Here is a 72,089-nt window from a genome sequence, read left to right on the forward strand (position 1 = left end):
GGACCTGCAAAAAGGACATCACCCTGCGCGGTGTATGTGGAATATTGTAGATAGCAGACATATTTATAGTTTCTTTTATAACAGACAGTGACTGAACACCCTGCGTGGTGATGGATGTTATATTACATCCTATTTTTAATAAATTGAACAACATTTTTGAAAATGTCCACAGAGATGACAAAGAGCCAATACAACATATGCTGAAAAGCATCTACAACATGTAATTTTTCAAATCATAAATGAAAGATTACGATTTTTCCAGTGGAAAAAGTATTCTTTATTTTAGAATTCACCGTTTTATTAAGGGTTAATTTTGAATGGAGCAAATATTTGTTAGAATTGTATGTTTAATCTATTTTATTCCATGTATTCAACTATTTTCAAAGGGTTGACCATAATCTATCAAGTCCTTAGAGGGATGCAATCTTTGGAGGTGTAATTTTTTAAAGTTTTTCATTATAAAAAGGGCTTGTAGCTCAAGATATTTGATCCCTCTCAACTCTTATTTTGTTAAAAAAATAAAGTCATTCTAGGTCAAAACTAGGTTGGAGTACTTAGCTTCATGTGACAGGACAAGTTCAACTAAATCTCAGTTCACTCTAGTCTATGGTGGCTTATCCAAAACATGTTGTTTTTACTTATTTTTCATTTCAAAATGACATTATCCTAGAAATTTAAATTGCACAAGGATCATTAGTACTATGTAGATGTATGTTGCTCTTCCAATACTATTTAATGACATTTAGATTTAACAGATAAAATGGATCCATAACATCATATCTTCTTAGATAAAGATGCAAACTAGTTAATAAAAACTTAGATTTAGGTTTTTTTATACCTTATATTTTTATGTTTTTTTTCAAACTTTTAAATAATAATATAAACTAGCTACTAAAAACTTAAATCTAGTTTTCTTTATAACCTTTTATTTTTTAATTTTTTTTAATTAATATAAACTAGAGAATAAAATAAAAACTTAAGTCTATCTTTGTAACCCTGTTCTTTTTATATGTTTTTTTTTTTAACTTTTAAAAACAATAAAATAATTTTCCTTCGAACTATTTATTTTATATGATAGTTATTGTAGGCCACAAGTTTCAACATCCCAAACTCTATTTTCTTATTTTCCATTTCTGTTTCAAATCCCAACGGCGTAATTGCATATAAAAATCCTTAACTTTGTTTTGAAAAAACGTGGTTTAGCTATGAACTTCATAACACATCATGAAAGGTTTTATGTTGAGACGCCTAGAACTCTCTTCGTTATGTGAAATCAATTTTTTCCCACATATAATATAAAAGAAAATCCACTTTTGAAAAAACAAAAAGGCATTTAAATTTGAGAATGTAATTAGTATCTTATAATCATTATGCAAGATATTTATGATGAGCATGACTGGGCATGAAGTGACTCTATGTACAATGATATTTAACGTTAATAGGTTGAGCATGAGGATTTGGGCAATTGGGTTGATTTTGCCACAAGTATTAATAAGGAAGTACGGCAGCGTGGTGCTGGTTAGGCTTCAGGCTCGGCAAATCACGTGTCGGCGGCGGCACTATCATATAAGACTCAATTATAAATAACCAATCAAAATTACCCAAAAAAAATGAATTAACATATTGTTAAAAATATATTATTTTTAGTTTATAATGTAAATTTTGGTAAATCGTTTTTAATTTTTGGCCATTTTAAAATTAATATCAATATCAATATTTTTTTTAATAAGTTACTATCCTGCTGGGACAAAGAATAATAAATAAATAAATAAACCAATATTTAAGAAAAACATTAAATAAAAAAATAAGTACATAAATAAATATATATATTTTTAAAGAAAATAAAAAAACATATATGAATAAATTTATTTTTTAAGGATGGCACAGTACACTACAATAAAAAAAAAGTAAGTACCAAAATAAAATATTTTTTAAAGTTTGCATGATACACTACAATAAAAAAGGGTTGTACAAATTGATATAATTATAGTACACATTTGATTTTGACATATTTTTTCCTTATATATTATTTTTGTGTTTGACAATTTAAAAATAAATCTCATAAAAATTGTAAATCCAATATTTTAAACAAATCAAAAATAGAACTTTTGAATTTCAAAAATAGTTTTAATTTTTATTTTTTTTTTATTAGGAAAAAAGATTATGTAATAAAAAGTCAATGAAGCGATTACAATATAACTTTTGAGAAGAAAAAGCAGTATAGTATTATATTATGTTCAAAAAAAGTTTTGAATATTACAAAAATTGTGGGCCATAGTCCCAGAATAGGTCTCATTTCTAGCGTATTTCAGCAGATATCTTTCATTATATATTACAATATTTTTGGGGAACTTGTTATCATATCATCATAGCAATTTTTTTTTAACTATCCAGTATATGTAGAATGCCAGCAGATCTGAGATATTTCCAGAAAATTGGTTGCTATAGCATACCTGTTATAGATGACTTTATATGCCGGGCATATAGAAGGGCTGAATGTCATATGTACAGGGGTCAAAAGTGATAAACAGGTGCCACTTACCGAAAGGCGAATGCATTCCTTTCTTTGACAGAACATCTGCTTGTTCATTTTGTTTGCGCCTTATATGAGAGATAGGGAAAGTCGCAGGCTTCCATAGAGATGCTATCCTTGCTAACCACCCTATAAGGTTGACGATCTGTATTGCATGATTGCCTTTCACATGATCTATGATAATTTTCGAGTCACCATATACATTAATAGGCCCTATATCCATGAAAGTGCAGAATAAAAGCAGACCATGTAGGGCCATGGCTTCTGCCTTATTACTTGACCCTTTGCCACCGTTCCAATATAAGGAGAATTGGAGGTCATTTGAAATAGCAATGAAAACACCACAAGCGCAAATGCCATCCTTTGCCGCACCGTCAAAATATGCCCTTGGGAATCAGAGTTTCATGTCGTCAGACACAGCCATCTGATGATTTTTTTGTGGGGGCAAGTTTTGTAAAATGGAGAAGTAATAAGGAATAACCTTATCCATAATATGACTGAAAGATTCCTTGCTGTTTTGGAAGATTCTTTTGTTCCTTCGCTTCCAAATGAACCAGAAAATGATTAAAGGGATGGGACGCCAGATATATTTTTGTGCAGTCCACCAAACATATGCTTCTATAATGGAAGGATGTGAAATTGCAGGAAAGCCAAAATATGAAGCTAATTGCCCCCACAAAGATAACGATTGAGGGCAATTTAAAAAAATATGCAAGTTATCTTCAGAGTTGGCAAGACAGATCATGCATATCGCTGGACCCTACCAGCGCCTTTTCTATAAATTTGTCCAAGTGAGGTTTTTATTATGAAATACTAACCACGAAAACAAAATGATTTTAAGCGGGCAGCTTACCTTCCATAGAGAGAGAGAGAGAGGAAAGGTTATCCGGGAGGATCCTCTTTGCAGTTCTATCAAAGAGAGATATATGTCTCTAACCAATATAAGGGGACTGCCTTTCTTAGCCTGCCATTTTATGCAGTCCCTGTCCTTAGATCTGTAAAAACCTGCGTTCCTCATATTGTAGATAAATCTATTCCATTGTGAAGCCATAGCTCCAACGAGGCCCAGTTTTCTGCAAGTTTTCCATTGCAGAATGGCGTTCTTCCATCCCTCAATTACCTGTGCCCAGAAGAAAATCCCTTTTCCGTGGAGGAGCGAAAGGAGCTAAGGGGAGATTGGATCCATATCAACTCCCTTGATGGCATCAACACCAATAAGGATGTTGCTACCGGTTTGAAATGCCCAAATGAAGTTTCCGCAGAAAAAAGGAAGAATCCTTTGAAAACTTCGCCAGATCCCCGAACCTTGAGAGGGCCATTTGAAGTTGTTCCTGTACCAATAGTAAATATCATTGTTCCCAAGGTATTTCATTTTGATAGCTTGACTCCATAAGCAGTTACCAAAAATCACCCGCCACAAAGATTTGCACAGTAGAGCCCTGCCAAAGAGGCGCAAATTCATGATGCCCCAGCTGCCTTTCTTTTTTGGGAGGGAGATATTTTCCAGTTTAGTAAGGTGGAATTTTCTCTTTTCCTTGTTTCCGCCCCAGATGAAGGTTGCCATTAAGCTGTTCAATTTATTGACAATAGCCGAAGGGATGTAAAATAAATGCGTCCAATAAACACTGATTTGCGCAAGGACAGACTGTGTTAAGATCATTCTGCCAGCAAGCGATAAGCATTTAAATTCCCAACCGGATATTCTTTTGTAGAATCTGTCAGTTATCCATGACCAGTCCGAAATATTATATCCCGTGGGTTTGAGATGAAATCCCAAATATTTAAGCCCCTCATTTATGGAGATAGCCTGTATGTTAAAAAGCTGAGAGATATATTCCATCTCCTCTTCTTTCACCTTACCAAAGTGGAAAGTGGATTTACCTTCGTTAATGAATAGGCCAGTCGCCTTTTGAAATGAAAGAATTATCTCATGTAATATCAGCCAAGTATGTCTGCAAAGCCTAGCAAACAGAAGAACGTCATCCACAAAGAAGTTGTGCGTGTGGAAGTTACCTCTAGAGATGGAAAGGGGGCCAACTTTTCTGGCAGCAACCGCTCTTGTGATGACTAAGGGTGTCCATGGCCAAGATGAATAAAATAGGAGATAATGAGCACCCCTGACGGAGTCCCTTTTCTGCCCGAAAAAAATTGTAGGGAATCCATTAATGAGAATTGCGAAATTGACACCTTGCACGCATGCCATGATCCAATTTGTGCATAGGTCATTCAGGCCGATTTTAATAAGTAAGCATCTGAGGTAGCTCCAGTAGAGGCTGTCAAAGGCCTTTTTCAAATCAATTTTAAGGATAGTAGCCCCAATCTTTTTAGTTTGCATAGAGTGCAAGGCTTCTTGGGCTATGGCCACGACATCTAGAATGTTCCTGCCACTTAGGAACCCATGTTGTTCCCTTGTGAAAAGTGATTACAATATAACTTGTCTATCAATATTTTATTTTAAACGAATCAAATTTTTGAATTTCAAAAATAAATTCAATGTTTATTTGACTATAAAGTGATTACAATTAATTTGTTTATCAATATTTTATTTTAAACGAATCGAAGTTTTGGATTTCCAAAATTTCAAAAATAAAGTCAATGATTATTTAACTATAAAGTGATTACAATATAACTTGCCTATCAGCCCGTACAATAAATAATTATTAACTTAGTACAAAATACTTAACATGTTGTCTTACATCAAGACAACCCATCAACCCAACTTGCCCGTAAATAATTATTAACTTAGTACAAAATACTTAACACATTCTCTTACATCAAAACAACCCCATCAACACAACTTGCCCATAAATAATTATTAACTTAGTACAAAATACTTAACACATTGTCTTACATCAAGACAACCCCATCAACACAACTTGCCTCAATATTGGAAGTAGAGTAGGCATGCCAGTTTACACTATTCTAATAACCAAAAAGCTTTCCAAATATTTATTACATTATTTTTTTCTAATTTTTATGTCATATGAACTAGTGCCATATGAAGTAAAATAAATGTCATATGAACCAGTGTCATATGAAGTCAGTGATGGTTTTTTGGACATGTGATTTTGATAAGCCATGGCATTGTAGCAAATCCAATTTACATATTAAGAATCTCCATAATAAAGTGAGAATTAGTCCCCACTGTTAATAATCTTATTGATAGTAAATATTAAATGTATACATATTTAACTTATATATTATTTTTTAATTATTTATTATTGATGATAAATATTATTATTATTATCCATTTTTAAGGTCACGGCCAAGTGAGACACTAAATTGGTGTATGAGACCTGCGAGTGCTAAATCTATGAAGGCATACATACTCTACCCCCCTTTGGTTTTGAACCTGTGACCACTTAGGAGGAAACACATGCTATTTGCCATTAGGCCTGTTAGCTCTGCTGCAAACTTCGCTGGGGAAAGGCTCTGCTGCAAACTTCACTGGGGAAAGGGTCGAATTCAGGACTGGTGATTGGTTTGTGCCATGAAAGGTGCTGGCAACAGTCATTCTCTCTTTTCCTCCATTTTTCCCTACACTTCCATGAACCCTGCTATCCCTGCTTTACCCCGAAAATCAGCATAAAGCCTTTTTCCCTTATAACTCCCGCTACCTCCATTTCTTCTTTCCCCTGCATTCTTTTTATTTCTCTCATAATCCCTTCATTTATGTTTTATTCCTTTAAACCCCGTTTAAACCTATTTGTCGTTTAGCCCCCGGGTGCTGGGTTTACATGTCATAAAACCCTGATAACGTGACCTCGTGCCTTCATAGCCCTTCTTATCGCTTTTAATCTAAGCCGTTGATCGCATCTGCCGCGATCTAACGGTCATGTTTAAACCTTCCTCTTAATCTGGCCGTCCATCGCCAGATCGACAACAGTCGCTTCCTCTCTTCCCGTAACCTGCACGTCCGTTAGGTAGTGGGGAAGGCGGTTTCCCGCCCGACCTACCTTCCACGCGATGCAATACAACTAGATCGCACCCTGCAGTATGAATACCGCCCACTGCCGTAAAGTGGTGCGCGGAAACCGCCCGCCCACAAAACCGCCTTTCCCCGTCGTTTAAACTCTGCACGACTTTCACGCGCGATCACCGTTGGATTTGCCCGACGGTGATCCAATGGCCCTTGTTAATCCCGATCATCCATCTCTCCATTTCTCCTATCAATTGATCTTAGCCGTTGGTATATGTGATCCGACGGTGCATATTCACTCCGCCTCGTCCTCTCGATAGCTCCTTCTAACGCGATCTCCACCGTTCGATCATTTAATCCAACGGCTGAGATTTATTCCCGGCCTGCTCATTCTTCTGCCATAAAAACTTAATTCTCGACTGCTCTCTGCTGCTGAGGAAGGAAAACAACGATCGGCTACTCTGCTCTTTGCACATTTAAGGCTTCAACTACTACAATTAAAGACAGGATGGCCGAAGGACAAACAGGACAGCCTCGAGCAGATCAAGGTATTAATCAGTCATGGGGCCTTGTACACATTACGCCACCTGCTCAGTAGAAGACTGTAGAACACCAGAGAATGTCTAAATCATCCATTAAAGTAGTCAAATTGCAACAGCGACCCATATCTGAATGTAAATGTGGTTGGTGGTCCATTATGACCCCTCCACGCTTAGTAGCAGAGATATTTTGTAATCAACCTCCATATATATTGAGGAGACAGAATGTAATAGGGGGATGAGTGTGTGATGAGTGTTACTCTGTTGTAAGCTTCAACTTCTAGAGACTGTAACTACTGTGTAACCTGCAGCTTTTGGTCTTCATTTCCAACTAATACAAGCTTCTTTTGTTGTTGATTGCTCACTTTCCACTTCTTCTTCTTATTCCAGGATGTGCCTGCTTTGCATTTATTCTTATGTTGTTAATGTTTAGCATTAGAGGGGCTGTCACCCCACCTCTGTGTTAGATTTAGCATGTATCTTTGAATTTGTTTGTAGGTTTCTGTTATTTTAATGCCAGAGAGCTGTCATCCTATCTGTGTATTAGAAAACAGATTTACAGACCTTTTAACTGGTTGCAGCCGGCCATCACAGGGTCCTGTGCATCTGCTGGTGTGGTCAGTCTTCTCCATTATCACCTTATCCTCAAACTATGAGTAATTGGTGGCTAAAAGCCTTGTAGTCTGGGGGTGTTCACCCATGTCTGGGGTCAATCATAGTAGAAGTGGTTATCTGGCTTGAATATGCAACATTTGTTTCATTCATCCACCATTTATCCAACATTTTGTTGAATTTGTAATGTTCCCGAGCATCACTGATATACAACCTAGGTGAGTTTCTTGGGGTGATAACATTAATTGGCGCTGTTGCCGGGGAGAGGAGAATCGAAGCTCAGCTTCCCTAGGAGAACGACACAGTTCCATATTTTGATGATAGACAAGGTCTGGGCGCAGTTTTTTGTTGTAATCATCTATCTGGCGACTCCACTGGTGGAAAACCATCCTTTGGCGACTCCACATTATAGTTCTGGCGCAGTTGGTGAGGCATGCTCGCAGAAATATTTAGAAACCATCAGCTGAACCAGTACCTGATCCTGAGAAGACCGTTAAACAGAAGAAAGACTTTGCAGAAAGGAGCAACAGGGTCAGGTAAGCCTTAAAGAATTTTTATGTACCTCTGCCAGTGTAGAAATACCTTCAAAGATTCATATAGCTCCTTTGTCATTCATTTCCCTCTCGGATTCCTGCTCAAAGAAAGAAGTTTTCCATGCTTTCCTTCGTATTCCTCTGTTGCTGTCATTCTTTTCATTGATTCATTCCACTCAGTCCACCAGTATGCCTTTCGTATACCTCAGTCATGGCAGGCCAGCAAGCCCTCACAAAGATAGAACGAATAATTGCTGCTAGGTATGGACCCTTAGTCTTGCCTACCCCTTTGAATGCCATGCCTATAGGCGATTATCAAGAATTTATGCCAAAGTTTACTGGTTCAAAAGAAATATCAGCCGAGGAGCATTTAGAGGCCTTTTACAGCTATGCCGATAACCTGGATATTAATGAAGAGGATTTCTGGATGAGGGTTTTTGTCCAAAGCCTAGATGGGGAAGCTAGAAAATGGTTCAGAAATTTACCCCCTAGGTCTATTGTAGACATTGATGCTCTAGATGATATGTTTTTAAAGCACTTGGGAAGTAATAGAGATCTGATCTTTTATCAAGATGAATTTGGGAACTTGTAGAGGAAAGATGGCGAGCTACTGTCTGATTTCAATATAAGATTCAATCATATGTACAGCAGAATGCCAGCTGAAGTAAGACCTACCCCTGCTTCTGCCATGCTCACATATGCTAATGCCTTCGATTCTCAATTCTGCCTGCTGTTAAGAGAACAAAGATGTACTTCTTTGGATGATATGCAAGTTGTAGCCTTTGAAGTAGAAGAAAACATCATTGTTGTAGAGAGACTTGAAGATGATGTCGAGTGTAGAAGTCAGGGAGATGAATCCTCATCATCCTATGATTCTGAAATTGATGAATTAGCTAGGATGATTGAATTTTTGGCCTCTGAAGTGTCCAAATTAAAGGCTGACCAGTATTCTGAAGAAGCAGGTGTTCCTTGTGACTCTTCTCTTCCAAAGCCAAATCCACATAGAGGAAAACAGGAGCAGTTGCAGATTTTGCTAAGAAATAAGCTTGCAAATGAAGATAAAGGGGTGAGGCCCCTTTTACAAAATATAGTCATGGAAGAGGTGCAGCATGAGGAGGAGGTCCATGTTTTGGAAGGTGCTCCTTTCCTAACAAGGGCTGCTTATGAGAAAGCAATATCCAAAGGCACTGCTCAACAATTTGTTGTATCTGTAGAACAACAAGTTGACCAGCAGTGGCAGCCAGCAGTAGATCCCTTCCTCCAAGAATTCGAGCCTAAAGACAACACATCTTCTAATGGCTATGCAGATCTGCAAGTTGAACAACCTGTTGTTGTCCTCAGTCCAGTGATTAAAAAGGGAGAGGAAAGCTCTCCATCATCTTATGTTTCTCTGTCTGCTCAAATAACAACCCCTCACAGTTGCCCCTTGAACACTAAGGCAGGAAATATCTCCATTTTCAAGGCTGAGACTGATCACCTCAGCTTTGATTTTCTAAAACTTGCTCAGTTGGCCTCCACACAGATTGAAAGGGCAGCTTTCCAGAAAACAGAGGAAGAGGATGTACAGTTTTGGGACTCCTCCTTGGATGAGGATTGCTCAAAGGAAGATTCAAGAGTAGATAATGTCTCTGTGTCCCCTACACAAGAATACAATGGTGCTTCTTTCATATTAGTTGTGCAGACCACACATGACACAAAAATGTGAACAACGCTCATGGTTATCCAACAGGTGTACAAAGGCTCCTGTAAACAACATCCAAGGAGGAAAATACACAGAAGGGAAATGAAATTTGATCCCTATCTACATATTAAGGTCAAATCTCCTAAACTCTTTGAGGTAGAGGATCAAATAAATCTTGTTTTGCAGCTCTATGATGAAGGGGTCGAGAGAAAGAGAAACAATTTTGAACACCTATCAGTTGGCCAATTTTTGAGTAATTATGTTTATTGTAAGCATTTTCTTTTACAGGTTCCTATTGTAGGCTTAGTTGACTCCATGCCCAATGGATACTAGGCATAGTTTTTAAAAGTTGATTTTGCATGAAGGCAAGGGTCTGCAGGTTCTTGAGACCTCACAGGGAGGATCTCATCCCCAGAAGGAGCCAATGTTAGCTCTGCTGCAAACTTCACTGGGGAAAGGGTCGAATTCAGGACTGGTGATTGGTTTGTGCCATGAAAGGTGTTGGCAACAATCTTTCTCTCTTTTCCTCCATTTTTCCCTACACTTCCATGAACCCTGCTATCCCTGCTTTACCCCGAAAATCAACATAAAACCTTTTTCCCTTATAACTCCCGCTACCTCCATTTCTTCTTTCCCTTGAATTCTTTTTATTTCTCTCATAATCCCTTCAGCTCTGTTTTATTCCTTTAAACCCCGTTTAAACCTATTTTTCGTTTAGCCCTCGGGTGCTGGGTTTACATGTCATAAAACCCTGATAATGTGACCTCGTGCCTTCATAGCCCTTCTTGTCGCTTTTAATTTGAGTCGTTGATCGCATCTGCCGCGATCTAACAGTCATGTTTAAACCCCGTGCTCCTTCCTCTTAATCTGGTCGTCCATCGCTAGATCGACAGCAGTCGCTTCCTCTCTTCCCATAACCTGTGTGTCTGTTAGGCAGCGGGGAAAGCGGTTTCTCGCCGAACTTTCCTGCCACGCGGCGCAATATAACTGGATCACACCCCGCGGTACGAATACCGCCCACTGTCGTAAAGCGGTGCGGGAAACCGCCTGCCCGCAAAACCGCCTTTCCCTGCCGTTTAAACTCTGCGCAAATTTTGTGCGTGATCACCGTTGGATCTGCCCGACAGTGATCCAACGACCCTTGTTAATCCCGATCATCCATCTCTCCATTTGTCCTATCAATTGATCTCGACCATCGGTATATGTGATCTGATGGTGCATATTCACTTCGCCCCGTCCTCCTGATAGCTCCTTCTAATGCGATCTCCACTGTTTGATCATTTAATCCAACGACTGAGATTTATTCCCGGCCTGCTCATTCTTCCGCCATGAAACCTTAATTCTCGACTGCTCTCTGCTGTCGAGGAAGGAAAACAACGATCAGCTACTCTGCTCTCTGCGCATTTAAGGCTTCAACTACTGCAATTAAAGACAGGATGGCCGAAGGACAAACAAGATAGCCTCGAGTAGATCAAGTTATTAATCAATCATGGGGCCTTGTACACATTACACCACCTGCTCAGTAGAAGACTGCAGAACACCAGAGAATGTCTAAATCATCCATTAAAGTAGTCAAATTGCAGCAACGACCCATATCTGAATGTAAATGTGGTTGGTGGTCCATTATGACCCCTCCACGCTTAGTAGCAGAGATATTTTGTAATCAACCTCCATATTTACTGAGGAGACAGAGTGTAATAGGGGGATGAGTGTGTGATGAGTGTTACTCTGTTGTAAGCTTCAACTTCTGGAGACTGTAACTACTGTGTAACCTGCAGCTTCTGGTCTTCATTTCCAACTAATACAAGCTTCTTTTGTTGTTGATTGCTCACTTTCCACTTCTTCTTCTTGTTCCAGGCTGTGGCTGCTTTGCATTTATTCTTATGTTGTTAATGTTTAGCATTAGAGGGGCTGTCACCCCACCTCTGTGTTAGATTTAGCATGTATCTTTGAATTTGTTTGCAGGTTTCTGTTATTTTAATGCCAGAGAGCTGTCATCCTGTCTGTGTATTAGAAAACAGATTTACAGACCTTTTAACTGGTTGTAGCCGGCCATCACAGGGTCCTGTGCATCTGCTGGTGTGGTTAGTCTTCTCCATTATCACCTTATCCTCAAACTGTGAGTAATTGGTGGCTAAAAGCCTTGTAGTCTGGGGGTGTTCACCCATGTCTGGGGTCAATCATAGTAGAAGTGGTTATCTGGCTTGAATATGCAACATTTGTTTCATTCATCCACCATTTATCCAACATTTTGTTGAATTTGTAATGTTCCCGAGCATCACTGATATATAACCTAGGTGAGTTTCTTGGGGTGATAACAAGGCCCACTCAATAATTTAAAATAAAGTTTAATTTATTAATTATTTATTAGTAATAATAATAATAATTTAAAATGAGATTATAATTTAGTTAGTTTTTATGATTTTTTTAATTTTAGCAACATAACATGTATGATGTGTCAAGTCTCACTAGCACGACCCGTTGAGGATGGACCTCATTAGCAAGGCAACCCAGGATCAAACCTCACGGGAGGTGGTTGTGCCATGTGCTAGGGGGAGGAGGCATACTAAAAAATCCATTCAGCTAAGGGATTGTGTGGCCCAGGCCGAGTGCAATCCCCGGTGACTTTGGCGGCTTAGATGCCCCTAGGTCACAACTCCTCAAGCCACAGGTCAACCTTGGAGGATCACATAAAACTTGACAAACAAACAAAAAACATAACATGTATGATGTAATAAGTATTTTAGTGCTTATTCGAAATTGATCCTTTAGGTCTTTCCCAACCATTTAATATATATAGGTGCAGCAATTATTTTCTTTTAATATAATCTTCAAAATATTGAGAATGTCACCATGGTTACACATAAATTTTAATTATTTAAAATAATTAAAAAATAATTTATAAATAGTTAGATTTCTATTTTTTGTACCTTTTATTTTTATTTTGTTTGTTAAGTTAGGTGATTCTTGAGATGATTGCACGATTAACCTTTGCCTTGAGAAATTTCCAACTTGGGGCATCCAAGCTATCAAATTCACCCAAGGATCACACTCGGTCTTGGCTATACCAACCCATGAGTGGATTTTTTCCTGCAAAGGTGACCTTAACACCATGGAGTGTGTTAACAATATATCATATTACTATATATTATAGGTCGTGTGGACTATTTTGTTTTCTAATATTTATAATCAATTATATATATATATTCTAAAATTAAAAACAATTTCAATTTAAATAATTTAGAAAGAAAAACTACAATCCAATGTATTCTCACTAAAATTATATTAATTTGAAAAGTATAGAAACATAAATTATGATCCAATATGAGAGCATATGATGAATAGTGTAGATGTTTGATTGGAACCATGACAGAACGACGCGGATCGGGCTCTGACGGAACGGAGGTATGACGCGGGGTTCGAAGGGATGGAGCTCCGAGACCGCGAAGGATTAGGGTAAGAGCTCACTATTAACCACATGACCGCAGGCTGTTGTCCATAAACCGGCCTGTACATGTACCAGATGACGGGGTCGAGCTCGCGCCTGCCCAGCTTTCAACACCGATTAACAGCCGGTTGACCGACATGGAGGGTTTTATGGAAACGGACCTCGTGGATTATTCCGAGGATCCGCTGGAAGGGCATATAATATTCAGCAGCCCTAATTTTATGGTCCCGGTTTCTGTTGCACCGACTATAGCGGAGACTCACGCTCTGGACACCTCTCCTGTGGTTTCCCTTCCAGATCCGCACTCCCTTCGCGCAATTGCCTCGTCGCCCGGACTGGAAGCCCCGCCCCTCTCACCTTGTACGACACTCCTCCTCACTTCCCTCTCTCCCGATTCTCTGTCCTTCGATCCGTTTCCATCTCCGCCTCACGATCCAGCTCCTGCACAAGAAGGAACCCGGGTGACGGAAGCACAAACCCTCCAGGACACAGGGACGCGGCCATCAGGATGTTTCGGCACCCCGGCCATTAATGTAAAAGCCACGAAACCCTCCCTCCTGGATGGAGTAAAAAACCCATTAGTGGATCATCCGTCGGCGCCACGAATGAAGAAGCGGAAATCAAAGTGTATCAGAGCGACAGCCAAAGATATTACCATAGCATTCGGCGATCCATCGGACCTAGGGGAAACAATGACCATGGCACGAACGGTATTGGTAGGACATGTGCGGGGGCGTGTTTTCTCAGCAGGCAGACTGACGCAATGGGTAAAAGAAATCTGGGGGGCCCTGCTCATAGAATTACCGGAGGTTCATGTTCTCCCGAGGGGGTGGTTCTCCTTACACTTTGTGAAAGAGGGTTACACAAATTTAGTACTTGCACAGTACTGGCACATCGAAATGGCACCAGTGTTACTTAAGAGATGGAGCCCCCTATTTGATCCCGAGCGCGAACAGATAGGAGCAGGACCTCTATGGGTGCGTCTGCCAGGGCTGCCGCTACAGTATTGGAGTGAGGAAGCACTCATCCGAATTGGAAATGCACTGGGCACGTACCTAGATCATGACCGCTCATATGTGGAAACGAAGAAACGAACCCTAGCACGTGTACTGGTGTACTTGGATACCCGAGACGGACTGGAGGAAAAGATTACTTTGCAATGGGGTAAATACAGCAGAACTCAAATCCTCGACTACGAAGGTGTCCCTTTTCGCTGCAATCCCTGCCACCAAGTGGGACACCTCTTCAAGGATTGCCCACTGAACAAAAGCCCGGAAGACTCTCCAATTTTTTTTCCCTTATCATCCAGAGGAGTCTCGCCCATCATCCCCTGCCCATCTCAGGGTAATGCATCAGCTCAGGGCTCTCCAGCGAAGCAGGACCGAAAAAGCTAGACTCGCCTTCTCCTCCACTGACAAGGGCTAGGGCAGCTGCAGCAGCCGCACAGGCCTCGGGTACTACTCTTATCCCTCCCTCTATTTCTTCTGGCATCTCATCTGATTTCCTTTTTTCAAATGTAACTTGCACCATGGCGCATTGCTCCATCCCTTCGCCCCCCTTGATCTCGTCTACTGCTCCGCCCTCTTTACCTCCCGCATCCTCGCCCTCCTCGATTTCATCCTCCAGGAAGCCCTCCTCCCACCCTTACTCCCTTCGCCCTCGGCCCTCTCAGTCGGACGCCTCTGGACCGCAGGCCGGTTTGGGTATTGTCCCACTGGGCCCTGGATCTCTGTCCTCCCGGGGCAGAAAAACCGATCTTTCCAAAGCCATTAGGCGTGCAGGAGCGGAAGTCGCATCTGGGCGCCAATCCACCATTGATGGGGTCCTTAGAGTAGCCAAATCCCCGAGGATCAGCCCCCCATGAAGTGTCTATCTTTCAATTGTCGGGGCCTGGCTAGTGCCCCAAAGAAACTAGCTCTCAAACGACTTTTTGAGGTCGAATTACCTGATATCATTCTCCTTCAAGAAACACTTGGCCCTGCAGAGGCTATATCTCTTTCCTTAAGCACTCTGGCGGCCAGATGGAAGTTCCTGGCAATTGATGCTAACGGAAGATCGGGGGGACTGGCAATTGGTTATAACCCAAAATCTATCAGGCTGGACTCCTCATGGGGTGGCCAAGGATTCATGGGAGCAGACATCTTTTCGGCGGATCTCGGCTTGTCCCTTCGTATTGTCAACATATATGGTCCATGCCAACAGAGGGAAAGCTTCTGGAGACAATTCTTCAATCGTAATCTAATGGCTCTTGATCGAATCATTCTGGGAGGAGATATGAATTTTTCAATGGGATTCAGGGAATCATGGGGTTCAATGGCGCAAGTGGACACCATCACAGAGTTCATGAGAAATACCTTGGATCAGAATGACTTCATTGATATACCTATGCAGAAACCACTGCCCACTTGGAGAAACAGAAGGGTGGGAGCATCTACATTAGCTCGTAGATTAGACAGGTTCCTGATGAAAGGACCCCTGATCCATCAGTTACATTTCTACAAGCAATGGGTGGGATCGGGAGGCATATCAGATCACTCCCCTATCTTATTGGAAATCCTGGGCCCTCACCATAAGCCAAAATCCCCATTCAAATTCAATCATGTGTGGCTTTAGGACCAAGACTTTACTAAATTGGTTACAGACTACTGGAAAGCGCATCCCATTGATAGAGAATCATCATTGGCTAGGGAATTCTGTAAAAATCTTACTGAGTTAAAACACCTAGTTATCAACTGGGCAAAAGAAAAGAAAGCAAGAGAAGATGTTCAGATCACACAAGTGGAAGAAGAATTGAAAGTCCTTCTGGATGAGCGGAATCTGGGTTTCGTTACGGGAGATGACAAAGCCCGACTGGTGGAATTGGAAAATCAGAAGAACAATATTCTCAGGCAGAGGGAGGAATCGCTTAGATTGCGCAGTAGGGCAACATGGCTGAAAGCAGGGGATGAAAACTCAAGATTCTTCCACAATTATGCCAAGGGAAGGAAAGTGGCAAACACTATCTGGAATCTACCCCTACCTGAAGGAGGTTTTGCGGACTCCTTCAACAAGCTCTCCCAGCTTGGAACGGAGCACTTCAGAGGTTTATACAAGAGCCCTGCTGGCACAAATTTGGCAGAAATCATCAATGTGGCCACTCATTTCCCTAGATTTGTAAATGATGAGGACTCTGCAGATCTCACAGCCCCTGTCTCTATGGAAGAACTGGAAAGCACTCTTAAATGGTTCAAGAAAGAAAAGAGTCCTGGGCCGGATGGCTGGACTATAGAATTCTATATTGCCTTTTTTGATCTCATGGGAGGAGACCTGCTTGGGGTGATTGAGGAAAGCAGAACATCGGGGTGCCTCTATAACGCCATAAACTCCACCTTCATTGCCCTCATCCCAAAATCCGACTCCCCTACCTCCTTTGATGATTTCTGCCCCATCTCACTGTGCAATGTACTATACAAGATCATCTCAAAAATAATTGCTAATAGGATCAAGCCCATTCTATCAAAGCACATCACCCCCCAACAATTTGCTTTCCTAGAGGATAGGCAGATTCATGAGGCCATTGGATCCGCCCAGGAAGCGCTTCATTCCATTTGGACTAAACACCTCAAATGTATACTCCTGAAGATCAATCTCGCAAAAGCATTTGACCGTGTTAGTTGGCTTTATATCAAAATGATCCTTATCCATTTGGGCTTCCCACATCCCCTCATAAATTGGATCATGGCCTGTATTACTACACCCTCCTTCAGCATCCTGATCAATGGTTCTGCCTCCCATTTCTTCCACTCAGAAAGAGGACTCCGACAGGGTTGTCCACTCTCGCCTCTCCTATTCCTATTGGTCATGGAAGGTTTGAGCCGTCTAATCATCACTGCAAAAAGGGAAGGGGCTCTGAGAGGTCTTAAGATAACAGAAGAATGTTACCTCACTCACCTACTGTTTGTAGACGATGTATTAATTCTCTTGGATGGCAGCATACAGGACTCCACAAATTTCTTCCGCATATTAAATCTTTTCTCACAAGCCACAGGCATGGAGGTCAACCGGATGAAATCTACCATAACTCTGGCCAGGACCTCTGTAAATGAGTCTCAAACTGCCCGGCAGGCTTTCCCATACACCCCACAATTATTGGACAGGGGGCTAAAATACTTGGGTTTTTGGTTAAAACCCACAAGCCAAAAGATCGCAGATTGGGCTTGGCTTGTAGCTAAAGTGGAAAAAAGGCTATTCTGTTGGAGTCACAGATACCTCTCCAGGGTTGGGCGGTTAGTCCTGATCAAATCAGTGTTGGAAGCAACCACGATATTCTGGATGGCACTCACCTGGATTCCTCGGCACATATTGGCTCGTCTACAACAACTATGCAACAGATATCTATGGGTAGGTAGTCAAGACAAGCGTATCTTCGCCTGGATCGGATGGCAAAAGATAGCAATCCCGAAGAATTGGGGAGGCTGGGGGTTAAAGGAGCTCCCTATCTTCGCACAAGCTCTGGCTGCGAAAATGAGCTGGGCACTGTTAACATCTCAGAGTTTATGGACCCGTCTCACTTATCACAAATACATCTGGCCTCTCAGCACCCTGGATTGGATCAGACTTCCAAATTGGAACAAATCTGGCATATCTTCCATATGGAAAGCTCTAATACACTCTCTTCCCTTAATTAGAGACAATCTGGTATGGAGAATCAGGGATGGTACTCGAGCTCGGCTCGGTCTTGACCCTTGGACTAACAGTGGCAGGCGGCATATCCTCTCACAAGAACTGGTGGAATACCTCCTCACACAGGACATCAAAGTAATTGCGCAAATTTCTGATCAAGAAAACTCTGACATATTCCACTAGGCATGGAAAACAGCGCATCACCTAAATCTGCCCCGAAGATGGCACCCTGAATGGCAGGAATACAGAGAGGCTCTGATCGAATCACATATCATAATCATAGAGGGGCCAGACGAGCTCATATGGAATCAAGCCGAGGATGGAAATTACTCTCCTAAGGCAGGCTACAAGCAACTCATTAGTCATAAGAAACCTGATGTCTTAGCTAGCTGGTGGCATAACATATGGAAACACTCTGCAGCGCCACGCTCAAAACTATTCACCTGGTGTATCTTGAGGAACAAGATTCCCACGGGGGAACATCTTATGCACAGGGCACAGTATGGACCAACTTGGTGTGTATTATGCAAAGAAGCCTCAGAATCCGTGAAGCATTTATTTTTGAGATGCAGAAAAATTCAGAATCTCTGGTCAAATCTTAAAAGCTTCATAAATTACACTGGAAATTGGGATGGAACAGACCTCACAGAAGCTTGGATAGAGTGGGAAAGGAGACACAAAGGATCGAAGATCACCAACCTGCCAGTTATTGTAAACTGGCACTTATGGAAATCAAGAAACCGCATAATATTTGAAGACAAGCAGGCTCACTGGCCCCTGGTGGAGGCTGCTATTATAGCTGCATTTAGAGAACTACCTGACCCACCCCCTCCAAAAACCCGCCTCCCAAATCCTCCCCCATGCATTGATCATAGCACCCCATGGGCCTATTTTGATGGTGCTGCAAACAGACAGAGCTGTGGGGGTGCGTTTATCATACATAAATCTGAGCATCATTATTATAAAATAAAGGCGGGTCTGGGCACTGGAACCAACAACTTTGCTGAGCTTATTACTTTGAGACATTTACTCCATTTTGCATTGGGACATCACTGCACTAGCATCAATATATTTGGGGACTCTCAAATTATCATAAATTGGTTCAATGGAATATATGCATGTCACATCCACACACTCAACATTATCTTGAATGAGGTACTCGAACTCAAAGCAGCTTTTAACAATATTACATGTTCTCATATCTACAGGGAACATAACAAAGGCGCTGACAAATTATCCAAGGAGGTCGCGTTGATGGACAAAGGTATTTGGGAGATCACATAAATTCAAGGCCAGCAGGAACACAAATATTATCACCTTCCATACATAGACCCGGGATACCAGACTACACCGGGTCATCAAACAAACTGAAGTTTTTTGCATGTATATGACAAATGAAATTTGATAAGCTTAACATATTTTTGTCGAAACAGTAAGATGTGTTGCCGAAAAGGCATACTGTAACAGCTCAAACAGAATGCCTTGCTTGGCAAATCTGAACTGAAAACTCATACATAATCTTTTTGCAAAGGGTACAATGTACAAAGTGAACATCAGCATATGCGTAAAAGCATCTACAATATGTAATTTTCCTTAATAATGAAAATTACGGATTTTTCCAGTGGAAAAAAAATTACGATCCAATATTTTCAATCACTAAAATTATAATAATTTTTTTTTTAATATTTCGATATTATATATATATATATATATATATATATATATATATATATATATATATATATATATATATATATATATATATATATATTTGATTTTCATATGTAACATCAAATATTATTTTTTTGTTTGGCTAAGAGCTTGTCTTCTTCGGATGTAAGGAATGAAATTTTGCCTTGCATGGACCACTAACATTACATGATTTTCCTTGAATAACAATGATGATATATCAGCGAATAATAATTGTTCCACCACTGGTTTAACAAGTAAATTATAACTACACCGAATGTATTCTTTTTTAATCTATTAACCACCGACAATTGACTTGGCTTTTGTTTTCTACCATTTGTTGGATCAAACAATTGTCACTACTTTTTTTTTTTCCACCGTTGATTCGAGCAAGCAGTTGTCAAGGCACGTTGCGCATTGTTCGTTCAAGCACACCGTTGTCACTACTCTTGTTTTCCATCATTGGTTTGAGCAATCATCTGTTAAGGCATGATGCATGTTGGCCATGCTCCGTCTTAATAGAGGATTTATTGTCGTTCTTTTAGTAGATTTGCAAAATATTGCAGCAATTCTGACTAAACATTCTCATTTTATCCTATAATGCAATTACATATGATATAATGATTCAAGTTGCTTTCTTGATGGGGAGAGTCCAAGGTGCAGTGTAGCTCTTTGATGAAATTGAAAGAAGAAGGGATTAATGCTTTGTATGGAACTCATACAATTCTTCTCAATGGACTCTTCCAAACCAGAGGGTTAAAGAGGCACACTCATTCTTGATCAAGCATAGTGAAAAAGATTTGAACAATTATGAATATTTGATGGATTTTTGTACCAAATTAGGTTGAGGGCGAGAAGTGTACCATATTTTTATAGAAATGAAAGCTATGAATTTGGAACTTCCATATGACCAATTAGGCAACATTGTTTTATAAAAAACCAAGTTCCATTTGATATGGATAACTATCATTGGCATCCAAATATATATTTTTCAGTTGACGGGGCCTGTCCAGTTTGATATGTTAGACATGTGTTAAGAATTTTGTTGCCACAATGTGATTCAGAGCATTGGTCTAACTTTAAGAATTTCAAAATGGTCATTTTGTGCTCACTACTTTGATTTCTCTGTTTCAATTGAAATAAGTTTCCAAAATATTTTGAAAATAAGTTTATAGATAATAAATTGTTGAAAATTGCAACAAGAAATGTTGAAAATAGCACCAAGAAAGATCTTGATTTAATTTTGTCCTTGAATTAAATTAGGAATAAAATTGTAATTCCATGACAACTTGTATTAGTTCACCAAGTTAATTTTACTTTGTTGGCTTGGTTAATTCGAGTTGAGGGTCTAACTAGAGTCATGTAGAGTCTCTCCTACATTATAAGAGCCTTGGTTGAGTTTATTTTGAGTTGTAAGTAATTAATTCAATTTAATTGAGTTAAATTCATTTAAACTAGTTCCAATTGATGGAGGAACTAGTAGGAGGCTAGTCGAGTGTGGTATTACCTGAAGTGCAGTGTGGTGTTGCATGAAGTATCGTGTGGTGTTGCTTGAAATGTAGTGTGGTGTTGCCTGCAGTCGAGTGGTGGTGCCTACAGTGATCAACCAGTAAATTGAAAATTCACTCATAATTAACTCATGCATATAAGATCAGAGAAAGACCTAGTTGAGATTGAAGTTCAAGGACAATGTACTATCAGTTGTATAATTATCTGAATTGTACAGATGGTGCATGCAGTCAGAGGAAGAGCATAAAGGAACAACATAATTCAATGGAGGAAAATTATTATTAAATAGGGACGATAGGTTTTAACCCTGTACAAAAATTACCTGCATACGAATTCTAAGAACATAAAATAAACAAATGCGAGAGCATAACACATAAAACAGATATACTCAGAGATTTTCCCCTCGATCCCAAAACCGGGACTACTAGCTTGATTCTTCATTATGTTCCTTTCAATGTTACAATACATATATATACATGTCGAAGCATCCAATACCATGGACCGAAAACCATCGTGTCCAAAACCATGAGCGAAAACCATGCACAAAACCATAGGTAGGTCCGCCCAACCTAATATAGGGTCCAAAAAACTTTTCCCAACCCTCTATGAACCCCCCCCCCCCCCCTGCGCAATCGACGCAACGAAGGGGGGCTCCGCCGCCCCCCCTCTACCCCCTGGTTAACTACGTAGGCTAGTCATGGAAAGAATATAACACAATCCAACATTCTCCCACTTGTTGTTTTCTTTCCACAGGGTGCCACAGGAGAGCTTAGTCATTTATCCAGCCCTGCAACACCCATTGTTTCTCTACACCAAGAGAACTTCTCAGAGCTCACAAATTTTGTCAATGCATCTACAGTATTCTTCAAAGTGTCCACCTTTACTAGCAACACCTTTTTGTCTTCTATCATATCCGTCACAAAGTGATATTGAACATCAATGTGCTTTGTCTTTGAATGATAAGCATGGTTATTTCCCAAGAAAATTGCACTTTGGCTGTCACAATCTATCCTTATAGCTCCCTGTACTAACCCCATACTTGAACACAATCTCTACAACCAAACTGCTTCCTTGCTTACATGAGTGGCTGCCATGTATTCTGCCTCTGTAGTTGATAGTGCCACTACAGATTGTTTCTTACTCATCCAACTGACTGCACCTCCAAATAAGTTAAACACATACCCACTTGTAGATCTTCGTTGATCCATATCTCCAGCCCAGTCTGCATCAAAAAAGCCATGAATATCCAACACTCTATCAGTCCTGGTCTTCCTTGGTAGCACAAGCCATAATCACTAGTGCCACGCAAAAACATGAAAACCCGCTTCACTGTTGTCCAGTGCTCCTTCCCTGGTTTTGACATAAACCTGCTCAATACTCCCCCTGCATGTGCAATGTCTGGTCTAGTACAGACCATCGCATACATCAGGCTATCGACTGCACTTGCATATGGAACACATGACATGTCCTCTTCCTCTTCTTGTGTCTTGGGACACTGTTCAGCAGATAAATTTACACCTACAGGAATAGGAACCTTCACCGGTTTACTATCCTACATAATAAACCTCTACAATATTGTCTCGACATACTTCCTCTGGTTTAACCAAAGCTTCCTCTTTTCCCGATCTCTTTTACTTTCCATGGCCAAAATATAGTTTGCAGCATGAATATCTTTCATGTCGAATTCGGAGGACAATTGGGTCTTCAAATCCTGCATAATTTCTTTGTCATTTCCAACTAGCAACATATCATCCACATACAAGACCAGATAAATAACTTGGTCACCAATTAATTGAAAATACACACAGTGATATGCTTTTCTTCTGGTGAAGCCAAGTCCGTGTATAAATGTATCAAATTTCTGATACCACATCCTTGGTGACTGTTATAACCCATACAGAGACTTTTTTAACTTGCATACCAGTTCTTTCTTACCCTTCACCACAAATCCTTCAGGTAGCTTCATGTAGATCTCCTCTTCTAGATCCCTGTGAATAAATGTTGTCTTCACATCCATCTTTTCTACCTCAAAATCAAAAGCAGTAGCAACAGATAAAAGTAATCTAATATAAGCTACCTTGGAAATAAGATAAAAAATATCACCAAAATCAATTCCTGACACCTGGGAATAACCTTTTGCTACCAAATGAGCTTTGTATTTCTCCATCTTTCCTTCTGCATTTGTCTTCTTCTTGAACACCCATTTGCTTCCAATGGGTTTCCTTCCAGCCGGCAACTCCACCAGATCCCATGCCTCATTTTTGTGCAAAGATTCCATTTCATCAACCATGGCCTCTTTCTAGAGTTTTCCATCCTCTGAATCTACTGCTTCTTTCAGAGTTCTGGGATCATCATCGGTAATAGATAAAGCAAAATTTGAACAAAAAGCAGATGGACTATACCTTTCTGGCTTCCTTCTTTCTCGAACTGATCTTCTCACACTTGGAGTTTGTGGCTCTTCATCTTTTGATTCCTCTTTTGTTGTAGAGTCCGATTCTTCCTCCTTTAGCTCAACCTCTATCTTCTCAGGTTCCTTTGGTTGGACTTCATGTTTAATAACATATTTAACCTCTCTTAACACCACATCTCGGCTGTACACAACCTTCCTTCTTACTCGGTTCCAAAGCTTATAACCCTTTAAACCATCCTTAAACCCAATAAAGATGCACTTTTTAGATTTACTATCCAATTTTGTTCTTTTCTCCTTTGGAACATGTACATATGCATCACATCCGAATACCCTCAGATGTGAAAGAGAGGGTTTCTTACTAGTCCATACCTCTTGTGGCGTCTTATCCTCCAACGTTGATGAAGGTGACATGTTGACCAGGTAACATGCAGTCTCCACCGCCTCTGCCCATAATTCCTGTCCTAGCCCGGCACCACTGAGCATGATTCTTGCCCTTTCCTTCAACATCTTGTTCATTTTTTCTACAACTCCATTTTTCTCAGGTGTATATGGAGTAGTCTTCTGCCATGCTATACCACACTTCTTAGTTCTTACATAATTCTTCAAATTCCTTACTACAAAACTCTCCACCGTTATATGTCCTCAGCACCTTTATCTTCTTCTCTATCTGGTTTTCCACCAGAGCCTTAAATTCTTTAAACTTGTCAAAGACTTCAAATTTCTTCTTGAGGAAATATATCCATGTATTCCTTGAGAAGTCATTTATAAATGATACATAGTACACAAACTTACCCAGTGATGGAACCTTCACAGGTCCAAACACATCATTGTGCACAAGCTCTAATATCTGTTTCGCCCTCTTACCACCAGAGGGGAAACTCACTCAATTCTGCTTCGCATATACACAATTTTCACAGAAATCAAAATCCAAAGAGTTATTAGTCATACCTTCTACCATACCTTTACCATGAAGTACTCGAAGGCCCTTCTCTCCAATATGTCCAAGCCTTTGATGCCATAGCATGGTATTTTCTCCAGAGACCACTATATTTTTTGCTTCACTTTCAGGAACCACAGAATTGTTCCACCCATCAATAACAGTGCTACCTTGCGCCTTGTATAGAGTTCCAATCTAAACTCCCGGCATCAATACCAGTGCTCCCCGAACCATCGTGCAAGTATCTTTCTCGAACACTATTTTTACACCTACATCATCCAACTTGCTTACAAAAATCAGATTTCTGGCCAATGTAGGAATATGTAGAACACCCGAAAGTATTTTAACCCTTCCACCTTGAAACTTCAACTTTACTTTTCCGCAACCAACGATTCTAGCCTTCCTATCATCCCCGAAGAAGACATCACCACCATCATATTTATCATACTCGCAGAACCACTCTTTATGGGGAGTGAAGTGAAAAGATGCACTTGAGTCAATTAACCATGCCTCATGATCTACATGTGTACTTGAAGAAGCCAAGTATACATCCCCACCTTCATCTGAGGTGGTTTTCGCCTCTGTAGAAGGAGCATCATCAGATCCCTTTCCTTTGTCAGGAGATTTAAATTTATAGTCCCTTTTGTAGTGCCCTTCCTTTCCGCATTTCCAGCACACCACCTTTACAGGTTTTCCTGGAGATTTAGATCTCCCACTCGATGACTTATTTTTGTTTCTGTTATGGGACCGTCCTCGTACAGACAAGGCATCACCATTCTGGCTCTCCATATATTTCCGTCTCATCTCCTCCGTCAGCAAGGATGAGACTATTTCATCAAACTGCAAGGCAGTTGCATTGCTACCTATTACAATAACCAGGCTATCCCACGAATCTGGTAGAGAACACAACAAACTAATGCACTTATCTTCATCTGAAATTTTAATATCAACAGACAATAACTGACTTACCACAGTATTAAATGCATTCAAATGCTCTGTCACCGAGTCTCCATCTTTCATCCTCATGTTATACAGCTTTTTCCGTAGGAGCAATTTATTCACTAGAGACTTAGATTGCTACAAAGTCCCTAACTTGTCCCACAAAGCCTTCGTCGTAGCTTCCCCTGATACATTTAGCAATATTGAATCTGAGACACACAATCGTGTTGTGCTCTTTGCCTTCCGATCAAACTTCTTCCATTCTTCATCGGACACTCCCATTGGTTTAATACCTGGATCTACCATGATCCACTAATCTTTATCCACCAACAGATCCTCCATCTTGAGTTTCCATAACTCGAAATTCTGACCATTAAATTTCTCGATCTCTATCTTTCCACTTCTCGCCATCTTCTTTCACCACCAGAATCGATCCCACAGAGCTCCCACTGAACAGGGTCTACCATAGGCCTGAGTGAAACCCCTTAGCAACGAAGGCGTCCCCTTGAAGCCAAAACAGCTCTGATACCAAATATAGGTTTTAACCCCGTATAGAAATTACCTGTATACAAATTCTAAGAATAGAAAATAAAAAAATGCGAGAGCATAATACATAAAACACATATACACAGAGATTTCCCCTAGATCCCAAAACCGGGACTACCAGCTTGATTTTTCATTATGTTCCTTTCAATGTTACAATATATATATATATATATATATATATATGCTGAAGCATCCAATACCATGGACCGAAAACCATGCACAAAACCATAGGTAGGTCTTCCCAGCTTAATATAGGGTCCAAAACAATTTTCCCCTGGGCGCTGCCCCAGATCCCGTAGAGGGGGGCTACGCACCCCTCTCAAACCCCCTGGATAGGGGGGCTTCCGCACCCCTCTCAAACCCCCTGGATAGGGAGGCTTCCGCACCCCCTCTAACCCCCCGATTAACTACATAGGCTAGTCGTGGAATGAATATAACACAACCCAACAGGGACCTAATTCCTCATTGAACAACGCAAGGAAGGAGGAGCTTGGAAGGCTAGGAATTTGGCTAAGTGTTAGCCAGAGTCAGTCCAGGAAGTTGTGAGACAAATAGAGATTGTGCCAAGGTTTCTCGGGCTTGAGCAAAGCATTGTAATATTCTCATATTTTTAACTAATGCAATGTACATATAGCAGGGGTTTTTAGCTGTGGCTTTCCACAGGAAATCATTGTGCAATGTGTTAATTGAATTATTTTTTATTATATGCTTCGTGATTTCACGATTGTTTAATTGTTTCCGTTGATGAGTATATTAGATTCAAGTCTATTGTTTTAGTAAATTACAATTATCAGTTTGAATCTATAAGGAATTTCTACATAAATAGTGACTCTCATCTGAAACCTAGTGTTGGATTGAATTGGTAAAGTTTAGTTTTAAGATCTTTCCATTTCACACCATTAGACATCACTCTATTAGTATTTTGAGGATGGATGGATGAATTTTAAGGAATATTCTTGTTCATGATATGGAGAGTTTTGTAAATGTTTGGCCTCATTTCTTTGCAGGTATTAGGGAATGCAAAGGGAGCTATGGAAGTTGTTGTCTCCATCTTGCATTTCAAGTACCTTGTTTCTATCAGAGGGATGCTTGGTTATACTTTAACCATCATCGGGGTAATTCTCTATAGTGAATCAAAAAGGCGTCTAAAGTAATATTTAATTTAGAATTATAGGAAGCTTCTTACGTTCACATGGGCATGTTTCATGCCCATGTCCATTGAAGCAATGTCCTAATCTTCGAAGGGGATATTCCATTGAAAGGGAGATAAGGATTCCCTCCCTCTGGACTAATTCGAGACCATTAAGCAATTGGGATAATAAAAGTGAGGCATTGTTGAGATAATAAGCAGTTGCTAGGTCACTCCAGTATTGAATCTCGCTCTACATGATTATGTATCTCCTTTAAATTCTTTTGGGAATTAGCTAATTTCAGTTAGTGATTCACATGTTGTTTCATCAATCCATTAATTAAAGATAAAATGGCCATTGATGCTTTGAATATAATAAGTTTTATTCATCATCATCTTTTCTTTAAATTCATAAATTTTATTTATCATGCTCTTTACTTTAGATTAATGACAATGTATTGCTTTTTAAATATTTATTTTTGCCTTGCAAAGCCATAAAATGTCATTTTATTTTTGAGTAGTCTTATTATACATTTTAATTTTGAATAAATTTTATAATGATTCTACATTTTAGTTTTAATAAGTTTGCTAAATAAATTTTATAATGAATAATTTTTCCTATATAACTTTAATATTTTATAAAATTAAATATAAAATAATGTTCATTTCAACGCTTAATTCTTTGTGCGGTAGAAAAGCGACCTTCATTTTGAGTTGTTTTTTCTATATATGAACCAAAATTATTGTTGGCATGCTCTCTTTTACTTTGTATTATTTCCTCCTATTCCATTTGTATTACATTAGATTGGTTACATTGTTGCATTAAATTTGTTCCCATAGACATTTTCATTTGGGAATCTAACCAGGTATCCCTCAATGTAACCCTAGCTTGCCGCAAATCATTCCTATGGTTTTTTGTGCTTATGTGACAATTATTTTGCCTTGTAATGAAATGTAGAATCACATGTTATGTATGTTCAGCTTGGTGGAAAGAGGCATGACATTTTCAAGCCACAAGAGCAACAACAAGTTCTAATATGGTTCCCAAGGGCACTCTCACTGTGGAGATCGTGTCATTGGCTAATTCTTTGTTGTTGGTTATCTGCCAAAAAACCCTCACATAGTTAAGAGAATTATTAGGTGACATTAAAATCATGAAGGAAAAACGACGTTGTTATAATTGCGATAAAGGTACTATGTAGTTTTGTAAAATGGTTATAAATTACAATTAATAACTTTAGAAAAATGACTCTGAATTAATTTTAAAAAATTTAATAACTTTAGGAAAATGATTCCAAATTAATTTAAAAAAAATTAAGGGGAGATAACTAAATTTCTAGAATAAACACCCTCACCATAAAATACCCTAATTTGAAAGTCACCTTCGCCAAAAACACTCTTTAATTACTCTCATTATCAATACAAATCTTCCCCAACCTTCTATTCTTTTAATGTATCTTTACAGTTTTATAAACCAATACTAAAAAAAAAATGAAAAAAAAAAATCTACACCGACTATTATTCATAGAATTTTAATCGTGTTACTTCACGGGGAAAAATATAAACTCGATGGTCAGTGTAAAATTGGTCATACGCTTAAATTATAAAGTATGTCAATGTTGAATTTGTCTTCTGCAGAAAATATAAAGTTGAGAATCAATCAGAAAATTTTGAAATTGTTGCTTTGACTGGAGCCTTTATCGTCCTCCCATCTGAAAGAATACGCGGTTGTGGTTTCAAATTTTATCGATAATTTAACGTTAACAAATTACCTCTGATGGGTGCAGTAAGGTACCTCTGTCGTACATATATCTTATAAGGAAAAACATGGCTTCAATCTCAGTTAAGATCACAGTCTCTGCATAATTAGAAACAGTAGTAACCATTACAGTCTCGGCCTAAATGAAAGGTAAGGATCTCAGTATCACAATCTCGGTGGACCTATTTCATAGCAGTCAATATTTCTGATGGCTATGCCGTATATAACTGCTGGCTTCGGCCGTATTCTGCTGGCTTCGGCCATATCGATTGTAATCTGTGGGCTTCGGCCATATGATAAGGATTTCTCTACCTCAGAACCCTTACTGTCTTTTGTATAGTCTCAGTCTCATTGTCTCGGCTTAAGAGACATCACAATGATCCTATAGTTACAATCTCAGTCTCGGCATACTTATCATAGAACACACTCTCGGCATGCTCAATGTCAACATGATGATCTCAGCAATAGTATAGTGATGATCCAAGTATAGACGGAGATAAGGTGCAACAGTCACCTTGATGATTGTCATAATGAAGACATAGAATCAAGGTCACAGTGAAGATCTCAAGAAGCCAAGAGACCTCGTTAACATGGTGAAGAAGTAGTAATGAAGATCTCAGTGATGCAATAGTGATGGCCTCAATGGTGTAGCAATGAGGATGATCTCAGCAGTGACAGAGAAGAGGATTGGTGTCTTGGTTTTGGAGTGGTAGAATAGGTCAAGGGTTTTCGTCTTGGTATTTGTCAATTGAATATCTCTATAAGAAGAATTTTTGTGCGGGTTTTCCTCATTTTGGCCCTGCCAGGATGCCAATATCTTGGGTTCTTGTCTATTTGTTTTTTATAATAGTTCTATGAAATAATCACACACACTAATAATAAAAAGAAGATCAAGCTAGGAAAAATTGAAAAAGAACTTTACAAATTGTTATCATGCTAAGAAGAATCACTTTAATTCTAATTGCCCTAGATTCTTCGACAGCTTGGGTATCCACAGAACTCACACTCTAACCCATCCCTCTATGCTAAGTGGATTATTTGTACTCTGGAAGGAAAGGAAGGAAATTGCATTCACACAGTAAAAATTTCTACTGGGAAATGAACCTTCAATCATTTATCAATAAGCATTACCCTGGATAATTTTAAGATTAAATGTACCTTTCTGCCCACAATATATGGAAAGATTGGAAGGTTATAAAGCCAACCTCCATATAATTCACCTTGGCATCCCCACAATAAATAACTTTTGATAAATGGCTTAAGTTGTGAACACATATATTCTGGTTATACCAATTCCCCAACTCCGCTTGGAAATAGGTATTGACCTTTTGTAGTTACTTACTTCACCTTTCCATCTCGTAAAAGGAATCCCTTCCTTGGAGATTAATTATCGTAAACTGTGGACTTCCACACAACTTAGCTTATGCGAATTGAAAACTTTTTATTCATTTAGAAAAACAGGAAATAATATATTGTTTAATCAAACTCTAGTCATTAGTGACTTTTGTTGGGTTGCAGATCATTGTCTATACCTAGAATCACCATAGGTGGCCTCATCCTCTAGCCCAACCTCCAAATGATCAGCTAAACAAAGCTCCATCGATAATTTCGAAGGGTGAGAAGTGACAAGAAATTAATCATGTCACGGTCTTTAATTTTGGACTTTCCTTGATTTTGGTTTTGGCATGTCATATGGCACTTTACTAGCTATATTAAGGGTGGGTTTGAAACTTATATGGTTTTCTTCCAAACCAGTTTTGTAGCCCTTAGTAGCACCATTTTTCGGTTGAAAAGCACCATATATGTCTTGTCATCATTAATAATAAAAAGAAGCATTACCCAACAAAAGCAAAAACAAAAAGAGTTCTGAAGCTTCCATTCCTAAACTTGAACTCAACTTTTTACCAAATAAACACAAGTCTTCAATAACACAGAGAATAATTAACAGGTCCAAAAGGGTTCCTTCACTTGGGGAGAGAACAAATCAAATAAAAAAATATCACCAAAAACTCGTTCGAACTCAAGTAAAAGTCAAAGACTCCCACATAACTCCCAAAATTTTTGGAACTCAATAAAAATTTGGTTGCAAATAAAAAATGTTACAAAAGCAATAAAAATTTGGTTGCAAATAAAAAATGCTACATAATCAATAAGTTCCAATTGACTCAAGAGGCACTAATAACAAGACATTTTCACACCAAAATGTGAGTACTGGAAAAAAAAATTCGTCAATTTTTGCAGAAGTTTCACTCAGAAAGAAGTAGCCTCAGTCAATCCCTACTACTACACAAATAATTGTCATGTTTTATTTTTTTATTTTTTAACGCAATCAAATCCAAGTAATTTATTTATTTTATCTTTCCATGTCAAAAATTTGATCCACGACCTATATCATTTTGGAATGTGATGCTTTCAAAAACATCAAGACAATTATGGCAATATGTTCGTATTAGTCTCTTGGCATTGTCTTTTTAGCGAGGGGACTGTTAGAAGGTTGGGTCAGTTCATCATCAATTTGAATGAATAAGAAAAGGGCTGAATTACAAAAATCGAAAAGCATGGAATTTGGTGATCCCATAAGACTATTTTTAGTGTCATGGACATAAAAATATCATTCATTCATTCATTAAAACAATGAACCATAATCAAACAAATTTAAAAATAACTCCATTACCATCCCCAACTAGAAAAAAAAATAAAAAAAATCGGTCATATGGATCCAAAAATTAATGAAAATGACATTGTATCTCAGTCGCAGACCTCAAAATTATATATTGACAGAAAGCATATAACATCAACATTATCATTGGGTTTTATGTCACTATATTTTCCATTGCATCACCGCTTGACACTGCGTGTCGTGCAATTGTTGTCGAAACATTATCTATAAACTAAAGGGAATATCATTTTTTGTGGGTCATTTGGTGGAGAAGTAATCATCAATTCAGTGGTTCTTCCACATACTTTACTAGTGGATTTCCGAACTTGCAAACTCTTTTATTTGTTTAACAAGATGCCACAACAACAAGCAGAAAGGATTTTCCCCATTAGAAAATAGTGAAGTTGCAGCTAGTTGCTCTTCCTGGGATGAAGATAAAAATGAAAAAATATCCCAATCGATAAAAGAATTTAAATTATCTGAGTTGCAACAACTGGTGAATGAAGTTGTCTAGTAGCACCTAGATTAAATTCCGAAGCTCAGGGTAATAGGATATTGTCACAAGCAACAAAATGAAGTAATGCAGGAGAAGGTAGATAGTGTGAGTTGTTTGCCTGAAATCCAAAGTTCAGGAGTTTTGTTCTGCATCACTCCTTCACCAAGAACTCAACAAGGCACAATGTTGTACTAGTAGCAGATCCAATCCAATATCCTATAGTACATCCTCAGGATGCAAAGGCAAAGTTCGATGAAATAAATGGGAAAAAGGTAAATGGAATATCTTGATCCTGGGATCAAATCTCTCTTCCAAGATCTCTCCTTCAAATTAGGTTTTGAACAGTGGCCCTTTACATGCTTCGTTCTCCATTCGTCTTACAACCCTCTCTACAGGGAAAACGCTCATTATAGAGAATGCCATTCTAGAGAATAGGTAGCTAAATGGTACATATAATACTAATGCCAACTTTCATTGAAAGCAAGGCATGTAATCTAGATGCAGAAATTCAAACGATCCATAGGATATCTATAATGATAATGTGACCTTTCTGTTTGTTGGAGTTGAAAGTTTGAATCCAAATCACATAACCTTTTTTTTTTCAAAAGAAAAAAACAAGCTTTCATTCCATTAAATAGAGAAATTTACATTATCACAGGTCTTTATCAGATCATGATCATCTGAAAAGAACACAGTAGTACTCATGATAGAGCAGTTAGATAGGAGGAACAAAAAAACAAGGGAGTTGCAGGGATCCCTACCCAAACAGGATTCAGCAAAAAAACAGTGACCAAAAACCCGCAGCAAAGATGGTAGTTAAAATTCAAAGAAACCCAGACCTCAACCCTGGTCAGCTGAGAATTTTTCAAAGAACATTAGCCTGGGCAGATGCAGAGGCCAGCTTTGGAGAGAGCATCAACTTCCATGTTTTGCTCCCGAAAAACATGGTGGAAGGAGACATCAGAGAAAGAGGGGAGGATGTTTTGAATCGACTCAATCCAATTGCAAAGTGCAGGAACCTCAAGCGAACAACGATCATGAATCCAATTGATTAAGACAAAGGAGTCCTCGGATGTAATTTACTCTGTCAATGACCAGCCAAGAAGAGCACTTGAGATACCCCCACAACGCAATCAGCTCAGCTCTGCAATTGTCCCCCCAACCACCATACCATGAGAAATGATATTGGACAACGAGGTCTAAATGAAGCGAGACATCACATCCACAAGTCCCTTCCGAGGAGGCACCATCAAAGAAGTAGATAGGGTAGATTCTAGTCAGATCGACATATGAGATAGTCCGAAGAGATTGATTCGGAGTCTAGGGACCAATTTCCATGAAATAAGCAGCAATGTCCATGGTAGCGTTCAAAGTCACTAACCAAATGCCTTCGAAACCAGAGCATTCCTAGCGTGTTAGATCCCCCAAAGTACATAGAGGGGAAGGGTTCTATAAGCTTTAGCTTTGAAGTTCCATAATCAGAAACATTCGAGAATAGAGGGTGCATCGTTGATTTGTGGGACACCCAAAATTGTGGCAACCCTAGCCCAAATGTCAATAGCAAAGGGGCAGTGAATAAGCAGGTGGAGGCAGTCCTTAGAGTATCGTCTACACATGCAGCACCATCCCGGACCAATGAAGCCTCTTCTAAGAGGATTGTCCCAAGTTATTATGCGGTTGTGAATGGAAAACCATGAGAAGCACTTTGTCTTAAGGGGGCATCCCACTTCCACTTCCAAAACATAGAGGTAATGTCAGAGAAGAGCAGTGTTTGGGAAGTGGAGGTAGTATGTTCATATGCTTCCTTGACCGAAATTCGATCATTCCCGTGGTTTCTGCCGCACACTGGTGGGCTCCAGTATTGTAGCAATAATGCTACAACTCCTGGAGCTTCCTATCTCTAATTTTATCAACCCGGTAGTTCGTAACAAACTTGGAAGCGACGGTGCTGTATGCACAAGTACTAGCTCTTGTCGCAGCTGTCACTTGGTCAGCTGGCACAAGTCCGCTAGGGCTCAAGCCAACTTCTATATGTCCTCAGAAGAAGCTTTCTAAATGATGAACGAAGGCTATCTTAAAGGAAATTAACCTACTTTGCAAGAATGAACTGAAAGCCAACCAAACATGGAAACCCTAGTAAACCCTAATCTGACTAACTTAATCCTTACAATGCAACGATGGGAATGTAACTCCTAAAAATGATGCCATTACTTCTAGTGATATGAGATGCATGAATTTAAACTACTTCTATTGAAGAGAACATTGTTTTTATGTTTTTTCTTAGGTGGTTGGAGTTATTATGATTTGGTTTCTTATTAGGTTTTGACTGTGCAGGAGTAGTTCGAAGGTAAGGAAGGCTTGGGAAAGGTCAAGAGGGCTAGGAGAGGTTCCAGGGGATCCCTAACATCATTCCACAGAAGTCCACAACGTTCAAGTGCTTGGCAACCGAGTTTGCAGGCTTCTACAGGATGTCTGCAGGGGATCCTACAGGAAGCTCGGGATTTCTACAGGAAGTCTGCTAACTTCTACAGGATGTGTTGCGGTTGGAGTTTTTGGTGATGGAGGAGTGAAGGAGCGGTATGGGTGGATAGGTAGGATGAAAAGGGAGCTAGTGATGGCTCAGGGCCAGAGAGATGGGATGGAGAGAGAGTGCATGCAGTTGGTTGGTGGATAGAAGGGTGGAAGCAATGAAAAGTCAAAAAGATGAAGCTACGTGAACAGTAGAAGGGTTGGAAGGCAAACGAGCTGAACAGAGGTTAAGCAGGTGGCTTAGGCGCGGTTGAGAAGCAGAAGAAGATAATAGAACAATGTTGCGCAGTGTAAATGGAACAAATCCTCTATGTCTTGCATAAAAACGAGAATTCCATCAACCTATTTTAACTGTGTTATTAAACCAACAAACAGCAATGTAAACTTCAGAGAGAAATCGTGCATGGTGTTGGAGCGAAGAAGTATTGCTCAAGATCAGAATGCATGGATGGATTTACAATTGAAATGACTGTGTTGCAGCTTGCATGAACGTATAAGACTGCGTTTTTTGGTGGTTGGTACGGTCTACACCCCCAATCTCTAAACGGAGATGGCAGTGAGTGCACTATCAACCTTTTCTTGGAGCTCTAATGAATGCTAATCCTCCTACTCTAATCTAAGCTGCTGGAAGCACTTTAACCATAAACTAATCCTACTCAATCACATTAAAGAAATTAAATCAACAGACTGTGTTTTTCAAATGCATGTCAAAGCAAAGAAATGAAGTGCCGAAAGGAAAGATAAGTAACAATACAAGGAAAAGGAGGTCTATTGCTCTCAGGTTGGGCCCTAACCTGAGAGCTATAGCTCCCTTAAGAACTCAGAATTGAATCCAAAGCTGCCTGCCTTTATTAAATAATCATGAGTCTAACAACATGCCTAAACTGGCTTACAAAAAGCAAAAACCGAGCTGTAGCTCGTGCTTAGAAATTGCAATAGTAATTCAAAAGTTCAAAAAGCTCCTATCAAAGGCTACGGCCTCAATATTTATACATGATGAGGATCAAGCTGGCTTCCTCAATTAGTAGAGCTTGGCTGTCCAACTGAAAGTGAACTGCTGTTCCTGTAGAATCCGTTGGCTGCCTTTTAGCTCGGTGGGATAGCTGTTGGAGCTCGGAGTTAGGGTGGAGATCACGAGGGAGGTCATTCAAGACTGTGGACAACCTCCCTATAAACCCTCAATGCCACCTTTGTTGTCTCCTTGTCCCCATTTGTGTGGTCTTTGCTCCATTTAATGCCAAAAAACCTGAAATCATCATGTATTAGTCACATAGGAATAATACCTGCCCTTCTTCCTACAAATAACACGAATATACTAAGAAATGATGCATAAGTGATAAAAGATGAAGGGTTGAGCAAGGTAAGTAGGCCAAATGAGCCCAAATTGTTACCAAAAATTGGGGCTCATCATCACCCCCCAGCTAAAATATTTGCTCATCCTTGAGCAACTTAGTCCAACTCTTCACCCTTCATTGCTTTTACTGCTACCCTTATATCCCAAGCCTCTGTGGTAGTGTCCTCCTTGCTGATATGAAACCCAGCTTTCCTGTTCACCTCTTCCCATTGTTCACTGTCATCCTTTTCTGTGCTTCCCTCAGTCAATCCTAGCAGCAGTGGTGGGCTGAGTTTAAGGCCAATCCAGCTGGCCTGGAGGTTTTGCATGGATTTCTTGTAAAGGGCTACCTTTACCAGAGCTTCCCTCATCCGAGTTGGGGTATGGTACTCTCGGATTTTCAAACTATGTGCCAATGTATTCCATCTGCGTGTGCATGCTTGGACAACATTTTCTCCTAACAGTCTTTCCATGTCTTCAAAATGAGCTATGGCTTGGGCCTGTTGATCTATATATCTTAATGAAGCTGTAGGATCAGTAGACAAGTGTTGGTGTGCTGAGATGAGTGCAACTGGATCCTCTGGTTCTGCTCGAATGAGCAATGGCTCGTTTAATTCTCGGTTCATGACCGATTTTGTTTCTGCTGCTCTTTGATCCTCATGGTTCAACCATGAAGCGAACGCCATTAATTGCATATCACCCAAGGCAGTATTGGGATCCCAGGAAACTTCATTAGGCAAGGCCAAATTATGGAGGTAAAACTCCGCTAATTTGGCTTTATCTTCTGACGAACTAGTACTGCACAACTCAGAAAATTGCCGTGGGTCTTGGATCTGAGAAATACCTCTTTGTGCCAAGGTATTTATTTGGAACTGCTGCCATTGGTCTTTCAAGTACAAACCATAGGATTTGGCAGGTTGTCTGCACTGTATTGCCTCCATGGCCCAACTGGCCATGCAGGCAAATTGTGCCTCCTTTTGCTACAGCTGTTCTTTTAGGGCTTGCACTTCAATTTGTGCTTGCTGTTCTGCTTCCTGTAGAAGTGTCATTGGCTCCCCAAGACCGGTGGTTAGTTCCTTTTTGCCTTGCTGCTCTTCTGTGGTGTCTTTGGAGGATGTACCTGTCCCTGCCCTCAGCTCCTGTAGCTGCAATCTTAGCTTCTGGTTTTCTTCCTGTAGGTACACTCTTTGACAATTGGCCACATGTTTAGCCATGGCTAATTCACTCCTGGCCTCCTTGAGTTGTTCTTGTAAAGGACCTATGTCCGCCACACCCTTTGACTTGGCGATCTTCATCCACGTGTGTGTACGGACTCTTTCTTCCTCTAATGCAAAAAACAGGGGCACAATAAATTTCTGCGGTATGATTTTGCCCGCCTCTAAAAAGGTGTAGTATGAACTCAGACTAGGCTGAGGGCTGGGCTCTGGTATATGTTCTGTTTCTGCCTCTTTAGGTGGCTCTACCTCACCCTCCCTTGGTGGTGATGAGGGTCCTTCTCCTTCCCTCTTCTCTGTCTCCTGTAGCCGGGCCAGAGTTTCCTGTAGAACATTTTCAACCTCCAGTAGCCGAGCTTTTTCAGTCAACAGGTCCAACTTTTCTTGCCACGTAGTTTTCTTTGGGCTCCCCCTCTCATAGGTGATTGATATCCTCGAGGGGGACGTTTCCTTGGGCGATGTAGGGGCATCTTCAATAATAATCGGGCTGCTGGACGGGGGCTGTGGCTTGCCCGTCTTTATTTTGACACTTCTTCGAGCTTTAAAGTATAGAGGGGTCTCCCTCTTTTGCTTCTCTTTTGGCTTAGGTGGCGTGCTGAGGGAGGTCAGCACAGCTGCTGCCTCCCTTGCTAGAATGTTCGCTTTCTTCTCCTTGGGTTTCAATTTTCCGGGGCTTCCTGTAGAAGACCCTGTTTTAGCCAATTTCGGGCTTCCTGTAGAAGACCCTGTTTTAGTAATTTTCGGGCTTCCTGTAGAAGACCCTGTTTTGGTAATTTTCGGGCTTCCTGTAGAAGACCCTTTTTCAATAATTTTCGGGCTTCCTGTAGAAGACCCTGTTTTAGCCAATTTCGGGCTTCCTGTAGAAGACCCTTTTTCAATAATTTTCGGGCTTCCTGTAGAAGACCCTGTTTTAGCCAATTTCGGGCTTCCTGTAGAAGACCCTTTTTCAATAATTTTCGGGCTTCCTGTAGAAGCCGATTTCGGCTTTCCTGTAGAAACAGGTGTTGCCGCCTTGGTTTGCTTTTCTGCATGGGTTTTGCTTTTCGACGTGGTTGCGGTCGCTGATGAGGTACTTTTGCTGATGTGGACCTTCTCAGCTTTGTCCGTTCTGCCTTGCAACCTTTTCTCTCTTGCTGTCAAGATGCGTGTGTCATCTTTTTCTTTGTCATCCTTTTTCTCATGCTTCTTCTTTTGCTCTTTCTTCTGCACTGTGGTTGGGGTCTTCTGGCCTGTTTCTTTCTTTCCCATGGCCACTGATTCTTTCTCCTCACTGCTGGAGGAACCACTTTCCTCGGTCAACATCCTTATGTCTCCATCTCTTTTCAAATTTCTGAATGCTTCCCATGAGAGGGGAACCTTGTATGAATGAAGCGCATCCTCCACGAGAAGTTTGATCAAACCATGGTGGGCTACCTGGTCTGGTATGCCTTCTTTTAACTTTGTGGCACACTCAATTAGAGACTGTAGCAGGAAATAAGGGATGCTCAGTTTATTTTCTACAGGAATATCAATCTGGTGCCTCAATTCAGTGAGCAACCTAAAGTGATACCCATACACAATGCTAAAATGACCTTCACAGGTTATACACTTCATGATCTGCAGGCTAACTTCATTCCATGGTGGCGCCAAACTGGTTCTACGCACCCCATTTTTGTCCTCCGAGAATTCCTCCTCTGGGGGAAAGAATTCTTTCTTGGCCTGTTGGCTCAACTTCCTTTCTTCTTTATCCCATGGCAAACCCATTGGAAGTTCAGTAATTCGACTGATATATTGTGGGGTGAGATTGAGGCTTAGGCCCCTGAAGTTCACGGTAGCCAATGTTTTGGATTTCGGCCTCAGAGCCTGCAAAAACTCTTCTGCCACTTCGTCGTCATAACCCTGCAATTTGTCACAGAAGGATATCCATTGTGCCCGTGTGAAGAGCTCCACCACCTCCTGGTTTTCTCTTAACTTTGTTGAATCAGAGGGTTCCCGTCTAATAAACCCACCCGGCATGATAAAAACTGTTGCTTTAACTAGAGGTGGCAAATGCTGAAGAAATTTGGTCTACTGAGACAGAGCGTAGAATTACGCTTCTGTCATGCACATAATCCACGAAGCTTATCTCTAAGGACCTTAACACAACTTAATTACACTGACATCCTGTAGAACGACAGTTTATGCACAGCAGACAACAATTGCAACAATTTCCCATGACCAGACTGTAGACGACGATTCTGCCACCTTCAAAAGCCAATTGCATGGAGAGTTCAGGTTTACCTTTTTATCTGCCACCTTTTGACGTGAGGAACCCGCCTTCCTGTAGAAACAACTTTCCTGTAGGAGCAACGCGCGATTTCTGGGAAAGACTGCAGTTGGTCTGCGCTCTCGGGGTTGCTTCACAGGCGTTCTGATAGCCAAAGGCTCGGAGTTTCGAACTGCAGAGGGATCCGGATGATCACTCGAGTTCCAAACGGTGAATGATAAATGCATGGGGCGATCTAGCCGATTAGATTTGAATTGGCGGAATCCGTGGCGCGGGGGTGAGCTGTCCCCGCCGGACCGTTGGATGACGTCGTCCCATCATTTGCCTGCGAGTTCACTTACTGCCGCATCATCCCCCCGCAGATCCGCCGCCGTCTCTTCTGCTAAATCCGTTTTTCCCGACGGGATTGCTCTCACGTGTGTGCTGCCCATTCCTTTTGTCATGGCCGCCACCCAAACATCCGACTAGACCATTAACTAGTCGACGTGGCCAGTCAACTGGCCATACAGCCGCTCAACCCATTCTCTTCACACTTTGCAAACAATTCAAAGTAAAATTCATGCAATCTGACGAAAGAAAGGGTCGAGACACTTACCTGTGCGGCCGCAACACGATTTTTCGGTTTTTGGACGATGATGAGTGGATTCGTTTGCCGCTGATGAATTTGCACAGGCCCGGAGATTCATGTTTACAGGCTGCCGACGATTGATTGGATTCTTTGGCGGCATGCGCCCGTGGTTTCATTGCATATGGCCAGCGCTGTGATTGGTGTACACTCTAGCGGGCTTAACTGTTACAGGACTCCCGCAGGATGTCTTGTAATAGTTCTTCCTCCTCGGGTGCATGCTGCACGACGAAGGATTTGGCCTCACGATCACGCTTCCCGAGCTCGTGGATGGCTGGGATGGATATGGTATGGCATCTCAGCATTTTTTTATCTTAAAAATTGCTTTCTCTTTGATAACTCAACGATCTGCTTTGTTGGTGCAGGTAACTTCGTTGCATGTCGACAAGGGTGGTAGGACGAGGTGATAGCAGTGTGCAAGGGTGACAACAGTAGCTTGCATGCGTCCAAACCGATCCTTAGTCGTTAGATCTCCTCATAGAATGAATTCTGGGCCGTCCCGAACTTCTACAGGAAGTTTCCTGTAGAAATACAGAGCTTCCTGTAGAAAGTTTGCGTTTCCTGTAGAAAGTCTGCACCTTCCTGTAGAAAATCTGCATCTTCCTGTAGAAAAGCTGCATCTTCCTATAGAAAAGCTGCATCTTCCTGTAGAAATCTCAAGCCGTGATGAAATTGTGCACATACCTTGGAGAAAATGAGTATTCTTGGAGGAGGTGTTGGTGAGGTCTCCTGACAGCATGATAAGGATCCTTGGCTTTGAGTTGAGAGGCTTCCTCTCCTCCATAGAACACCTGCAACCTGCATGCAATTTTACATTATGAACTTGTTGTCCTTGTCTTTTGTGCTTATTGTTTTTTTCTTTTTTTTCTTTTTTCCTTTTTTTTTTGAAAGATAACAGGGGCGCCTCAATGAGGTTTTCACCCTTGCCATCTGCCTTAAGCGCCTCAGAGAGGTTTTCACTCAAGGATCTTTTTCACATCTCTTTTTTTTTTTTTTTTGAAAGACAATAGGGGCGCCTCAATGAGGTTTTCACCCCTACCACCTGCCTTGGGCGCCTCAGAAAGGTTTTCACCCAAGGATTTTTATTATTTTTTCTTTTTTTTTTTCTCTTTTTTTTTTTTTTAAATCTTTCAGGGTATGCCCAAAGCAGAGGCAGAACCCTTCTCTATGACCATCACTGATTTCTCCATAGTTTTGATGAACTCTTGTCTGGAGAGAGGCTTCCTGTAGATCTTCAAGCGATGCCCATTGACAATCATGGGGATGGCTTCCTCATCAATGGTTCGAATAAGAACAGATCCATTGTCATGACATTTTTCCACTGCATATGGCCCCAACCATCTGGTTCTCAGCTTTCCCTTGAAATCTTTGTACCTGGAGTCATACAACAGTGCCCAATCTCCTGGCTGGAATTGCTTGTCATTGAGGTGTTGGTCATGCCACACCTTTCTCTGAAGTTGAACCACTTCCGAGTGAAGGAGGGCCTGCATTCGGTGCTCGTCCAGTCCATTCAGCTGCAACAACCTTTCTTGCTGTGCATGGCTGAGATCTAGGTCCAGCTGAGCTGCCATCCTCAAAGTGTTGTACTCAAATTCAATGGACAGTAAAGCTTTCTTCCCATAGACCAGCTCATAAGGTGTGAAGCCGGTGGTGGTCTTCCAGGTGGTGTTGTAAGCCCATGTGGCCTCAACCAGGCGATCTGCCCAGTCCTTTCTGCTGCTGCTCACCACCTTAGTCAAGATCCCTTCTAAGGCTCTATTGGTGACTTCCACCTGGCCATTTGCTTGAGGGTGATAGGGGGTGGAATTCCTATGCTTGATCTTGTGATGAGCTAGTAGGTCTTCAACTAGGTTGGATGTGAACTGGCTCCCTTGATCGGTGACTAGCTCTCTTGGGTAGCCAAACTTGTAGAAGATATTTTCTCTTAAGAACTCGGCCACCTTTTCTTCTGTTGCTGCTTTGATTGCTTTAGTCTCTGCCCACTTCGTCAGGTAGTCAGTACACACAATGATGTAAGACCTTTGCCTTGAAGGAGGGTTGATTGGACCCACAAAGTCCATACCCCACTTCTCAAATGGCTCAAGAGTCACTTGAGGTTGGAGAGGCATCTCATCCCTTTGAGTTGGTTTCCCCATTCTTTGGCATTGGTCACATTGGCTGATATATCTTCTGACATCTTGATGAAGTGTGGGCCAATAGTAGCCTGCCTGCAGGATTTTGAAGGCAGTCCTCTTTGTTGCAAAATGTCCTCCACAAGGCCCATCATGACAGGTGAGGAGGATATCAAAGACTTCCTCCTCCCTTACACAACGCCTTAAGATCTGATCGGGGCCAAGCTTGAACAGATTGCCCCCGATCCAAGTAAATGAGGCACTTTTTCTGATGATTCTGCTCTTCTCTCTTGAAGATAGGTGCGGAGGGAACTGTGCTGAAACAAGGTAGTTTGCTATATCAGCAAACCATGGAGAGAGTGCTGAGATAGCAAACAGATGTTCATCGGGCATCTGGTCATCCACTGTTCCATCCTCATCTGCAGACAAATCCAATCTAGATAAAAAATCAGCAACAACATTTTCTTTACCTGGTTTGTCAACAATGGTCAAATCAAACTGCTGCAACAAAAGTAACCATCTAATAATACGAGCATTCACATCTGGCTTATTCATTAAATATCTAATTGCAACATGGTCTGTATGTATAAATGTTTGGTAGCCAGTGATATAATGTCGGAACTTGTTCAGTGCATGGACCACAGCCAAAAACTCTTTCTCGGTTACAGTGTAATTCAGTTCAGCTTTGGACAAGTTTTTGCTAACAAAGTAAATGGCATATGGAAGTTTTTGCTCAACTTGTCCTAAAGCTGCACATATGGCTTTGTTCGAGGCATCAGTGTGGATGTGGAAAGGTAGGGCCCAGTTTGGACCTCTCAAGATTGGGGCTGACACCAACTTGTCCTTTAATTCATCCAAAGCCCTCTGATAATTGTCAGTCCATTTAAACTCCACATCTTTTGCCAACAAGCCAAACAATGGCGAGGCTAGCTTGCTGAAGTCTTTAATGAATCTCCTGTAATACCCTGCTAATCCTAAGAAACTCCGAACATCCCTTACCTTTTGAGGAGGTGGAACCTTCTTGATGAGAGCAATTTTGTTAGGATCCACCTGTAACCCTTGGCAAGAAATGGTATGACCTAGCACGGTCCCTTCAGTCATCAGGAATTCACATTTTTCAGGACTAAGGGACAGGTTCATCTCAATGCATTTGGTTAGGACTTTTCCCAGATTGGACAATGCTTCCTGGAAGTTGGCCCCATAAGGAGTGAAGTCATCCATATAGATTTCCACTGCATCATGGACCAGCTCCGAGAAGATGCTTAAGACAGCTCTCTGGAAGGTAGCAGGAGCATTGCATAGCCCAAAGGGAAGAACTCTGTAGGCAAAGGTACCCCAAGGACAAGTGAAGGTGGTCTTATCTTGGTCTTCCGGGCTTATTTGGATTTGGTTGTACCCGCTAAACCCATCCAGGAAAGAGAAGAACTTCTTTCCTGCCAGTCCATCCAACACTTGATCTATGAAAGGTAGAGGGAAATGGTCTTTCTTGGTAGCTTTGTTCAGTTCTCGGTAGTCCACACAGATTCTCCACTTCCCATTTTTCTTGGGAACCAACACCAGAGGGGACACCCATTCACTATCTGAGATGGGGTAAATGAATCCGGCATCCAACAGTTTTTGCAATTCTTCCTTGACAATGTCCTTAAGGGCTGGGTTCATTCTCCTCTGAGGTTGCCTAACCGGTTTACAATCCTCCTTGATGTATATGTGATGGGTACAGACTGAAGGATGGACTCCTTTCATCTCCTTATAGCTCCAAGCAAAAGCATCTAGATGGCTGGCCAACAGGCTACACAACTCCTTTTCCTGGGAAGCAGATAGGGAGGAGCTGATCTTTAACGTTCTCTTAGGGCCGAACTCCACATTCTTAACTCTGGGAGTGACAGGGTTGGTTGTACAAAGATCCACTAAGGTGCTGGCTTGGGCATCCTCCACCAATTTCTCTAAGGATAGTGCACTAGAAGGTGGATTCTGGATCAAGGTCTCAATCAAGTCATCCTCGGTTGGGGGGTCTCTTCTAGTGGTATCTAGGGTGCACAGAGGTGCTGAGTACACTTCATCCTCTTCTCCTTCCTCCAACCAAAGTGGTAAGTCATGCTCTAAGGAAGGTTGGGCAGGAGGATATAGGACTAGCTGCTTGGAAATAGGACCATTTTTGATGGTCATGTTTCCTGCACGACAACTTATGTAAGCATCTGTAGTGGCTAACCAAGGCTTTCCCAAAATAAGAGGATATCCAGTAAGCTTTGCCTTGGGTTGCAGAACCAAGAAGTCTGCAGGGTATTCCCAAGAGTCGAAAGAGACCAAGACATCCTCCACAATCCCTTCGGGAGTCACAGTGGAGCGATCTGCTAGTTGCAGTACTGTCGAGGTCTTCCTCAAGGAACCCTGAAGATTGAATTTGAGCATGGTATCCCTGGTCATCACATTAATGGCAGCCCCTAGATCAATCAAGGTGTGAGGTATGATGGTGCCATTGATGTGGACATCTACTACAGGACTCCCAGGATCTAGGTACTTTGGGCAGATGACTTGTCCTAACATAAGGTCAGACAGTTGTCCTAAGACATTGATGTTTGAAGCATCTCTCTTTCGCCTGCCTGGGTGTTTAAAACACTTTTCCTTAACCAGTTTGTTGTATATAGGCACATCCTTGATGGCTTGGAGAAGTGGTATTTTCACACACAACTGCTTGAGCTCTCCCAAAAGCTCATCCTCTTCTGGGTTGGGTTGTGTGGTGGCTGTTAGTCTCTCAGGAAAGGGTGGAATAGCCTTTGGTTCACTTTCCTGTTTATCTTCCTCATCCTCTGGGGGAGGAGGTTGGCGATCCGGAAGAGTCTTTTCAGATCGAAGATTGTTCTCCTGGATCTCCACAGCATAAGTAGGGCATGATGTTTCCCCAGTGTATACCTACTGGGCCTATCTATTGTTGGGGTTCGGGTTCGGTTGAGCAGGTATTTGAGTTTGCCTTGGAGGAGCAAGAGGTAAGGGTTGAGGTTGAACTAGTGGTGGAGGCAAAATGGCAGGAGGAGTGTTGTACTGGGGCCTCCACCCCGACTGAGGTGCATTCCACTGAGGCTGTGGCTGGGCATGTGAGTGATAGGAATGAGTAGTGGGTTGAGTAGGGTACTGAGGTGGGTAAGACCATGGAGGAGGCACAGACCAAGAAGGATGAGCAGGGGGACCCTAGGAAGGCATAGGAGTCGATTGGTTGGGGCTGTAATAAGCTTGGGGTGCCCCTTGCATCCCCTGCTGGTAAGGTCTGGGTCCTTGTGGCCTCCTTTGGTTGAGGAAATAGAGAGGTTCAGTGGGAGCTTCTATCCCTTGGTACATGGCTTTAAATCCAGGTAAAGTTGGACACTGGTTTGTGGGATGGTCCTCCTCACAAACGAAACACACTTCAACCGAATGCAATGGGAATTCGTTCTTAGGGTGTCTCCTTGTACATCTAGGGTAGAAGATAGCCAAGGCTCTCTCAGCTTCTTCCTTCTTCTGCTGGATCCTGAATGTGTCCAGTTGCATGGCAATGGTCTGTCTCACCTCACTCTTAAGATCTTCTAATTGATTTGCAAACTCATGTTTGGAGAAAGGGACACCAGCTGAGAGGAGGTTTCCTCTACCTCATTTCCGAGCTGCCCTGGAGTGGTTTCTAAACACAGTCTTGATGTCCTCATAAGGCAGTTGGTAAATATCCCCCCCAGCTAACATGTGAAGGGTATCTAAGAGGTCTTCAGGGACTCCTCGGAGCAGGACCAACTTGAGGGATTCAGGGTCAAGTGTGCACCTGGCCCGCTTATAGCTAAGTTGGAACCTCTCCTCATAATCCTCTAAGGACTCATCATTTCCCATAGTCATCCGAAAGATTTCTCCCTTGGTTTCCTTGGACCTACAGTAGTCCCGGTACTTGGCATTGAAAGCTTGCTGCATCTGAGCCCAAGTGGTGATACTATTCCCAGGTAAGCCCATGAACCAGCGTAATGCTGCATCCTTAATAGTTGAAGGGAAGAGTTTCAGCTTCTGCTCATCTTCAGTATAGTCATAGGTTCTACAAAGGACAACAAACTCAAACAGGAAGGTATCAGGATCTTCAGTAGTCAGTCCATGGAAGTGAGGTAAAGTGGAGGGGCTAATGTTCTTCATTTTCATCTCTCCATTGGTCTCTCGGATGGGAAAGGCACCTTCTATTATCTCATCTTCTCTTCTATTGTCAGCCATAGCTTCAGATGGGATGGTCTCTAATTCTTCTTCTGCTATAGGATCTTCGTATATCTCAGGAGGTTCACCTATAGGTTCTTCTGGATCACTGTCACCGAAGAAGAGAGAAGGGTGACTCAGTGATGTGGTGGGGGTGTTGGGTAAGAATTTGCTTGTTTTATCTCGATTCCTACGAGGCATGAAATGGAAGGACTTTTTTTGATTGCTTTTGTTTTTCTTTGGTACTTGCAAAACTGAAACAGATTGATCTACAACTAACTATCTTACTGAAATAAAGATGTAGAATTAAATTGAAAGCAGGAAAGAACTAATCTACTTTGCTCAAATGAAATTGCAGGAATGGAAATGCTAGTCTACGCTTGCAGAATTGAAAGGCTAATCTACGCTTGCAGAAACGAAATTGCAGAATTGAAATGATAATCTATGAAAGCGAGAAATGCTAATCTATGAAAGCAGGAAATGTCTATGCTACTTTTGCAGAATGGAAATGAAATAAACTACTTGGCAGAAGGCAAGAGTAAGAAAATAGAAGAAAAGCAACAATTACTAATACTCTGACGCTTCCCTGGCAACGGCGCCAAAAAGATGGTGGGCTCCAGTATTGTAGCAATAATGCTACAACTCCTGGAGCTTCCTATCTCTAATTTTATCAACCCGGTAGTTCGTAACAAACTTGGAAGCGACGGTGCTGTATGCACAAGTACTAGCTCTTGTCGCAGCTGTCACTTGGTCAGCTGGCACAAGTCCGTTAGGGCTCAAGCCAACTTCTATATGTCCTCAGAAGAAGCTTTCTAAATGATGAGCGAAGGCTATCTTAAAGGAAATTAACCTACTTTGCAAGAATGAACTGAAAGCCAACCAAACATGGAAACCCTAGTAAACCCTAATCTGACTAACTTAATCCTTACAATGAAACGATGGGAATGTAACTCCTAAAAATGATGCCATTACTTCTAGTGATATGAGATGCATGAATTTAAACTACTTCTATTGAAGAGAACATTGTTTTTATGTTTTTGCTTAGGTGGTTGGAGTTATTATGATTTGGTTTCTTATTAGGTTTTGACTGTGTAGGAGTAGTTCGAAGGGAAGGAAGGTGTTATCACTAGGAACTATAGTTCATATATATAAGGTTGTCCATAAGTTTTTATAAAGTCTTGAAGTCTTGTAAATAGGTTTATTAGTTTATGTCAATTTCAAATTTGAAATTCAAGAGTTGTGGATGAGAATTCGTGTAAAGGCAAGATCATTAGACACCCTCCATCATTGTTAGTTATGTCATGTCATGTCATTGGTACTTTGCGCAGCTTCGCAGCGCGGGTATGATGTCTTTGGTACTTGCGCAGTTTCGCAGCGCGGGTGTGATTGGTCAGTTTTGCTGCGAAATAATGTTTGCGTGTTTTCGTAGCGCTCTGTTTGTCAGCAATTTCGTAGCGCATCCTCTTAAATTTGAACTGCCCGCGCTACAAAATCGAAGTTTCAGGGTTTTTTGCAGCGTTTTTCTCTGAATGTCTAATCCGAGAGTAGTGAGTCACAAATCCGGTCATGATTGTCTTTTCACACCCTTTCTATGTCATGATTAGCCATTATTTTCCATAAGGTCCGAAGTCATATAGTTGTGTGTCAGTTTGAAGGACGTTATAGGAGATGGTCATTTCATAATGAGTCCTTTATATCATATGAATGTTTTTGCTATATGAAAAGCCTGAGCTTTGTTTTAAACGGACTACTGCAAGCGAGCCTGCTCTCTACAGCTAAAGATTGTTTTCGCGCTGCAAACCACCATCATTCCCTTGTGTAAAAATACTTAAAGAAGCATGGAAAGAAAGGAGCACCGTTCTGGTAAATGTGTGAGAACAGAGCCGGAGGGGTTAGATGTAACTCTCAGGAATGAGGAGGTAGCAAAGGCATTTCGAAGTGCTGGTTGTTGGCGATTTTGTGAAAAATTAAAGGGTGGACATGCAGAAGTGACCAAGGCATTTGCATTGAACTTCACTGGACTGAATTCGAAGGTGGCCATGTTGGAGTTTCCGGTGTCCCCTGAAGTCATTTCTACTGTCACAGAAATCCCGAGGGGTGGCCAAGAGTGGTTCAAGAATTTCAAGTTTGACATGGGTCCGTGTAAGGAGTTCTTGAAGGCACCTTATGTAGATGAAGATCTCACTAAAGCTGTCCCAAGGAGCTATCTAAAGGAGAATTATGCTATGCTATTGACATGTATCCAGAAGTACCTGACATGTGAGGGTAGGTACAACAAAGTTTACTCATACCACTTCAAGCTGCTGTTACACTTCACTGGTAAGAGTTCAATAGACATACCTTTTTACTTGTTCAGGAGTATTAGCAAGATGTGTGATAAGATTCAGTTAAAGAAAGATGCTTATGAAACATCTCTTTTTCATCATGGTCTGGTTAAATTGCTGGTGTTGGATAGCCTACATAAAATTGGTAAAGACTGGGATTCATTTGTGTTTATGGCCGGTTTCCCAAGTAAAACGGGCCTCACTCCATTACCTGTAAGAGAAAGAGAAGAAAGGAGTGAGGAAACTACTTTGGCTGAAATTAGGAGAGAAATAACAGACCATAAGAAGCCCAAAGCTAAAACAAAGAAATCAGAGAGGTCTGTAACAGTTAAAGAAACACCTGAAGCATCAATGAAGAAAACTCCTAAGCCAGCAGTTAAAGAGATACTTGAAGCATCAGTAGATAAAACTCCAAAATCATCTAGAGTATCTGAAAAGGAAACCCCTAAGTCATCTCCTAAGGAAACACCTCAGTCATCAAAACAGAAGACTCACAAAAGAAAAGATGAAGCTAAATCCAGTGAAGTTGAAAGGGTTTCAAGGGTGAAAACTAGAGGCCAACTAAGCAAAGAAAAAGGAAAGTCAGTCCCTGTGGAAGAAAGTCCTATTTCAAAGGGTAGTTTAAATGACTTACTTGAAGCCATTGAATTGGAACAAGATCATCCAATCCAAATTGAACCACTTGAACTTGAGCAAGATCAATTGGTACCACCAATGCATATTGATCTAACACAATCCTCACCTGAAAGTTCTAAAAGGTCAAGGGCTTCTAAAAGGTTAAAGTTTGAAGAACCAAGTGAAGAATATGCCTTTAAACCACGCAGACCAGTGACTAGAAGGCAAATTAAAGAAGTGGAGAGAGCTCAGAAAGAGAAAGCACCTTCGGAAATGCCTAGGACAGAGGCACTTGAAATCTTCTCTGAAACAGTCCAAGCAGCTAAAAGCAAGAACAAGGATAATAAGGTTGTTATCAGTCAAAGTGGAAATGTGATTGCCATTAAGAAACAAGCTGGAGCAAGTAAGGAAATACTTCAGGTTCAAAATGTTTTTAAAGAAAAGGCAGTAAAATATACAAGCTATAAGAAAGCTGTAATGAAAGGTAAAACAAGTTTGATCAGTCAAGCTAGCTCAGTATCTGATGCCTATGTATGGACAGTGCCAGCTCTGAAGCAGGCAAAGATTATGAAACAAATGAATGCAAGTCTAAGAGCAGAGAACAAGAAGTTGAAGGAAGAAGTCATCAGCCTGAAAGGGAAGCTAGACAAACTAGCTAAATGATCCAAGGAGGAATGTGCTTCCCAAATTTTGATATATTTTGGTTATCATCTTTTTAAAAGCTTTTTGAGACTTTTTGATGTCCTTGCACCTGTATAGAATGACTGAAGAAATCACAGACTTGAGTTATTGTTGCTGTAAGGTTCATGTGTTTAATTTTGATGACCTACAGCAGTTTCGTAGCGCGCTACGAAACTGCTGTAGATGACTGTTTATATTGAAAACTTGAGTTTGAATGCTGAGGTCAGCAAATGTTTAAAGAGATGACTTAATGCCAGCATGGAGACTATAGAAAGTCAGTCAGATGTTTAAAAAAGGATGCCAGGTGTAAGTATTCGAAGAAAAGGTGAAGTTTTATCTTTTGTTGAAAGTTTCACTTTATGTCCGAGTTTTTAGGGTTATGATAGAGCTGCTGAGGTGTTAAGTGATACACTTGTCTAGTTATGGGATGGCCAGATCATGAGTTTTCTTCAGTCACACGGGACTATCCAAGGATTAAATGGCTTGAAACTGGATCATTAATACATGAACACCGATGGGAGGCAGCAACCATGAATATAGGCTTCATTTTCTTATTGGTTGATGAATCATCTATGCATCAGGCATCCGAAGCTGTTCATACATTGAATCTGCTGTCAGTTTGGTTTGGTTATTATTGTAATGCTACAGGTGGCAAGCTCCAAGAACGCAACAAAGTATACGAGTAGAAAGACTTAAAGTGCCAATGTGATGGAGTCCTCTGTTTTCGTAGCACCATATCTCTTGTAATCAATTAGTTTGTTTATGATATAGTTAAGGTCATTAATGTCAAAATTCCGAGCTCCCTTCATGCTTGTTGAGGAGTCTCATGCAGTAGTGTTTTGATTGGCTATATATAGGAATAACTTTTATGTAAAAAAGGTTGGATACTTTATAGAAAAACAGAGTTGTTTTGGGCCATTGTAAGACCTTTTTTGACAGTAATAGTAAAACAGAGTTATTCTCTTCTCAAGATTCTCGATGGATTGTCATGTTCAAATATAATGATGGTGTTTTATACTTTATGTTCTTTTATAGTCTTGTTGTAATGCAATCACTCAGAATTCATAATCTTATGCTTTGACTTCCTGTGTGTTCAGCAAGCTATGTTTTGGTGGAGTATGTTTGACATGTAATGCTAAGAGCCTTGATTTCCATGAGATCACTGTGTTTTCCTTGTTTACTTAATATTATAGACTCCATAGCCCAATGAGAACCAGTTTGATGTGTTTCCAACCAGTTATGCTTTCATAAGTGAATAAAGAGTTAGCCATCTAGTGTTTGAAGGATTTTATCAAGAGTTTGTGAGAGAGCCCTCTCTGATCAAAGAGGCTAATCTTTGATCTAAAGTTAGGTTTGAAAGAGTTACATGAAATCTTGCTTGGTTGCAGCCCTCAGTAGTGATTTTGTGATAACAGAAGGCTTGGGAAAGGTCAGGAGGGCTAGGAGAGGTTCCAGGGGATCCCTAACATCATTCCACAGAAGTCCACAACGTTCAAGTGCTTGGCAACCGAGTTTGCAGGCTTCTACAGGATGTTTGCAGGGGATCCTACAGGAAGCTCGGAATTTCTACAGGAAGTCTGCTAACTTCTACAGGATGTGCTGCGGTTGGAGTTTTTGGTGATGGAGGAGTGACGGAATGAAGTCAATGTTGAATTCGTCTTCTGCAGAAAATATGAAGTTGAGAATCAATCAGAAAATTTTGAAATTGTTGCTTTGACTGGAGCCGTTATCGTCCTCCCATCTGAAAGAATATGCGGCTGTGGTTTCAAATTTTATCGATAATTTAACGTTAACAAATTACCTCTGATGGGTGCAGTAAAGTACCTCTGTCATACATATATCTTATAAGGAAAAAACATGGCTTCAATATCAGTTAAGATCACAGTCTCGACATAATTAGAAACAGTAGTAACCATTACAGTCTCGACCTAAATGAAAGGTAAGGAACCCAGTATCACAATCTCGGTGGACCTATTTCATAGCAGTCAATGTATATATGTGAGGGAAAGAACCTTAGAACCCTTACTGTCTTTTGTATAGTCTCAGTCTCATTGTCTCGGCTTAAGAGAGATCACAATGATCCTATAGTTACAATCTCAGTCTCGGCATACTTATCATAGAAAACACTCTCGGCATGCTCAATGTCAACATGATGATCTCAGCAAGAGTATAGTGATGATCCAAGTATAGATGGAGATATGGTGCAACAGTCACCTTGATGAATGTCATAATGAAGACATAGAATCAAGGTCATAGTGAAGATCTCAAGAAGCCAAGAGACCTCATTAACATGGTGAAGAAGTAGTAATGAAGATCTCAGTGATGGCCTCAATGGTGTAGCAATGAGGATGATCTCAGCAGTGACAGAGAAGAGGATTGGTGTTTTGGTTTTGGAGTGGTAGAATAGGTCAAGGGTTTTCGTCTTGGCATTCGTCAATTGAATATCTCTATAAGAAGAATTTTTGTGCGGGTTTTCCTCATTTTGGCCCTGCCAGGATGCCAATATCTGTTCTTGTCTCTTTGTTTTTTATAATAGTTCTATGAAGTAATCACACACACTAATAATAAAAAGAAGATCAAGCTAGGAAAAATTGAAAAATAACTTTACAAATTGTTATAATGCTAAGAAGAATCACTTTAATTCTAATTGCCCTAGATTCTTCGACAGCTTGGGTATCCACAGAACTCACACTCTAACCCATCCCTCTATGCTAAGTGGATTATTTGTACTCTGGAAGGAAAGGAAGGAAATTGCATTTACACAGTAAAAATTTCTACTGGGAAATGAACCTTCAATCATTTATCAATAAGCATTACCCTGGATAATTTTAAGATTAAATGTACCTTTCTGCCCACAGTATATGGAAAGATTGGAAGGTTATAAAGCCAACCTCCATATAATTCACCTTGGCATCCCCACAATAAATAACTTTTGATAAATGGCTTAGGTTGTGAACACATATATTCTGGTTATCCCAATTCCCCAACTCCGCTTGGCAATAGGTATTGACCTGTTGTAGTTACTTACTTCACCTTTCCATCCCGTAAAAGGAATCCCTTCCTTGGAGATTAATTACCATAAACTGTGGACTTCCACACAACTTAGCTTATGCGAACTGAAAACTTTTTATTCATTTAGAAAAACAGGAAATAATATATTGTTTAATCAAACTCTAGTCATTAGTGACTTTTGTTGGGTTGCAGATCATTGTCTATACCTAGAATCACCATAGGTGGCCTCATCCTCTAGCCCAACCTCCAAATGATCAACTAAACAAAGCTCCATCGATAATTTCGAAGGGTGAGAAGTGACAAGAAATTAATCACGTCAGGGTCTTTAATTTTGGACTTTCCTTGATTTTAGTTTTTGCATGTCATATGGCACTTTACTAGCTATATTAAGTGTGGGTTTGAAACTTATATGGTTTTCTTCCAAACCAGTTTTGTAGCCCTTAGTAGCACCATTTTTCAGTTGAAAAGCACCATATATGTCTTGTCATCATTAATAATAAAAAGAAGCATTACCCAACAAAAGCAAAAACAAAAAGAGTTCTGAAGCTTCCATTCCTAAACTTGAACTCAACTTTTTACCAAATAAACACAAGTCTTTAGTGACACAGAGAATAATTAACAGGTCCAAAAGGGTTCCTTCACTTGAGGAGAAAACAAATCAAATAAAAAAATATCACCAAAAACTCATTCGAACTCAAGTAAAAGTCAAAGACTCCCACATAACTCCCAAAATTTTTGGAACTCAATAAAAATTTGGTTGCAAATAAAAATGCTACAAAAGCAATAAAAATTTGGTTGCAAATAAAAAATGCTACATAATCAATAAGCTCCAATTGACTCAAGAGGCACTCATAACAAGACATTTTCACACCAAAATGTGAGTACTGGAAAACAAATTTCGTCAATTTTTGCAGAAGTTTCACTCAGAAAGAAGTAGCCTCAGTCAATCCCTACTACTACACAAATAATTGTCATGTTTTTTTTTTTTTGAACGCAATCAAATCGAAGTAATTTATTTATTTTATCTTTCCATGTCAAAAATTCGATCCACGACCTATTTCATTTTGGAATGTGATGCTTTCAGAAACATCAGGACAATTATGGCAATATGTTCGTATTAGTCTCTTGGCACTGTCTTTTTAGCGAGGGGATTGTTAGAAGGTTGGGTCAGTTCATCATCAATTTGAATGAATAAGAAAAGGGTTGAATTATAAAAATCGAAAAGCATGGAAGTTGGTGATCCCATAAGACTATTTTTAGTGTCATGGACATAAAAATATCATTCATTCATTCATTAAAACAATGAACCATAATCAAACAAATTTAAAAATAACTCCATTACCATCCTCAACTAGAAAAAAAAATCGATCATATGGACCCAATAATTAATGAAAATGACATCGTATCTCGGTCGCAGACCTCAAAATTATATATTGACAGAAAGCATATAACATCAACATTATCATTAGGTTTTTATGTCACTATATTTTCCATTGCATCACCGCTTGACACTACGTGTCATGCAATTGTTGTTGAAACATTATCTATAAACTGAAGGGAATATCATTTTTTGTGGGTCATTTGGTGGAGAAGTAATCATCAATTCAGTGGTTCTTCCACATACTTTACTAGTGGATTGTCGAACTTGCAAACTCTTTTATTTGTTTAACAAGATGGCCAGAGGAAGATGCCACAACAACAAGCAGAAAGGATTTTCCCCATTAGAAAATAGTGAAGTTGCAGCTAGTTGCTCTTCCTGGGATGAAGATAAAAATGAAAAAATATCCCAATCGGTCAAAGAATTTAAATTATCTGAGTTGCAACAACTAGTGAATGAAGTTGTCTAGTAGCACCTAGATTAAATTCTGAAGCTCAGGGTAATAGGATATTGTCACAAACAACAAAATTAAGTAATGCAGGAGAAGGTAGATAGTGTGAGTTGTTTGCCTGAAATCCAAAGTTCAGGAGTTTTGGTCTGCATCACTCCTTCACCGAGAACTCAACAAGGCACAATGTTGTACTAGCAGCAGATCCAATCCAATATCCTATAGTACATCCTCAGGATGCAGAGGCAAAGTTCGATGAAAGGAATGGGAAAAAGGTAAATGGAATATCTTGATCCTGGGATCAAATCTCTCTTCCAAGATCTCTCCTTCAAATTAGGCTTTGAACAGTGGCCTTTTACGTGCTTCTTTCTCCATTCGTCTTACAACCCTCTCTACAGGGAAAATGCTCATTATAGAGAATGCCATTCTAGAGAATAGGTAGCTAAATGGTACATATAATACTAATGCCAACTTTCATTGAAACCAAGGCATGTAATCTAGATGTAGAAATTCAAACGATCCATAGGATATCTATAATGATAATGCGACCTTTCTGTTTGTTGGAGTTGAAAGTTTGAATCCAAATCACATAACCTTTTTTTTTTTAGAAGAAAAAAACAAGCTTTCATTCCATTAAATAGAGAAATTTACATTATCATAGGTCTTTATCAGATCATGATCATCCGAAAAGAACACAGTTGTACTCAAGATAGAGCAGTCAGATAGGAGGAACAAAAAAAACAGGGGAGTTGCAGGGATCCCCACCAAAACAGGATTCAGCAAAAAAACAGTGACCAAAAACCCGCAGCAAAGATGGTAGTTAAAATTCAAAGAAACCCAAACCTCAACCCCGGTCAGCTGAGAATTTTTCAAAGAACATTAGCCCGGGCAGATGCAGAGGCCAGCTTTGGAGAGCACATCAACTTCCATGTTTTGCTCCCGAAAAACATGGTGGAAGGAGACATCAGAGAAAGAGGGGAGGATGTTTTGAATCGACTCAATCCAATTGCAAAGTGCAGGAACCTCAAGTGAACAACGATCACGAATCCAATTGATTAAGACAAAGGAGTCCTCGAATGTAAGTTACTTTGTCAATGACCAACCAAGAAGAGCACTTGAGAGACCCCCACAACGCAATCAGCTCAGCTCTGCAATTGTCCCCCCAACCACCATACCATGAGAAATGATATTGGACAACGAGGTCTAAATGAAGCGAGACATCGCATCCACGAGTCCCTTCCGAGGAGGCACCATCAAAGAAGTAGATAGGGTAGATTATAGTCAGATTGACATATGAGATAGTCCGAAGAGAGTGATTCAGAGTCTAGGGACCAATTTCCATGAAATAAGCAGCAATTTCCATGGCAGCGTTCAAAGTCACTAACCGAATGCCTTCGAAAACCAGAGCATTCCTAGCGTGTTAGATCCCCCAAAGTACATAGAGGGGAAGGGTTCTATAAGCTTTAGCTCTGAAGTTCCATAATCAGAAACATTCGAGAATAGAGGATGCATCGTTGATTTGTGGGACACCCAAAATTGTGGTAACCCCAACCTAAATGTCAATAGCAAAGGGGCAGTGAATAAGCAGGTGGAGGCAGTCCTTACAGTATCGTCTACACATGCAGCACCATCCCGGACCAATGAAGCCTCTTCTAAGAGGATTGTCCCAAGTTAGTATGCGGTTGTGAATGGAAAACCATGAGAAGCACTTTGTCTTAAGGGGGCATCCCACTTCCACTTCCAAAACATAGAGGTAATGTCAGAGAAGAGCAGTGTTTGGGAAGTGGAGGTAGTATGTTCATATGCTTCCTTGACCGAAATTCGGTCATTCCCGTGGTGTCTGTCGCACACCAGTACATCAGCTCGCTATGATATGTTTTTGCCTGCCCTGCAGAGCATGCTACGATACCTTTGCCATTCAGCCATCAATTCCTCTGAAAGTCCAATCTACCAGGCATGTGGCTGAATGGGCATCCACACGCAGCCACGGCCACGACAACTCCCAAATTTTGGCAAGAGTGTCTAGCCCCTTTGTGTTAAGGTCATTGATGATTGTGAAAGGGAGAAGGTGGAATCCGTTGAATCCTTTGATGGCGTCTAAGTTTGCCTTTACATAGATTCCATTACCCACCCTCCAACTCAAATTTCTGCAAAGCTAGGGGATGGTGAGTCGGAGGTCGCTCCAGATTTTTTTGAATGGTTGCTTGCCAAAGGGACCCCCACAGCAATCCACTCCTCCAAGCTTGCCTACTTGATATATTTCTTGAACATGATTTTTTGCTAATTGTAGGAAGGCCAGATGCGTACGCTAAGTCATTTGTTTTGGTCTCCAGTGTTTAATGAAATAGGGGACCTGGTTATGGAAGACTATTATATTTATGCACTATGTGCATCACCTTCATGGTGATTGTCATTTTAATTAAACAAATAGAGAGGAAACACTTTAAAATGAAAACCAAAAAACAAAAATATCTCAACAAAATCTGCAAAAAAATGTAATCTGAATAATGCGGCAACAAAGTTCATCCAACGCAGCAACAACTTAAAATTAACAGATATCAAATTCAAAAAGGTATGTAACTCCATATTGAACCCTAACAGATGTGGATGGGCTCAAAATTTTTCTCACCTGGAGAAACTGCTGCTGGTTGGGGGCTTAGGTGATGAAAATTATGTTAACCAATTTCTACCCTATGGTCGACGACGTGCTTCCCATACTTGAGGACTTTTGCCCCATGTACCGATTGCCAGGTCCATGAAATTCCACTGACAAATTCATCTAGGCATTATTATTATTATTACTGTGATGAGTATTATTATTACTAGCCCCTGCTGCTACTGTCGTCCTCCCATAGGACCACGTTTCACTGGATACCTCAAACTATACGAGGCCTCGAGCTTAGCCGCTAGGAACTGTGGATTATTATTAAACCTACTAATTTGTTGGTCTCTATGTAACCTCTCCAGCTTTAAAAGTCTGGTAATACCTCAGTATCAGAGGAAAATATACCTTGTAGAAAACTTGACGTTAAGGCTTTAATGGTGAACTTGTGGCCAAATCCTGCAAAATGAAATCCACGAATAGCGGAGGAGGAGGCAAGCTCAAAGCTGTGAATGGATCCAAATCACTTGAATGGATTCCCATACCAATGAAGCTTCGAAGTCCCAGAATGAAAGTCAAGTAATGATTTAAGAGGCCCATGAGTTTGTTTAGTTGGTTTGTTTAACTTTTTGCAATTTTACCTGATTGAAAATATTTTAACAGGCAAGGTAGAATTAATAATCTCTTTGTTCAAATTTCATGTGAAAAAATAATTTAATTTTTTTTATGGGTATTTTAATACTATTGAAAATCTCCGCATCACTTATTAGATGATTATGGTGATATTTCTACCGAGGTTCAATTCACTTTAAGGTTTGTTTGTTTGTTTGTTTGTTTGTTTTTTTAATTAAAGAGTGTTGTCGATGATTTAGTGATTTGTTATGAAGGAGACATATAATAATTGCTTGACTTATGCAATGCCCTACTTAATCTTATCATGCTAATTTTTATTAGTGTTTAATTTACCTGAAAATATTGACTTATAATTATCAAGAAATATTGGTATATACCTACATTTGTGAAACTGCGATTTTATTTTACTGATATAAATTTTATTGTTGTTATTATTCAATTCCCAACTTGCCTTCTCAAATTTAATTTTGGATAGGATATGGTCTCCTCCAATTTATTCCAAATTAAATATCCATATCTCAAGGTGTCTTCTCAAATCTACTTGGGAGAAGATATGGTCTTCTCCAATTAATTTCCAAATTAAATATCCATATCCCAAGGTGTCTTTTCAAATCTAGTTTTGAGAAGATATGGTCTTTCCAATTAATTTCTAAATTAAATATCTATATCCCAAGGTGTCTTCTCAAATCTACTTGGAGAAGATATGGTCTTCTCCAATTAATTTCCAAATTAAATATCCATATCCGAAGGTGTCTTTTCAAATCTAGTTTTGAGAAGATATGGTCTTTCCAATTAATTTCCAAATTAAATATCCATATTCCAAGGTGTCTTTTCAAATCTAGTTTTGAGAAGATATGGTCTCTCCAATTAATTTCCAAATTAAATATCCATATCCCAAGGTGTCTTCTCAAATCTACTTAGGAGAAGATATGGTCTTCTCTAATTTAATTCTAAATTAAATATCCATATTTATTTCCAAAATGTCTTCTCAAATCTACTTTGAACAAGATATGGTAAGAAAAGTCAAGGGTACTAAAAGAAATGATGAGGGGTTAATCATGACATTAATGATAGGTGGTTGAGGTGGATGGGAGGAAGAGACATAAAAGGGGAAGGATGATGAGAGGAGAGGGGGAATCCTTGGTCTTGGTTTTTCTTTTGGAGGATTTGGTTTTGGGAGGAATGTGGAGAAAGAGAAGGGAGAGTGTTGGTTTAACTTGGACACACTACAGCTATTTGGAGTTGGGCTCGGAGGGCTATGGAACCTGTGGAGGTTCCATGGGCAGGAAACCATTCCTAGTTAGCTGGGGGTAAATTCAGTTGGGTAGTCGAAAAGAGCATCCCAACAGAGTTAGGAGCATATCAACCAAGCTATTGAAACAAATGTTCTTTCATTTATTGATTACTTATGTAAATGGTTGCAATGAAATTCTTACTTGTTTAATATGTTGTAAATAAATTTTAATTGTCTATTATCATAAAATAAATGTTGAGTTATAAAAAAGGCATTTCCCTTCTTATTATGTTTAAATTAAATAAATTTAGTTTGTAGTTAGAGGACCCTAGGATGGATCCTCACAACTTAGGTTCAGATGAGAAGAGATTTCGATGTTTTACGAGAATCATATCTTTGTGGTTGTTCCGAGTTTGAATCATGTCAAGGTAAATGGGGCAAGTGCATGGTGGTGGCTTGAATCACAAGGGTTCCTTAGACAACCATAAGTAGGACACCAAGAAGGAGAAGACATTGGAACTCGCAACACCACAACCGGTAGTGGCTTGAATCACAAGGGCTCCCTAGACGACCATAAGTAGGACGCCAAGAAGGAGAAGACATTGGAACCCGTGGCACTACAATCAGTGGTGGCTTGAATCACAATGGCTCCCCAGACGACCATAAGTAGGGCGCTAAGAAGGAGAAGACATTGGAACCTGTGACACCACAATCTCATGTGGGTTGCCTTGAGGCGACCAAGAGGAGCTCAAAGATTTCCAGTTTTCAAAGCACTGGGTTTTGTGTCACCACCTCTGGCTAGATTATTGGTAGTGGCACTGAGGTTGATCAATATCGTGCAGTGGAATATGGGCGTTGGTGGCCACTGTCTTTTAAGGCCTAAAACTATAGTTCATGAAACAATTTTTTTAAAGATCATTGGTCTCGACCATGGCCCAAGGCATTGGATTGAGTTGGTCGCTCGGGGTAGGGGAGCTACTACAATGTAGTTGTCCAATCTGCCTAGTTGCTTCCCAAATCTGCAAGTTCTTTGGTTGCTCGCAAAGTGTTTGAAGAAACACCTAAATGAGCTAAGTGGGGCAGCGCTTGGGGCATTTGGGATATGTTTGTCAAAATGTTTCACCATGATGAAGAGGGTAGGCATGAATTTGTCCCTCACTTCCTGTGGGAAAAACTAGTAAAGCATGGATCTTCAAATTCATAACAACCCATTTTCATAATATTTGTAAATCCTCTCTCACAAGGGACTATCTGTATCACAATGTCAACAACTAACTTGGTAGCCATGCTTTCTACCAAACTCCAGGAACGTACAAGAATTTCAGTTGCGCTTTCGAGGCTTATGTACAAAGGCATGGTGCTAGAAGAGGAATTCTATCTAAGTGACTACAACATTCAAAATGAGGCTTTAATATCCCTCATTGCAGAGATGAAAGGGGGAGCTAAGGGAGAGGGGGCTCCTTCTACCACCAAGTCGAGAAGCCTGCAAGCCTAGTACCAACTCTTCAAATTTTAAGGATTATTCAGGCCTGGGCTTTATGGTTGAGCACTCTCTAGTCACTCCTAACTTGGAACTAACAAAGGTTGGCATCAATTTGAGGGTTGCATAGTATCTCAATCAAGCAATCATATGTTGTTTCAATGGTTTTTTACCCTCATCATCTGCCCTCAGGGACTGGATCTATTAAAACTAGATTCATAACCTAGAATTGATATTTTTCTCAAAGTTTTTTTTGTGGTGATCTTCAAATGTCTTGAGGATAAGAAAAAAATCCTTGACCAAGGTCCATGGTTTTGGGGATGTTTTGGTCTTCCAGTGAATCCATGGTTTCCCAACTTCAATCCTCTCACTATGTCGCCAATGACTACTCTAGTATGGGTAAGATTGCCCAGTTTTCCCATTCACTTTACCCGTCCAGATCTCTTAGAAAAAGTGGGCAATTTAATTGGAAGATTCGTCAAAGTAGACGGGGAAAGACTTTTGAAAGGAATTTTCACATATGTCTGCATATGTGTTTAGGTATATCTCAGTGAATGTCTTCCAAATAAAATAGAGCTCAAGTGGATGGGCATTGTGTATTCCCAACCCCTGGACTATGGAAATACAACTTTTCGATGTAGGAATTACCAACAAGCTAGATACCTTCAAATTATAAGTCCCTTTCTGTTGGAAATAATACTGAGAGGGGGATGAATCAGTATTATCAAGACAATTCTTTTCAATTCTTTCACAGATTTGTATACGCTACTTTAGTTAGGCAAACAAGCGTATATACGCAACTTCAGTAAAGGAAACCTGCATATAACTTAAAGACTTGTAATTTAATTAATCTTCAGATGTTGATTTTAAATCTGTGTGTCAGAACCATATAAACAATAACCAGGAACAGGAAAAATGCAGACAGTCACACACAAGATACAAGGTGGAAACTCAATGTGGGTGAAAACCACTTGCTGCAATATGTCTCTATCTTTTTCAATTAGAAACTTCTTTTTACAATGATTATGTACTAGTGCAGTCCTTTACCAGTACACAGGCTGCAACCTGCAGAGAGCTACAACCCTCTCTCGTTCTCCAGCTTCTCCTAGAAGGGAGCTACAACCCCCTTAGCTCTTGCACTAGCCAAGATACTAGTACGTAGGTGCTGGCCTACAGAAGGCTACAACCTTCTCTTTCTTCCAGGGACCATGTTTCATAAATTTTCAGACTGGATCCATGAACATCAATCAAACATCAAGAATTTCTGCATCAAACAATCTCCTTTTCACCAATTAAAACTGAATCAAATAGACACTTCTCTGACAGCTGTACCCAGAACACAATAACAATAACCACACACCAAATTCTGAACCCAGAACACTGCAACAATAAACAGAAGCAGCTAGAACACAATTCAAGAGACATATGCTACTTCAATAATCAGAAACCTGCATGCATACGCTTCTGTGTTTGGACCAACCTGCGTATACGCTGTTTTTACTCACAAAACTAGCGTGTATACGCGCCTTCTATTCACTGAACCTGCGTACAGATCTATAAAGGATAATTCACTCTTTCAAATATTCAAACATTAGTTAACCCAGATTACCAGATTTATAGATCAAGAATGCGCCACATATAACGGATCAAAATCATACAAAGATACTATTATTCAAGCCTTAAGATTATGATCCATCAATAGAACTTATCCTTCTCCTTGCGCTCAGGTTCCTCCTTCATTCAGATCCAGATCTGCACCATAACCCAATCACCAGTATTCCAGATCTAGCACTTTATCAGATATTCAATAGTTCAGATGATCCTTTTCCAAATGATCTCCTTCCTCTTGTATAGTCTTCGGCCTTTCACAATACCACGGTCCAAAACCATAACAAAAAATACCATGGACCAAATACTTGGGATCAACATTCTGACGAGATAACATGGCCCAAAACCATAGGTTCAATTACCAAGGACTAAATACCACGGACCAAAAGTAAGTTCTCCAACATGTACACGCTTTTCCTTGCGTGAAAGTGTGTGTATACGCATACGCACCTTTGTAACGTCTAACTCGCGTGTATACGCGTCTTCGTCTAGGTGAACCTGCATATATATCTTTTCCTTCATTCTGAGAGCCTGAACTGAGATCTGTCACCAGAGTGAGTTGCCATCAAGGACAACACCTGTGCCACACCAGTGCCATAGCACCAACCTGTGTCATAATGCCAACAATCTCCCCCTTTGGACTTGATGGCAACCCCAAGATCCTCAAAGTCATTCTCCCCCTTTTTCATCAAGGGCAAAGGGTTATGCTCCCCCTAAGTACATGCTGAAATCTCTGCTCTGCTGTGCTGGCCATGCTCCCCCTGACTATAGGCAAGATCTGCAAAAAGATGTTCATGAAGAACAATGATTTATTTATCATAAAAGACCTTCCTATCACCAAAAGGCTCTTTACAACATCCATCACCCAACCAAGTGGGGATCATCCACCCAAACAAGTGGGGATACATCAGAAGTTTACATATGAAAACCAAGAACATTACAACATTCATCCCAGGCATAGTGGGGAAACCAACATAGGCCGTTACATGACCTTAAAAGATAGAGACGAAATATCTAGAGCAAGACTATGAAAGTCACAAATAACTAATATCAGGAGCACTATGCATATCAGCAACCATGTTCTCCTCCTGTTCTCCTTCTGTAGTTGATTCACCTGAACCCAAACAGCTTGTGTACTCGAACCAAGAGCTTCTAATGAAATGCCAACAATGCATTATTAGAAGTTTATCTACTCCCCCTGAACCTGTGCCAGATGGTCTCTTGACAGACCCATATCAGACTCTCTTCAACTAGAGTCTGTCCCCACTGATTTCCTTCAAACCACCATATACGCAACTGTGTCTGCATAAATTGGCGTATGTACGTGGATCCCCCTCATTCAACTCATGTACAACCATATTTCTCTGAAACAGATAGGTTCCAACAGCAAGATGATGCATCAACTACCCCCAGCTTCTGTCTGAGGTATTCAAATGTCTCCCTAGGCAGTGGTTTGGTAAGAATATCAGCAACTTGTTCCTTAGAGGGAACATACTCCAACTTGACCTTTTGTTCAAGCATTTGTTCCCGAAGAAAATGGTATTTGATAGGTATGTTCTTGGTCTTTGAATGCATGACAGGATTCTTTGAGATGATGATTGCACTTGTATTATCACAAAAAATGGAAATAGGTGGAGTACAAGTGATTTGAAGATCCTGCAATGTTTGCATCATCCAAAGGAGTTGTGTGCAGCAAGATGCAACAGCTACATACTCTGCATCAGCTGTAGATAATGCAATGGAACTTTGTTTCTTGCTGAACCATGATACTAATCTAGGACCCATGAATAATGCACCACCACTAGTGCTTTTACTGTCATCCACGCTACCTGCCCAATCTACATCTGTATATGCATGAAGTGTGATATCTGTATCTCTAGGATACCATAAACCATAGTTCTGAGTCCCTTGAAGGTATTTGAAAATTCTCTTGACTGCCTGAAGATGAGTTTCCTTTGGATTTGACTGAAACCTTCCAACTATCCCTACTACATGCATAATGTCTGGTCGGGTACCTGTTAGATAGAGTAGACTACCAACCATGGATCTATAGATAGGTTGATGTACAGCGGCTGATTCATCATTTGTGTTGAGACTGCATCCTGTAACCATAGGAGTACATACTGGTTTCGAATCCTCCATCCCATATTTCTTCAAGATCTGCTTAAGATACTTGGTTTGTGATAGAAAAATGTCGTCTTTGTTTTGTTGGACTTGTAAACCAAGAAAATATGTGAGCTCACCAAGCATGGACATTTCAAACTCCTTTTGCATTATCAAGGCAAAATTTTGACTCATGTCTTCTTCATTGCTGCCAAAGATGATATCATCAACATACACAACAAGTATTAGCAACTTTTCATTGTCAATTTTTATATATAGATTGTTGTCTGTTGATCCTTTTGCAAAACCTTGTTGATGAAGGTACTCATCCAACCGAAAATACCAAGCCCTTGGAGCTTGTTTAAGACCATAGAGAGCCTTTTTGAGCATGCATACAATATTTGGATCATTTCCAAGGATGAACCCATCTGGTTGTGCAATGTACACTTCTTCATTCAAGTCTCCATTCAGAAAAGCAGATTTTACGTCCATCTGAAATACTTTGAACTTTTGAAAGCTAGAGAGAGCAAGGAACATTCTTATAGCCTCAAGTCTAGCCACTGGTGCAAAGGTTTCTTCAAAGTCTATGCCTTCTTGTTGCGCATATCCTTTACAAACAAGTCTAACCTTGTTTCTAACCACATCTCCATTTTCATTCAGCTTATTTTTGAAAATCCACTTTGTCCCTATGACATTCTTATCTTTTGGTCTAGGAACCAACTCCCAAGTGTTATTCCTTTCAATCTGCTCAAGTTCTTCATTCATTGCCTTAACCCAGCATTCATCTTTGCATGCTTCTCTTAAATTTTGTGGTTCGGTGGAGGAGAGCAATGCTAGATAGCTTGAAGCTTCTGAAATGGTTCTCCTTGTTTGTACACCTGCCTCTTTCTACCCCAAAATTTGAGATTCTGGATGATTCTTCTAAACATATCTGGATGGAGTCTTTTCTTCTATTCTTATTTTTTCTTCTGGTGCCTCATGGGTTTCTTCATCATGAATCTAATTTGACGTTGATGGATAGTCCTCATCATCTTCGAAAACTTCAGATCTTTCCTGCCTAGGGTTATTTCCTTCTTCATCAATCACTACATCAATACTTTCCATAATTTTTCTAAGTCTTTTATTGTAGCACTTATATGCTTTGCTATGGGGAGAGTAACCAAGGAGAATGCCTTCATCTGCTCTAGGTTCAAACTTGCCAAGATTTTCATCAGTCCTTTTAATGTAGCACTTGCTTCCAAAAATTTTGAAATATTTCACCGTGGGAGTCTTACCATACCAAAGTTCATGAGGAGTCTGAGTGTCTTTTACCCGGACATTTGTCTTGTTAAGAATAGTTACTGTAGCAACTGCGGCTTCACCCCAGAAGGTTGCGAGAGTTCCAGATTCATCGAGCATAGCACGAGCCATTTGTTGAACCGTTCTATTCATCCTTTCCACTACCCCATTTTGTTGATGTGTTCTTGTAGTAGAAAATTCCCTTCTTATGCCATGTTCTTCACAAAAATCGAAAAATTCATGTGAGGTAAATTCTCCTCCTCGATCAGATCTGAGACATTTGATTCATCGATCTGATTCGTTTTCAACCAAGGCTTTGAATGATTTGAACTTTTCGAAAGCTTCATCTTTATACTTCATGAGTCCTAACCAACACATCCTTGAAAAGTCATCAATAAACAATATGAAGTACTCTTCACCTTGAGGTGACTTCTTCCTAGTTGGACCACATATATTAGTATGGACAAGTTCAAGTGGCCTGCTAGCTAATCCTTCCTTCTCCGGGAAATTAGTGCTGGTTTGCTTACCAAACTGACATGATTTGCATATTGTATTGTCTGGAATTCTGATGTCAGGAAGATCACGAACCGCCTGATATTTGCATGCTTTCCTTATCTGAGAGAAGTTGAGATGCCCCAATCTTTTGTGCCATAGCCAGTGTTCATCATTCTTGCTTAGATAGCATTGATGTTGTCCTTTGTTGAATATGTATAAATTATTTGGAGTTCTTATGCCTTTTATCACTGTTTTTCCTGTATCAAGATCACGAACACTACATCCATTTGATCGAAATATTACCTCAGTTCCTTGGTCGCACATCTGACTGACACTCATTAGATTGTGCTTTAAGCCATCAACATACATAACATTTCCAGCTTTGACCTTTTCTTTCAACTGAACAGAACCTTTACCTTTTATGAACGTAGGGGTGTCATTTCCAAATGAGACCTTCTTTGCCTTTTCTAAGGCACTATATGATTGAAGTTTTTCTTTATCACCTGTCATATGTTTCGAACATCCACTGTCGATATACCATTGATTTTCCTGTCCTTCTGCATATAAGGCTATCCCACATCTTTCCGGTTGCGGTTATTTCATTCTCCATGTTTTGGCACTTGAGACTTGTTCCTTCTGATTTGTCTGCCGAAACCTGCTCCTGCATTCAGAATCTTCATGGCCGAAGTTGTTACAAATAGAACATTCTATTTCATTTTCAAGAGCAGAAAAGTTATTGTAGGTCCTTTTCATGATCCCAGTCATACTTCTTTGTTTTTGAGCTTCTCTAGTCATGATTGTCTTATAGGCAACACATTGAGCTGCTTTGTGACCAAAGTTATGACAAGAGAAACACTGGCCATTGAAGAAACTCCTACGATTATCAAATCTACCAACCAAAAGATTGTAGTTTCTATTGACATCCATTCTTGAGGCAAATTGAGAATGTTTTACCTGTGGCTGGTTGTAGCTTCTGTCCATCCTTAAAGTAGATTGCCCCCAATTTACCTGGTAGTCTCTGTTCATTCTTGAGGTAAATTGTCCCTGATTTACTTGGTGATCTCCATTGAACCTTTGCTGTCGATTGTCAATTTGTTCACTCCTCCTTGCTGCATCAAGATAACTTTTGGAGGTGGATGCTTGAGATGCTTCTTCATTATATCCCAGACCTGTCTTGATTAGTGGAGAATGCTGCACTTTGATAATCTCATCTAAAGTTTCAGATCCTTTAGCAAATCTGAGATTAAGGGCTTTTGTTTTCTCAATTTCTTTTCTAAGCCCCACAATTTCACATTCTAGCTTATCATTATATTTATCTTTTTCGGCAAGTTGGCACGTTAGAGTATCTATAATCATATTCTTTTCCTCTAAACAAACTTTAAGTCTAGAAATTTCTTCATAAAGCCCTTCTTCATTTACAGCATCCAAGAAATCATCATCTTCAAAAGCCATCAAAAGTCTATCATCATTACCTCGTTCATCTTCATCACTATTTGACAATCCATCACTGTCTTCATGCGTGTAATAGCTCTTCTTATTCTGCTTTCTGTTCCATCTGACAGGTTCCTTACCTTTGTCTAGTTTATCTTTATGAGGACATTTTGCAGCATAATGACCGACTCTTCCACAAGCAAAGCATTTGAAAGGCATCTTACCTCTGAATCTTCCAGTTCCCCGTTGGAGGTTCTTGACAAAATTTGATTCTTCCTCCTCTTCTGACATATGTCCTGATAGTAATCTCCTTTGCCCGAAGCCTTAAATGTAGCTTCTCTCCTGTCTGATGGTCCTCCTTTTCTCATTTCGTAAGCGGTTAGAATTATGTTCAGCTGTGACATGGTAAGGCTCTGTAGATTTTGCTTTTCTTCATGGCAGAAACTTTTGATTCAAACTTAGAAGACAAAGATCTTAGAACCTTTTCAACCAAAACAACCTCCTTTATTTCTTCACCCAAGTTTTTCATACAATTAACAATCTCATCTATACGAAAGAAATAGTTAGCCACACTTTCATCATTGTGCATTCTAAGATTTTCATACTGAATTATGAGGGTTTGAAGTTTTGCTCGTTTTACCTGTTCATCTCCTTCGTAGCTCAGAACAATCTTCTCCCATATTTCCTTTGCGGTTTTGAGCTGCATAACCTTGATGAATTCTGTTTGAGATAGACTCCCTAATAGAGTATTGACAACCTTTTCATTTGTTTCATACTGCTTCTTCTCAGTCGGATCTGTAGGAGTAGCTGAAGGAAATGTGTACCCTGTATCTATGATATCCCAGACTTATGTACCAAGAGATTGAAGATAGGCTGTAATTCTTACCTTCCAATAGACGAAGTTGGTCCCATAAAAAATTGGTGGCCTGATCGATGCTTCTCTCTCGTAGTTGCTCATGATGATAGATCTTCCTTCAAGCGATCAAGCTTCTTCTGAAGGACCTGCTCTGATACCAATTGTTGGAAATAATACTGAGATGGGGAGTGAATCAGTATTATCAAGACAATTATTTTTAATTCTTTCATAGATTTGTATGCGCTACTTTAGTTAGACAAACAAGCATATATACGCAACTTCAGTATAGGAAACCTGCGTATAACTTACAGACCTGTAATTTAATTAATATTCAGATGTTGATTTTAAATCTGTGTGTCAGAACCATAGAAACAATAACCAGGAACAGGAAAAATGCAGACAGTCACACACAAGAACACAAGATATAAGGTGTAAACCCAATGTGGGTGAAAACCACCTGCTGCAATATGTCTCTATATTTTTCAATTAGAAACTTCTTTTTACAATGATTCTGTACTAGTACGTAGGCTGCAACCCTCTCTCGTTCTCTAGCTTCTCCTGGAAGGGAGCTACAACCCCCTTAGCTCTTGCACTAGCCAAGATACTAGTACGTAGGTGCTGGCCTACAGAAGGCTACAACCTTCTCTTTCTTCCAGGGACCACATTTCATAAATTTTCAGACTGGATCCATGAACAGCAATCAAACATCAAGAATTTCTACATCAAACAATCTCCTTTTCACCAATTAAAACTGAATCAAATAGACACTTCTCTGACAGCTGTACCGAGAACACAGTAACAGTAACCACACACCAAATTCTGAACCCAGCACATTGTAGCAATAAACAGAAGTAATTAGAGCACAATTCAAGAGACGTACGCTACTTCAATAATCAGAAACCTGCGTGCATACGCTTCTGTGTTTGGACCAACCTGCGTATACGCTATTTTTACTCACAAAACCAGCGTGTATACGCGCCTTCGATTCACTGAACCTACGTACAGATCTATAAAGGATAATTCACTCTTTCAAATATTCAGACATTAGTTAACCCAGATTACCAGATTTATAGATCAAGCATGCGCCACATATAACGGATCAAAATCATACAAAGATACTATTATTCAAGCCTTAAGATTATGACCCATCAATAGAACTTATCCTTCTCCTTGCGCTCAGGTTCCTCCTTCATTCAGATCCAGATCTGCACCATAACCCAATCACCAGTATTCCAGATCTAGCACTTTATCAGATATTCAATAATTCAGATGATCCTTTGCCAAATGATCTCCTTCCTCTTTTATAGTCTTAGGCCTTTCACAATACCATGGTCCAAAACCATAACAAAACAATACCATGGACCCAATACTTGGGATCAACACTTCTGACGAGATACCATGGCCCAAAACCATAGGTTCAATTACCAAGGACTAAATACCACAGACCAAAAGTAAGTTCTCCAACATGTACGCGCTTTTCCTTGCATGAAAGTGCGTGTATATGCATACACGCCTTTGTAACGTCTAACCCGCGTGTATACGCGTCTTCGTCTAGGTGAACCTACGTATATATCTTTTCCTTAATTCTGAGAGCCTGAACTGAGATCTGTCACCAGAGTGAGTTGCCATCAAGGACAACACCTGTGCCACACCAGTGCCATAGCGCCAACCTATGTCATAATGCCAACACTTTCCGAAAGGGGCTTCCTCCTTACAGTCATCTAAGAACTCTAACCGCAATTGGAGGGATCTTAAGGAAAGAAGGGGATCCAAAAATTCAACTAGACAGAGAAGAGACAACCCACAACATCCTAATGCATTGAACAATAAATCTTAATGCATTCAGAGCATATTGTTTTTGACTAAAGATTAATCTGCACGTTTCATTATAGAAGTAGATATGTCCCTCTAAAGTTGATCGAGTGTCTATTAAAAAAGGACCCAAAGTTGATCATAATTCATGGAATGAGGTACTAATCAACCTTAAGCACAATTCTTAAGGTCAAATGTTAGGAACCACCTTAGAAAATATAGTCTAAGTAATTACTTGAAACTCCTTAACCTACAAAGAAAAGACTTAATTTATAAATTGAAATGTATATGAAATATTTAACAAGTACATAAAATACATACAAAGTTATCATTATTCAAATCCTCACTCCTTGCTCTAAAATACATACCCTTTCTAAATGTATCTCAAATGATCCCTTCACAGGTTTCTTCCCACACTTGTACTTTTTTCTACTATGAATAAAATCTTCTCTTCTACTTTTTTGGGGGTTTTCTTTGATCTTCCATATTCTGTTGTCTCTTTAATTTCCACCATGTTTTGACTTCTTCAAAATTGTATACCTAAAATAAATAATAGCTTTAACAACTCCTAACCCAGAGTATGTAAATAATAGATCCAAGATCTTCCTTCTATATGGCATCCAATTGGGAGTGGTCTTTGGTGTATTAGAACTATTATGGTGAGATAATATATCTTGGAATTGTATACGGTAAAAAAGTTATTTTTAGAGAAGTTAAGTCTTCTTCCATAATGGTGTAACCAAAAAAAGATGAGAATAAGATAGTTGTTTAGCTACTACCCAACATTAAGAAAATTGGACCATAATTTAACATGGTGTTCATGATGGACCTAATGAGGAGGAGGGATCGAATTCGAAGGGGAGGAAGGAAATATACCTTAAACATTACATAGGTACTCTTGAGAAATAAGGAAACTAGACATGTGTAATTATAGTTCATTTGATAGTAGATGCATATTCTCTTTAGTATCTGGCATTAACGATCCGAACTGTGAAAGAGGAAATGCATATGGAAGAAAAGGAGTCCTAGAGATTAGTTGTGGATGAGTAGATGGATGCACATAGAGAGAATGATACATGAAACTAGGTATCATTTATTGTTAGAAACTCATTGGATGTAAATGGGTGCTCAAAAGTAAGATTGTTGTAAATGGAAATGTTGAACAATACAAGGAAAGTTTAGTTGCTAAAGGATATTACCAAGTTGAGAAGATAGACTTTGGCGAGATTCTTTGCCTAGTTTCTAAATGAAAGTTTAATGGGTTCTTGTAATCTTTAATTTAAAGATATAATAAATGGATGTGAAAACGACATTGATACATCGTGACATGAAAGAGGAATTTTATATGACATGGTTGAAGGACCATGTTTAAAAGGGTAAAGATTCATTAATTTCAAATTTAAAAAAAACATTTATATGATTTCAAAGATTCAACTAGAATGTAGTACTAAAATTTTGGTTTTTTGATGTTGGGATTGGGATTTTTGAGATCCACATCAAATCATTGTTTGTATTACAAATAGGATCATGTTAATTTCCTTGTTATCACTTTGTATGTAGCAGATATGTCATTTTTAAGTAATAGTAAGGATGTGCTTCATGATTAGAATTATCAAATTTTAGCACAAAAGACATGTAAGACTTGGGGCTACAAAATACATTTTAATAATTGAGATCAAGAGAGATAGAGTGAACATAAAATTTTAGTTGATCAAGAGTAAGCATGTGAACTTTGTGCTATAATGTTTTTATATGTATGGGTGAACACCATTGACTATTTTGATTGTTATGAGAAATAATTTTTCAATTGAGCAACTGTTTATGCATGCAAAGAGTGTGATTCTAAAG

At 40.0% G+C, this 72,089-nt stretch overlaps 1 protein-coding gene across 1 annotated transcript; it reads left to right on the top strand.

Annotated features, from left to right (window-relative positions):
* Window positions 1-15,125: 15,125 nt before the first annotated feature.
* On the top strand, window positions 15,126-57,116 carry LOC149205767 (uncharacterized). Its single transcript, XM_089397501.1, has 4 exons — window positions 15,126-15,786; window positions 15,907-18,062; window positions 18,168-19,082; window positions 57,000-57,116. Exons 1-4 carry the CDS (start codon window positions 15,126-15,128, stop codon window positions 57,114-57,116), a joined length of 3,849 nt encoding a protein of 1,282 aa, XP_089253627.1.
* The last annotated feature ends 14,973 nt before the right edge of the window (window positions 57,117-72,089 follow it).

Source organism: Pinus tabuliformis, chromosome 1_2 (genome assembly GCF_031772625.1).
Source record: "Pinus tabuliformis cultivar Carrire ecotype Pingquan chromosome 1_2, CPIR1, whole genome shotgun sequence".
In the NCBI taxonomy this organism is placed as follows: Eukaryota; Viridiplantae; Streptophyta; class Pinopsida; order Pinales; family Pinaceae; genus Pinus; species Pinus tabuliformis.

What these genes read in the sequence shown, in the direction of transcription:
- LOC149205767 (XM_089397501.1), top strand. Translation starts at nt 15,126, where the DNA reads ATGAAGTGTCTATCTTTCAATTGTCGGGGCCTGGCTAGTGCCCCAAAG. An exon ending in GCAATGGGTGGGATCGGGAG is followed by an intron (nt 15,787 to 15,906) that starts GCATATCAGATC and finishes AATTGGTTACAG; the next exon opens with ACTACTGGAAAGCGCATCCC. An exon ending in TCCTCACACAGGACATCAAA is followed by an intron (nt 18,063 to 18,167) that starts GTAATTGCGCAA and finishes CCTGAATGGCAG; the next exon opens with GAATACAGAGAGGCTCTGAT.